Below are 60948 nucleotides of genomic sequence, written 5' to 3'. Positions count from 1 at the left end.
AGTAATTTGCTTTGCTCATCGAATACTGATTTAAATGTTAATGTTATCTAAATAAATACTTCATAAAAACATCTAGACTGGTGTTTGACCAAATACCTGGGTACCATGGCCTAGCCAAATTAACACATAAATCAGCCGTCACAAATTAGAAACCTACTGGTAAAGACTTAGAAAATTATTTAAAAAAATATTTCCCCCCATATTAATATAATCATGTTCAACATAATTTTTTAGAATAAACACATAGCGTAGCACTTTTTAGTCACACTGTACATTAAAATATATATAAATAAATATCCACAACTCAGCCCCACCTACAGAATTTTTACTAAAAATTAGTAGTTAACACTGTTGATCAAACCCATTGTTTTTCCCATAGAGAAGCTGCTCTCCAAGTGAATACAGCTCAATGCAACTCAACAAGTGTTTGCAGAGCACCTGCTGAAAGTCAAGGAGAAGCCTTACTCACTTCCATATCAACTGTACCATTCACTTTCTGTCATGCACAACCTCCCAATATTAAATACCTTTTCACATTCGAAGGCCTGGATTCCTCAAGGTAATTTTCCAAGACAAGAATATGCATCTTGAGACAGGGACTGTATCTTTTCTTTGTAGTCTCTGCAACATAGTGCACAAAGCACATGCTTTAAAGTATTGGTTTGATATGTTAAAATGAAAATCCTTCTATTTCAGAAATCTTTAGAGAGAAATTCGGTCATTATAAAACACAGACTCATTTTAGAAGAAAGATTTATTCACTTAGGTGTCAAAAGTGCATAGTACTAAACTGGGCATCAGTAGGACTGGCATTTCCTTCTGGCTCACTGGGAGGCAAAATTGGTCACTCAGGGCATGGTGATCCTCCCTGCCCCTAGCAAAGGAGAGATTTGGACAAGCAAACTTTAAGACTGCAAAGAGTCTAAGATTTGTAATTCTTTGAAATATTCTAGAAACCTATTTACATTTTGATTTCTCCTAAATTAGCTTGGTTCTGATATTCACACTGAGATAATACGTAAAGTATAATGAATATTGAAGTACTATCTTGAAACTGCTTTGCAATTTTCAGAAGAAAGTTCTTGTAGAAAGAAGAATTGTATAATTAATCATGGAAACCCAGATGGCACAAAATAAACAGAAACATTCTGGTGTTGTAGCATCCTGTTGTAGTTGAAAGATATTTTGAAAAATAAAAATAAAATCAGTGCTAATGGTTTTGAAAGGACTGACTTCTTTTTGCGCTTATGGCTGAACTTTCTGACTATTATCTATGCCATTATGATTGACAGAATTATTCCAAATAGAATATTAGCAATCCAGCCCCAAATAGTGTCAAAACCTCCATGTCCAGAATGAGTATCAAACTCTCAACATAATCCACAATTACCAGACTCTCTTGCAAATTACAATTCTGTCATTTTTTATGGGAAATCTACAAGCACAGTAATTGCCTCTTAATAGGATACGTTTTTTTTAAAGGGGTCAAATTTAAACCATCTGTAGACAGATGGAAGAGAAAGTGGAATTAGGGCTGTTACCGAAAACTCTGCAGCTGTCAGGGTGTGTTTGAGGCAATCCTAGTGGTTCATTAGCAACAGGCAACACTACATCCAAGCTACAAGCAGGGCCTTGGGGGAGATGGGCATCCTTCTTACGGCTGGTTGTTTTGGCAAATGTGAGTGAGTGATGGCTGGACTCATCACTGCAGAACACTCTTCCCATGGGCCCAGACTGCAGATTCTACTCAAAGTCTTTGCTGTTCATTCTGGTCATCAAGCCACACTGTGCTTTTCAATCATTTCAGGGAAGAACCAACTCAGGCCCCAGGCACTGATTTCCTCACACCTCCTACGCCCACATTCTTTCTGTTATGATCATCACCCAACCTCCCCTGCTTGTTTTAACCTTTGAAGGGAAGGAGAAAAGAACAAAGAGTCCAATATGTCACAGGACTGGAACATTTTATGAAACACGACAAAACTAACCTGTACAGCAGAGATAGGATCCTTCTAGAGATACCAGCATCAATTTCACAGTGGATACAACACCCACTCACTTCTCAGTTTCTGGCTTTTTCAAGTGAAAATCATTCTAGGTTTTATTTATTTATTTTTATTTTTTATTTTTCTGTTTCATGTAAACAAATTAAAGATGCCATCACTTGGTGTCTGGTAGAGCTTGTCAAAGTCAAATGGATTCTTGGAACATTAAGTCCCCATTAAAAAGGAAGAGGAAAAAAAGACATACAAAAATCTTTGTTTACAAGAATATTCATCTCGCAGCCATTATTTATATTGTATCTCTGTTGATGCTTGGGAGTTCTTTCTCTTCCTTCAGAACTCTTTCTAGTTTTTACTAGTGAGAAAAATTATTCTATATAAAAATTCCTCACTGTGGCCCAAATGACCTACTATTGTTTCCCAGGCTTGCCATGTGCGTTCCCAACTCCACACAGGCACGCACCACACACTTGCTGTTGAAGGTGCTGTGATACACTGACTTCCTTTGCCTCAATCTTACTCATCTTTTAAGACTCTTCAAAGCCATTTTCTACTCTATGAATAGCATTCATTACTTTCTGATCTTATAACCCACATGGTAAATAAATCTTGCCTGGGATTATAATTTTTCTGTGCTTCTACAATTGCCCTAAATAGACTCTTAGCCTCTCAGTGAGAAAGATCCTTTGATCTTAGTCATGTACAATATCTTTTCAGTAGGTACAATGTCTTTAGAGCACCTTATGCAGAGTAGGAGTCCATGGAAAGATGATGATGGCAACAATTTGAAGTCCTATTTGGAACAGAAAAACAGTTTTAAAATACTTGTGGAAATAGTTGCATCATATAATATTTTCAAGATGTCAGGGTAAAAATATGCTTAAAGATAAAAGTTCTGTGGGCTTAATTTTCACCATTTATCATGACTGAGTAGTATCTATTTGCCTTTCATTTAAAGTCAATTTCCCTTTTCAACAAAAGGGTGAAATACAATGCAGTTCTCAGAGCTAGAATAAGAAAGTAGTTTAACCCTTACAACTTTGAAAGTAAAAAGAAGAGGCACTAATGGAAAGGTAGACAAAAGGCGAAAGAAAGAGCTTATAAGTAGAAAATATGAGGTTGGTCTCACACACACTCTTGTGGCACAGGGTACAGATTTAGTTCTGTACTAAGAATCGGTAAAAGTAGTGGCTAAGTAGGGTCTGACTTTCTCCATTGTGTCAATTGAGTTGGGAATGAGTTGGTAATGTTGACGGCTGTCCAAGAACATCACAGAAGTACTTTAACTGTTGGTAAGCCTTATGGCTACTAAAAGTCAGAGTAATTATTAATATGAGAGCTATTAATATCAATATACCAGTTGATACACTAGTTACCAGAATCTTGATATTTTTACCTTACATATATATTTGTGATTCATTTAGATTTAATCCAAATAATACAATTTGAAAATGTTGTATCCCAAAGCAGCAAAGACCACATCTGATAAATCCAAACCTGTTTTGGAAAGCAAAATAATGGTAAATATGACCCCCAAACTATTATATAAAACCTTTTTGATTTTAGGCAAGTAAAAAATAAAATTGGGTTTTTAAAAAGGATTCTATCTATCCAGATTTTGCTAATAAACTATGTTGGGTTTTTTGGTACCATTTTTATGGAGAGGGTTAACATTTGCTTCGTAACATTCTACAGAGCTTTCCTTCCACCCATCTAGCGCAGTACTTCCAGAAGCCAACTGGGAAATTCTTTTCTTTAAAGCCTCATAAGCACTATGGGAAGTGCTTGGTATCATCCTCAGGCTCCTCCCATGGGGAGTGGCCATGAGGTGATGCACAGTCAAGAAATGAACTCAAACTAAAAATTTCAGCGCATTCACTTGCTGTACCATTGGGAAAATTAATTAAACTTTTTCAGATTTCTTCTGAAACTTCCCACAACTGGAAAGGAATCTCTAAGTTTGAAATACCTCTATTCTCTCTCATTATTCTTTCCCAATCTCATTCTGGTCACAGAGGAAATAAAACCTCTTTTATCCAGTCCATAACTATGCCTGTCTTCCTAGAAATCTTCACTCCTTGGTAAGGAGAAAAGTATTAACTTTTAGTTGTATGTAATTTGAAACTAAATAAGCTGTCTCTTTTAGCAGTATTTAGGTTCAGATATTCTCCTCCTACTTCACCTGCTATGAAGTTAAGCTTTTCAGACAGAGAAAAGGGAATGTTCACATGTCTTTGTGGTGGCTGTTAGTTTTGTATTATTTTAATTTCGTGAGAGGTACAATGGGGAGGACTCCTCCGACCTTTGGTTCTTTGCTAGATATGCACTTGCTGATATTTTTAATGTCACTCTTGTCCACTTTGTAGTTGGGCCTCGTACATGCTTCCTAAACTAAAGTTTGAGGTTTTAAACTTAGGGCTGTAATCAAGTCCTTCCAGAAGCATAGCCATCTCCCACCTGGTTAGCTCAGCTTACCCAAGTTTCAGCTGGCAATGATATACAGTTCTCTTCCGTTCATCTCTCTGGCCTTGACAAGAGTGTGACTTATGCCACTTCGGGAGGCTGCTCACAGATCTGGTGACCTCCTCCATGGTCTCCCTGCCATCAAAGAATGGCAGGAGCTAGAGGGTGCCCACTGTGCTCCTCTTTTCCCACGCCACTCCGCCTTGTCTACTAAACTGGCTGCCTCATGTTAGTGCAGGGCGCAGTGCATAGTGAATACTCCCAAATTATTTCAATTGAAGTCACAAGTCCCCGGAACTTTCTACTCTCCCCTAATTATCTAATAGACTTTCCCCATCCTCAGGCCAAATCCAGAGTGGGAATACTGAGACATAAGTCAAATAGTTTCCTCTCTCCCCAACTCCATTCTCTGACCAAACTTCAAGTCAGTGTGAAGTGTTTTTATGTATCACATTATCACTTTCCTTTCTCTTCTAACCTCAGGGAATGGTTGCCTTTTCTAACTTTCGGGAAACATCTAGTTTAGCCCTTCATACATAAACTCAGAATTAAAGATGTTAAAGTAATCTTTATTTTTCTCTGTGATGTTGGAACTTACAATCACTGTCTTGCTGTAAATCATTATTGATACAACTATTATCATCTTCTTTCTCTACATTTCTTCTGAAACATTTTCATCTTCTCACCCACCACTGATTCCCACATCACTGGACCTCAGATCAACCAGCATAATGGTTATATACTCAGAAAGGTAAAAGGAAAATTCCTTAATGCTTTTCAAATCATTACTATTATTGTCATTATTATCTACCTTCTCTTTCCTGTTCAGATGCATATATTAACTGCTCATCTAAAAACATCTACCACATCTACCACTAGGAAATCCAATAATCAGTGAAAAGTGTTTGTGTAAAATCTTAATTTTGTATTTCCTCCACTGCCTCTCAAACTCTCCAATAAATCTCATTTATTGTTATAATTTATTCCATAATGCCCTACTCCAGAAACCACAGTCATTCTTGACTTCATCGTTTCTTCCCTTTCATCCTCCCCTTCAATTAAGAAATTACTCTCAAGCACACTGCCTCCAGAGTAATCTTTTCAAAATTCCTAGGAAAGTGATTAACCTCTAAACTTCCAAGGATTCTATTATGTGTAAAACATGCTATTGGGACAGGCAATTGAGATTATGAGTAGATATAAATTCTTAACGAATGGTAGCAATCATTCTTCTTTCTCTCTTTTAAAAGCTTCTCTTTTCCATTGGGTCCTACTATATTATGTTCACCCTTTTAGCAGAGTATTGAAGGTTCTTCATCATCAGCTGCCATCACCTGCGCACACTCAGTGCTTGAGCTGCTTTGAACATTTTTTTCCATTCATCACAATGCATCATTTTTTAGGTATGCTCTCCAGTGCTTGTCCCATTACTTAAAATGGATTTCTGCCTGTGCTTACTTTCCAGCTCTTCCATCTACTCCTTGAGTAACCTTGGGAAAATTTCATAATCTCTCAAGGCCTCAGTTTCATGTCTTCAAGACTAGCATAATCTCTCAAGGCCTCAGTTTCATGTCTTCCAGAATAAAGATAAAAGTGAAACTTGACTCATGGGATCTTTCTCAGCATTAAACAAAATAACACATTTTGTTATTAGAAATTAGCCAATAGTAAGTGTCCAATAAATTTTAGCAATTAACTAATAATTATATTATTAATTCATTATTTATTGTCATCATGATCAATATCATCATCATCAATGGCAACAACAGCAGTAGCAGCAATGGCATATTAGCAAGTTTTACTTAAACTTCAAGATCTGGATAAAATATCATCTCATCTGTAAATATCGTTTCAGGGAAATCTGCCCATTCACACCATTGTGGTGTCCATCTCCTCAAGTTTTTCAGCATCCTGAGGACAGAAAACACGAGAAGTTTTCTTTGCATTTCTAGTACCTGGTCAATGATTGCATGTAGGAGGTTCTCAATAAAACATCACTGCAGAAACACACACACACACACACACACTTATTGTTATTAGGGTGTGTCAATTTCTTCTAAGATCTACCATGTATTCAGCCACTCAGTTCTTCAACAGCCCTGTAATTAGGTGCTCCTATTATCCTTCTCCTTGCACAGGTGGGAAACTGAGAGGTGGAGACATTAGGTAACTTGGTCACAGCCGAGACTAAAACTAAGGTTGTTTGGCTCCAGATTCTGCGTGTTTAACCTTAATGCTACATTCCTTTTCCTGGGTAAGAAGGAGGATCTAAGGACAGAGGATGGAATTGAATGCTCCCTAAAATACCCTCTGTTCTAACAGTCTATGATCTTAGGATTTTTCTTAGAGTCTTTGAAACTAATATATATGGAATAATATATTAAAATATCTATTATTTCTTGAAATTTTATGAAAGGTTCTAACTATTCATATTTATTCACTGAGCATGTCTAGTCTGATAAAAAGACTATGTTTCTCATCGATTAACCATAGCATGCCTACTCATACTCTCACCTATTTATAATTTTATTCAAGTTCATTTTCTTGAAATAAGTGGTTCTGTTTTAAATGAAATCAATTAGAGAAAAGTCACCTTGAATTTGGAATTTTATAGTTCCCAAAGTTTGAGCTTTAACTGCCTTCACCTCGAATAAAAGTTTTATTCCAGGTTTGACTGTTAGATTGATACATTCAAAAACACATAGCATTCAGTTTGGTGCTCTTGGAAAGATTATGGTGTACGCAAAGAAGCAGGCATTTCTCTCATTGTTTTCATCAACTACCAGTATTCCTGAAAAGAAGCAACAAATGGATAAAGTTTGTTTATATAACTGTTTGTTAACATAACTATTGGGGAAGTAGTGATAGAAGAAAAACCGTCTGATGAAGCAAGCTGAAAGTTTTGTTATGTCATGTCACTGATATAAAAGAGGATTGCCAGCTAAGATTGAGTTAGCAATCTCTATTCCATTCCAAATTATGACAGCCTTGAAAAGTAACTGACAACCAAGCAAACTTAAAACCAAGAGGAAAAATGTTTATGAATAGAAAAATGTTCTGAATGATTGCTATCCAAATTATCATTCAATTAAAAAATTTAGTAGGCTGAAAGCTTATAAAAATATTATATTGAAGAGTAAGAGTAGTTATCAAAAATATCACAAGTTATATTAACCTCCCTAAAAAGGAGATAAAACTTAAAGGAGAAAAAAAAGTCACTTCCCCTAAATAACTGAACAACCCTATTTTCCAATATATCATTGAAGCACCATACTAACTGGAATCTTATCTCTACATAAATATTTTGGTTATCTTATAACAATTTTCCTAAAGATATTTCTACTTTACTATTTGAACAGTTTAGTTTACCTTTCTAGAGTTTATGAGTGAGCTCATTACCAGTGAATCAAAAATGGTAAAAAGTATACTTTGTTCCATAATCTCTTGAAAAGTAAACTAAATAGTTCAAGTAGTGTATTAGTCCATTCTCGTTCTCATACTGCTATAAAGAACAACCTGAGACTTGGTGATTTATGAGGAAAAGAGATTTTGATTGACTCACAGTTCTGTAGGCTGTACAGGAAGCATGGCTGGGAGGCCTCAGGAAAATTACAGTCATTACAGAAGGCCACGGGGAAGCAAGCACCTCTTACTGTGGCAGAGCAGAAGAGAGAGAGAGTAAAGGAGGAAGCGCTATACACCTTTAAACACCCAGATCTCATGAGAACTCACTCACTATCACAAGAACAGAAAGGGAGATGTCTGCCCCCATGATTCAATTGCCTCCAACCAGCCCCTCCCTAACATTAGGAATTATAATTCAAGGTGAGATTTGGGTGGGGACACAGAGCCAAACCATATCAAATAGTAAATTAAGTAAAATCTTTAGGAAAATTCTTACAAGATAATTCAAATATTTATGTAGAGATAAGATTGAGCTTGGTATATACTCACTTATTACCAGTGAATTACCACTGAAACCAACATGATTGGGCTGTAACTACCAAAAAAATAACCAGCCAGGGATATTAGTGAATAAGTGACTGTAATTTAACTGTTCTTTATTTCCTGAGCCTCCATAAGTTTTCAGACACAAGCTATATCCCTCATCTGTTTCTTTCACGTCTGTGTCTAGATGCTGAAAATTTCTGCCAAATATCTTGGTAACATTTAGAACTGTTTTCAAAAGAAAGAAAGGCACTATGAAGACCAGCTCTAAGCTCAAGCAAGGTAGGTTATATTCTGTGCATAAATTTGAGATGTGCTAACAGGCAGTTTTGTCATCACAAACCTTTCAAATTATCTAAAATTCCAATAAATAGAATCAGCCCCCCGAGACCGAATTTTATTTTTCCTAAAAATAAAGACAAAATAACATATATTAGCATGCATTTAGCATTTTTCAGGAAATATTATTTTGGCTCACTTCGCCAAATAACAACCATCTTTGACATCATGTGGTAGAGACATGTACATTTACATTAAGATAGCTTACATTTTACAAGACATATTTGTATCCATTAGATTACTCAGACTTCATCTCAACTGAGAAATTATAAGAAATTATAATATTTTGAAGACAATGAACCTAACGTTAAATATATTGGTGAATATTTTAAACATAAAATAAAATCCCAGTAAGTAAATGAAACAGAGTCAAAATCCAATTCTTCAGGTTCCTATTGTAGTGATACAACACTCTGCCGCTCAAGCTCCAGACATATACGAATGAAAAACATCAGTTGGCCCTCTGTACATGGGAATATGCTGGCTTAATTTCTGGCTATAGGTACATTTGCAGAGTATGATGATATTTACAAATAACACCTATCTTTTAGTCGGTTATTTTCTCCAAAGAACTATAAATATCTTATGGCAAAGAAAAAAATCGGAGGATAGGAATATGTACTGGGTACTGATTATTTATCAAGCACGGTGTAGGGCACTTTATATCTGTTCACAATTTAGATTTTCTCAGAATGAGTGACTGTTTTTTTTTTAGGTAACTTACTTAGTATGTGATCCCAGAAAGCAATATCGGAGGATCCAGGAATGTGGGGTTGAAAGGAAGAGATGCCATTAAAGGGTGGGTTATGACTGTGAGCCACTGGGGCTCAGTCCTGTTGGAGACCCTGAGAATAGTTTCTCTGTAGAACAGGAAACTGGGCCTTTACCATGACCCTTGTCCATTACTGTTGAGGACCACTCCCAAGCTGCCCTGTGTGCGGAGTGAGGGTCCACACAAAATGTAAAGAAGAAAAGCAAAGAAGAAAAGTGGGATGCTGCTGGAGTGCCTGGGAACTTTCCATATATGCAGCTAAAATTGCAAGTTGGCTTAGAGACTCTGACACAAAACACACAAGTTGTCTGCTATAGTATCCCTTTTCACTGCTCAGAAATGCTACTGCTCCATATTAAGTTCAACTTTTTAACAACTCTGAAGTCGTGGCTTGTCACAACCTCTTTAAATATGAATTTAAAATAGGTTTAGTAGAGCGAGCTACAGTTCCTGCTACAGTCTGAGTCCCAAGACTGTAACTGATATTCATTATCTTCCTTCTCTACCACCCACTGTACAGCTTTCTTTCACATGGCCAGCCTTACAGCTGGCATACAGCTGCTTGCCTGACAGAGAAGCACAGAGCTTCACCCCTTAGTTGTCTGAGTCTTCTTTGTCTTGCCCCTTATCAGATTGTTGCTGCTGCAAATGCCTGTTTTCTTTTTTCACTGAGCATAGAAACACCACGAGAGGCTACAGTGCTTTCCCTCAGTGCCCAGTGCACTCCTCCACACCTCCATTATATGGCAGCAAACATAGAAACGCATGATAACTAGGGTTAAACATCCTGTCAATCTAGTAACTGTTTTTAAAAATCATTTATGTGCTGGTCTACAGGCATGAGGAGTCCAAAATGACTAAGCAAAAGCTAAAGGTTCAGGTTTGAAGAAACCCTTACTGCATTTCCTAGAAGCAAAATTTCCCCTACTGGGGTTTAAGACCTAGAATCTACAGAGTCTAAACGTGCAGGAGTGAGAAACACAAGCTCCACAGTGGGTCATTTGTGGGGACGGGGGGATGGTGAGTGTGGTCGATGCTTCTTTCAACATTTCATTCTCTCACCTGTGTATTCTAGTACTAGGAACAAGGCATCATATAATAGTTATTTCTTAAATATGAACATCACATCACAAAAGGCAGTATCCTAACCAAATAAGGTGCCATCCCCACAGTGACAACTAGGCTGAACCTTTATAAGGCCATTCTTACATTCTATCAGATTGTCTATGATCTTGTGATTACACACTTTCAACTTGGATATAGCATGACTTTTGATTTACTATCATGACTGGGAGTGGGTGGGAAATCTCAGGTTTGTTCTTGGTATTTCACCCTAATGTCTCTTATTCTACAAATCAGAAATCTAATGTAAGGGTTCTATCAGATCCTAAATTTGATTAAAATTCAGAGTCTTGAGAAATAACTACAGGGTGATTCCATGGAAAAATTAAACTCATTATAAGCTAGATTTAAAGCCGGAAATCTACTGACCGTCTGGTCATAATACACAAGGAATTAGAGTTACTTTAATTTCAGTATGAAATAAGACTCAGTTTTCAACATCTCTTTGAAAGAGCTTGATTATGCATTTTCCTTAATGTGCGGTTACTCTGGTACAAGACCATAGGTACTTTTGATGACAGATTGATATAACATTTATGATATATGCTTTTGGTGGCATAAAAGGGTCTTTCCTCAGGAGTATCTATCCTCATTTTGGTCAATAGATCCTATCTGAGGCTATCTCAGATCTGAAAACTGGGCCAGGAGTAGTAAATTTTTATTGCAGAGTCTGATAGAACTCTTGGCCTACTACCTTTTGAGTTTTTTCTTGGTTTTATACATGTCAAGCAACATCTTTGATGGCTGCACATTTATTTCACTTCCAGATATACACTACAGTCTTTTAACCATTGCCAGAGTTCTCTGTAGGTTAAGGAACCCTTTTTTTGCCATACAGATATGTCTGTGCCTTCTAGTATTGCTTCTGATGGCTAAGCGCCACCACTTTGTTTTCTGCTATTCCGGAACTCTGTCAGCTTCATTGACACTAGGGGCCTTTGTCTCATGGAACTGTCTCCTTCTGTCAATTCTGTACAGCAGAGGATAGCCATACTGCACTTCTCAAAAATGTTAGTGTTTTCTTCAATAATGCGTGCCTCCTTGGATGCAGAAACCCAGGTATTCCTATCCCAGATATATCAGTCTCTTACTTCTTTTGTATCTTGGCCATGATTTTAGCTTAAAAGACGCACTAAGGCTGAACATTGTCTCCTTTGCAGTTTTGTTACCTTTACTATTAAATCTTGGGCTTGAATTTCAGCAAAGTCTACCCAGAGCTATAGAAAATGAAAGTCTTTTAAAAACTTCCATGAAGGTCTTCTGGCCAGTGTCATTCTGTTTCTCCAAGGTTTTCAATGCAAATTAAATGTCAACTAATTTTACAATTTTTTAAATTATCATTGCCCCCACAAAGTTCAAGTATCAGAGCTACTGCATAAGCCAATGTTTCCCTCTTTTCTACCTCTTATCCCATTTCAAAATAGGTAAAAGTATCAGTAATTGTGATGCCAAATTAGTTTGAGAAAAGGACTTATGAAAAGGAAGTTTATTTGAAAGCATCCAAGAAACAGAAGCAGAGGGGTGGGGAAAGTAAACTAAGAAAAGAGGGAAGCTTGTTACCACTGAGAACAACTGGAATTCCATCTGTTATGGGCCTCAGTCCCTCTAAAGAACTATGCTGATGCAGGGCACGGTGGCTCATGCCTGCAATCCTAGCATTTTGGAAGGCTGATGGGGGTGAATTGCCTGAGCTCAGGAGTTCGAGACCAGTCTGGGAAACATGGTGAAGCCTTCTCTCTATTAAGATACAATTAGCCAGGCATGGGGCACATGCCTACAATCCCCACTACTTGGGAGACTGAGGCACAAAAATCACTTGAACCTGGGAGGTGGAGGTTCCAGTGAGCCAAGTTTGGGCCACTGCACTCCAGCCTGGGTGACAGAGCAAGACTCTGCCTCCAATAACAAACAAATGAACAAACAAACAAAAAACTGTGTTGAATGTGTTGAATGCAGTTTTAAATAAAGAACGAGAGCCTGAGACCTTTCTACCAGCTCTTGAGATCTGCTAATTGAGTGATTTGTCCGTGGCTCGTCCCTGCATTTCTGGGCTGCTTTGTTGGTGTTATCTGAGTTGCAGTAATAGAAAAGCATAAAAAGCAGTGTTTCCCTTATATCCATGTTCTCATTTATATGCACAATATCAATTTTACAGGTGAAAAAAATTAGGTTTGGACACCGAAGTAATTTACTCAAGGTCACACAAAAAGTAAATGACAATGCAATTAAAGCTTACTAGAAATGAAGACTTTTTAGCCCAAATCCAGACCTAGTGAACCGGAATTTTCAATTTAATAGGATCCCCAGGTGTGACATATGCATATTTAGGTTTGCTATGCACTAGTTTAAAATGTTGTTCTTAAATGGCCATAGCCATAAATCAAACAAGAACATCTTACATATAACGGCAAGTTATCCAAAAGATACATTGCTCTTTCCAGTCAAACCAAAGAGATTCTCCCAGGTATTCTCTTTTTCAAACATTAATTAATTAAGAGTATTTGGCTGTAAGGAACACAATGCAATTTTTTTCAAGATGTTTGTGTGGATTAGGGATGGACTGGAAGGTGATACATAAGGTACACTATTGCCATAGGTAAGTAGCATGCCAGGTGGAGCTGAGGAGGCAATGGGCATAACTCAGGAACAGCATATTTGAGAGTGTATTATTTTCCTATTGCTGCTGTAAGAAATTAGCACAAATTTGCTTAAAACAGCACACATTTATCCCATTGTTCTGTTGGTTCGGCTAGTTTCTCTGCTCTGGATTTCAGCTTTTTCACAAGGCTGAACTAAATATATTGGCAAACTGGTTTCTTATCAGGAGGTACCGGGAAGTGTCCACTTTTCTTTTTTTTTTCTTTTTTCTTTTTTTTTTTTTTTTGAGACGGAGTCTCGCTCTATCGCCCAGACTGGAGGACAGTGGCATGATCTCGGCTCACTGAAAGCTCCGCCTCCCGGGTTCACGCCATCGTCCTGCCTCAGCCTCCCTAGTAGCTGGGACTACAGGCGCCCGCCACCACGCCCAGCTAATTTTTTTTTTTTTTTTTTTTGTATTTTTAGTAGAGATGGGGTTTCACTGTGTTAGCCAGGTTGGCCTCGATCCCCTCGTGATCCGCCCGTCTCGGCCTCCCAAAGTGCTGGGATTACAGGCATGAGCCACCGCGCCCGGCCGAAGTGTCAACTTTCAAACTCACTTGGACTCTTCTAAGAATCCAGTTTTTTGCACTTGTGTTAGGGGGCTGTCGTTAACTCCCAATGGCCGCTGAGGTCCTTGCCTGTGGATTCCTGCTTCTCAAAGCCAGCAAGGGCATGTCAAATCTGCTCATGCTTGGAATCTCTCTGACTTTTCCTTGGGTCACATATCTCTTGCTTCACCTTCTGCCACACTTTTTTTTTCCTGAAAGCCAAAAAGATTCTTTGCTTTAAGGGGTGATGTATTTAGATTGAGAACCCACCTGGATAGTGGGTCCTCTCCCCTCCCGTTTTAAGGTTTGTAACCTTGATTACATCTGCAAAGTCTCTTTTGCTATGTAACATAACATTCAGTTTCCAAGTATTAGTGAGTGGGCAACTTCGAAAAACCATTCTGCTTACCGCGAAGAGTTTAAGTGCTTCAAAAAGTAGTGCAGATAGTGAGAAGATAGGTTTTAGAGAGCTATAAAAGAGAGGAATACATTTGTTTCTTCAACAAATATTTACTGAATAAACACTGCTTTCTAGTATTGTGATGTAAGATTTTAGCTTTTGAGCAATAGGATGCCATTGAAGGTTATAAAGCAGAAAGTGGTAGAATAATTTTTTATTTTTTAGAAATATTAAATTGTTGTCAACAGGTTATGGGGCATATGTAAAATAGGAGAGACTGATGGTTTCTCTCTTTCACAAGTACAGTCTAGATATAGAGAGATAAGAGCCTACCTCAGAAAGCTGGCAGTAGGAAAATAAAGGAAAGGATGACTTTGAGAAAGGCACTAAGAAATAATTGACAGGATCCAGTGTGATATGGTGTGGCTGTGCCCTACCCAAATCTCATCTTGAATTGTATTCCCCAGGTGTTGAGGGAGACAGCTGGTGGAAGGCGGATGGATCATGGCGGCAGTTCTCCCCAAGCTGTTCTTGTGATAGTGAGTGCATTCTCATGAGATCTGATGGTTTTATGAGTGTTTTGGTAGTTCCTCTCTTGCTCTCTTCCCCTTTCTCCTGCCACCATGTGAAGAAAGTTCATGCTCCCCCTTTGCCTTCCACCATAATTGTAAGTTTCCTGAGGCCTCCCCAGCCATGCAGAACTGTGAGTCAATTAAACCTCTTTCCTTTAAAATTACTGATTCTCAGGCAGTTCTTTATAGCAGTGTGAAAACGGACTAATACACAGTGCTTTGTGCTTGGAAAACGGCATAAAGGAGATGGAGGTAATGTGCGATGACTGAGAGAATTTGTAGAACAGCAAAAACCACTGAAATGCCATTCTTCAATAGAGGCACCAGGTAAGGCAGCAGCACACAACAAAAATAAAAACAATAATTTTGCATTTCCATTTTCTTGTTTTTTCCACTTGTTACAGGCTGTTAAAATGGCCGTTGCCTGTTATAGTGCATATCACCTTAACTTACCCACCAATAAATCTCAACATAACCCAGCTATTTATGTTTTATAATTCTTGCCTATGGACAGAAACAAAATGTCATTCTCCAAAAGTGTCTTTTCAACAAATACATAGGGAGAAATTAGAACAAAGTATGGACCAAAAGCATTCAAAAATGACTCAAGCTCAGAACACATTTGAACCCATTGAAGAGTACAAGTTGTAGTTAAATTAATCTTACCACTAGGGGAGGGTTGACATTTTTCTTATACATATTCAGATGTCTCCTCTTCTATGTGAACCAGAAACCTTAGGAAGAAATAAGGCAATAGACACAAAGCATGACACATATGGTGGGCATTTGCTTGAACTCTCAGACTGGAAGTTTTTTTTTAGAAAAAAGAAAAAAATTCAGTAAATCCTCAAAAAATTTTTCATTCAGGTCCATACCTTGCTACAGGTTTTATTGCTTCAGTTCTAGTTAAGGATAGTGTTTATTTTTAGATTCATTTAATACCCAGAAACACAAGCAATGCTGAAGGTCACACTACAATCTGAAACTGTCTCAAATGTTTCTGGTTTGGCTTCACCAAAAATGCATTGTGCCAAACACTTTTCGTCCTTAATTTTTAAACCCTTGTATGTTTTTAAACAAAATGCAATCCACATGTTTCTTATACATTTACACTTAACTCATCAAATTCCTCTTGTGTAAAGAGTGACTTGGAGACCAAAAAGGAATTGGAAATTATTTATTTGCCTTTGAAGCTTTTTTTGTTAGGAAAGGAACAGCATGTTCTTTGGAATAATTCACATTAGACAACCAGGTGTTCAGTAAACCTGAAATATTTAAATAACATAATCTAGAAAATCTACATTTGTCTATTCATCTTGCTTCCCCTTGATTACTAATATAATGATAATATTCATCATTTTTCATCATCATCAGTCGTAATGCTATTATGTTATCGTTTACTATTATTGTTGTTAGAAACTTAATAGGAACATTGGTGGTATTATAAGCATAAGTACATTTTGTAACTTCTTCATTTATGAATTACTTTTACCTCACTCATTCTTAAATACTTCAGTAGTGAAAGCCTTCCATGCTCTGTAGTATATACCTTTTTTCATTTCCTGTTGCGCCATCAGACTGAGAAAAAGAATTTGCCAATTGCTTTACGTCCTCCACAAAGCCTCTTTTTGGTGATATCAATCTCATTTCTACTTTTATGACTTCGAGTGTTCTCTTCATCTCCCTTAACTTTTTTCGCCTTCTCTTTTCAGAGCCTTGTTTGTCTCTGTCTTTATAATTTGAATTAAGACTAATATCATCCTAAAATATTTCATTGCTGAGCTGAAAGTTCCTGTCATAACGCTTCCATTTATGTCTTCTTTATAACAGTGGATGCAACGTTGTTTTAATTTGCTTATTCTCTGAATTATACATTGTTACAGATCTCCAGGTGTGCCTAAAGAATCTTGGGGATGTGTCTTCTGAAGCTAAAGAGACCCCTAAGCATCCTGCAAAGTAAGTTCTATGTCTTTTTTCTTCATGTCTTCTCATGGCGTTTACTTGCAATTGTTACAACATACAAACTCAGTCAATGTGCCTGCTTGGCACTGTATTTGTTATATGACATGTGCTATTTGTTTTCTCCATGAAAATATTACAATAAAATACTAGATAAAAGTAAATTTTGACCCTGTCTCCCTTTAAAATTAGATTACATGTTTTTAATTTAATATGTGAAGCTTAGGCCTTTATATATTATATATATATATTTATATATATATTTTAAATTTAGCTAAGGTCTTGAAAACATTGCACAGAAAAGGAAGAGTGGTGAATAAGATCTTAATCAAAATTACCATTTATCAAATATTGTTCATTCATAAAACAGATACCAGTGCACAACAATTTGGGACATAGCTTAAGCTTTCTGCTCGATGCTGGCGACAAAGAGGAGAAAGACAACTTCTACTCTCAGACAACTTCGTCTGCTTTAGGAGTTACAAACACAGACAATTTCAACACTGGATGAAAATGATGGGACAAAGGTAAAAGGAGAGAGGAATGCATCTCAGCTGAGTTTCAGAAAAAAAAAAGTTTTGAAGAGATCTCAATGTTAGGTAAGCTGTGCAAGTTAATCAATATAACGTGCAGGCAAAACAGAAAGCCTTTATTTAATAGACATAGTTATTAGTTAATAACAATAACAATTAATCCTTCTAATGATTGTAGAGGCAAATACTGTTATTATCCTAATTTTACAAGTGAGAAAACGTAAGTTACATATAACATTTAAGTGAGGCCGGGTGTGGTGTCTCATGCCTGTAATCCTAACACTTTGGGAGGCCGAAGTGGGTGGATCACTTGAGGCCAGAGGTTTAAGACCAGCCTGGCTAACATAGTGAAACCCCGTCTCTACTAAAAATACAAAAATTAGTTGGGCATGGTGGTGCACACCTGTAGTCCCAGCTACTCGGGAGGCTGAGATGGGAGAATCTCTGGAACCTGCCCAACCAGGGCCACAGAACAAGAGTCTATCTCAGAAAAAAAAAAAAAAAAAAAAAGTTAAGTGAATTGCCCAAGGACAACAGTCAACAGCTGACACAGCTAAGAATTAACTATATGCAGTATTCACCCAGAGACCCAGCTCTGAGCCCCTACATGAAGCTTCCAATATGGAACTTACCCACTCATGGAAAAGCAGCAAACAGTCAAGGAACAGCAAGTGTTTGGCATTGCCTCAGGGCAAGCTACATCTGAGATAATGTCAAGAGATGAATGAAGCTGAAAAAGTAAAGGGAAACAGTGTTATACAGAAAAACTAGGATTTTATCTTAAATGAGTCATTGTAATCCTAGGAGTGACAGGGTGTTATTTCAATATTGGGAAGAAAATTCTGATAGGATCTTGGGATGTGGAATATAAAATGGCTAAATTGAGGGTCAAAAGACCTGCTGAAAGGTATTTGTGGTAATACAAGTGAACAAGAGAGGAAATACGATTGGAGGGGAGCTGAAACTTACAAGTATTATTCTACAAGTGAATCTTTTAGGACTTGGTAAGCCGCTGGTGCTGGACAAAAGAAAGAAGGTAATGTCTGGAGTGATACCCATGAGTTTCTGATGACAGCAACATTGTCGATAGTAGCCAATCTCTGAAATAAGGAAGAAGAAAAAGAGACTCAGAAATTAGAAAATGCGGCCGGGCACGGTGGCTCACGCCTGTAATCCCAGCACTTTGGGAAGCCAAGGCGGGCGGATCACAAGGTCAAGAGATCAAAACCATCCTGGCCAACATGGTGAAACCCCATCTCTACTAAAAATACAAAAATTAGCCAGGCGTGGTGGTGGGCGCCTGTAGTCTCAGCTACTTGGGAGGCTGAGGCAGGAAAATTGCTTGAACCTGGGAGGCGGAGGCTGCAGTGAGCCGAGATGACACCACTGCACTCCAGCCTGGTGACAGAGTGAGACTCCATCTCAAAAAAAAAAAAAAAAAAAAAAATTATAAAATGCTCACTCACAATACAACGTCAAGAGAGGAGTTTGAAACTTTGTATTACCTTTTTAAAAATGTGTATTTAATATATACATAAGCTCTGCTGAAAAAACATACAGCCACTAATTGTGAATGTCAAAATTTATTCAAATTTTTAATTTTCGTCTGTATTTTCTAAATTTTCTGTAATGACTATGCATTAATTATACTTCCATTGAACTAAAATTAAATTTTATCAGAAGTCTTCTATTTTTATTTTTTCCATCAGCTTTATTGAGTTACAACTGACAAATTTGAATTTTTTTAAAGTATACAACAAGATTACTGGAAATATTTTAAACAGTGATGTTACTTACTGTTGCCTGGTATAAACTTCCTGAAAAACAAAATACAGCACTTACCAAAAATAAATGCTTTATTAACTTTAGATCAGAAATTCTCTTCTTAAGAAGCTATTTAAGGTTTTACATAATTGCCATCTATTTGTCTATAAATATCTTTATTGTTATGACATTTATAATACTGAAAAATTGGCATCAACAATTGGGTTACTGAAATGAATTATAGGATGAATGTGTTAATATATATTACTCATTAGAATAGTTATTTACAAAAGTATTTAGCTACCAGAAAAAATATTTGTGCTATATGGAAATGGCAGGGTATTTATTTTTCTTTCTTGTATGCATGTAGGACAAGGTGATACTGATTTTCTTCTTTGACTTTGTTTTGTACATTTTGAAATCTATGTAATGTACCTACATATTAGTTATAAAGTATGTCAATAAAAAAACATTTCATTTGTAACCTGAGCAGTGTTATTGCCTTTTATTCATTTCAAACAGGAAGCCAACAAGGCCTGCAAAAGTCACCTAGATCATGAAATTGACTATGTCAGGGGAGGCAATTCGTCACAATCGTGTTTGAAAATGAGGATAAGCATGGAGAGCCAATGATTACATTTCAAAATGTCCTTCATGGGTATGTGAATATGATAGTAGGAATCTTAGCTCTTCACTTAAAGAAAGAAGCATTAAAATTTGGAATTTTAGAGAGTGAGATGATAAAAAGATACGTGGTATGGTATTACCACCTTCTTGGAATTTCTGAAAAACCATGTTCAGGACCCAGACATAGATAACTGACTCCTTCATTTGAATTTTAGGTAGGTACTACCTGTGTTATTGTGTTTAGTTTCTGAGATAAATTGATAAGCATTCAGAAGTGCCTGGTGATATGAGTTGACTTCTATAAAAAATGTGATGCTTGAGGTAATCATGTTTTCTGTTTTGTCCCATAAAAGTAACAGAATTTCTAGAAAATTAATTTGTTATTATGTGTCAACCTTAATCAGTTGTTGAAGAAAAAAATAGCTATTTTAGATTAATTTGATAGATTCAAAAATCCTAGGGTGCTAAAATGACTCAAATTATGGTATTCAAATAGGAATATTTTTAACTGCATGTCAATTGCACACTTGCATGTTAATTCTTTAGTATTAATAAAGCTAATATTTATTGAAAGACTAATATATGCAGATATTTTAAATACATTGTCCCAGTTAATCCCCAAAATAAACAACACTCAGAGATAGCTCAGAAATTGGGCTTGAAGTATTTAAATGCTTGGTTATGTGGTCACTTGAGTAGTGAGCACAGATCCATTAGAGAAGCAGGTAGTATTATTTATATTTGGTAAATGAGGGACTTAAGGTTGAGAGATTGTAAATACCTGGCTCAAAGTCACTTTACTGGAATACACAAGTGCCGGAATCAAGATTCAAATAAAATTTGCTTCAAGCCTCAATACCCACACTGTATCTGCATTCTTAGAAAACAGTATGGTGCTTCACATCCTTTAAAGACACTGGAGAATTTGACATCTTAATGATTAATTTCTTCTTTATAAAGTGCACATGTAAAAATATAGATAGCTGTTAAATATTAATATTTCTTGTACTGCTTAATGTTTGTTCCCTCTGTAGTCATACTTTTCATATAGAGCTGTTGACAATTTAATTTTTATAGTATGTAACTTTTCATATGTTCTATATATTCTTGTACTGCCATTATTTGATTTAGTCATTTTGGATTAAAGAAAAGTAATTCTTTTCTAGAATTAAAACATGTGTCTTTTCATTCCTACCTCCCTTCTTCCTTCGATTTTTCCATCTCTTTCCATCGTTCATTTCTTCTTTCCTTCCTTTTTAAAGCAATTTCACTTACTTTTCTTTCTAAAGCAATTTCATTTACCTTTCTTTTTAAAGCAATTTACACCTTTTAGGGTTGGGTAAGGGAAGATTTGAAATGGAAGTTGGTATGGATTTTCATTCTGTAGGGTTATTTACCTTACAATGAAAAAAAAATGGGCGAAATGTTTTGCTTCAGTGGCTTGAAAAAAATTTATATTGGAATTTGTTCTTCAGTTTTATCTGTTCTTATGAAGTAAGGATTATTGTTCTCCTTTTGCAAATAAAGTCACCTGAAACTTTGAAAGATTAAATAGTGTACCCAAAATCATTCAGTAAGTGAGCATTCTGAAAGTGAGTGGTTTTCAACCCAGATCTTCCCTGTGTCAATACTCATGATTACTCACATTGTTTTTTCTTTATTCTAAAAGACAGATTTCAGATATGAAAGTGTATTTGAAATTACTTATTTTGACTATTTTAATTCATGTTTTAGGAAACTATATCCCAGAAGAGTTAGGCCACTTCCTTAAGATCATGCAACCTACTACTACAGTACCAGCAATATGAAGGTGATTGCTTTTTCTCCACATTTTAGAACTAACTAATTTTGCCCAATTCTTTGGCTTACTGGGTTTGAATGAAAAAATATAGACTCCTGAAGTGAGGAGATAAATTAGAAAGGGATGTGCAGTCCAGACAAATTATTATTTTGTGCCAGCAAAACTACACCCCTGCTTCAGCATCAGATATGAGAGTGAAAGTATTAGAGGTAGATTTCTTATTTATTTATTTATTTATTTACTTATTTTGAGACAGAATCTTTCTCATCACCCAGGTTGGAGTGCAGTGGCACAATCTCGACTCACTGCAACCTCTGCCTCCTGGGTTCAAGCGATTCTCTTGCCTCAGCCTCCTGAGTAGCTGGGATTACAGGCGTGCTCCACTATGCCTGGCTAATTTTTGTATTTTTATTAAAGACAGGGTTTCACCATGTTGGCTAGGCTGGTCGCAAACTCCTGACCTGAGGTAATCCACCTGTTTCGGCCTCCCAAAGTGCTGGGATCACAGGCATGAGCTACCACGCCCAGCCTGGAGGTAGATTTTAACTCCCTCTGTCAGCTTCTGCTCAATACCCTTGTGCTGTGTACCAATTCATGACCTTTTGCAGTAGTCTTCAAAGAGAGACACTTCAAAGACAGTTCTTTGGTCTCTTCTTAAGTGGTGTCTTCTTTCGCATATGTGACCTAATGTTGCTTTGTTACCCCAGTCTTCATTTTGAGGGGATTGTTGTTGTATTACCACAACTAAGGTTCCAACGGTTTCTTTAACTATTGCTCCTAGCCACAGCCTGTTCTTATGTCAGTTTCAACAGGGCTTTCATCCTGAGGGCTATGAGCAAGCATCCTGTTAGATTGTCAAATGAACTCCAGACTTCATTGTAAAAAATCCTTTCTTAGCAGGCCCTTCAAGCCTATAGTTAATTACCTTTTAAATCACATGATTTTAACATTGTAGGCCAACACTAAACATCTCATTTTATGAATTACAAACAATAAAACCTTTTTACGTTCCACATTGAAAATTAGCAACTCACATGCCTCTAAACTAGTAGTTCTCTAAGTGTGTTTTCTGAGACAGAAGCGCTAGGATAACCTGGGCACTTGTCAGAAGTGAAAATTCTTGGGCCCACCTGGGAGTCACTACTGAGTGGTACTAAAATTTGAGAGCAACGGATCTAAACCATGATGTCTCACCTGTTTTCTTCCTCGAATATTCTGTACTACAATCACACAAGATGACACACTCATTTCCAAATATGCCACACACTTTCACACCTTTGCGCCTTTTCTCAAATTGTTTCTTCTGCCTCAATAGTCATTTCCCCATTTTCAGATATTCACTGGTTCTTCTTCAAGTTACATCTAATGCCAGCTCCTCCCAGCTTTATCCAACTTGTATCATGTGCTCTTCTTTCTGTGCATTCAATGATTTTTGTACATTGAGCATACTTAGATGACTTGTACTTATGCCATGGTTTGTGTTAAGCTCTTTGTGTTCATGGCTATCTTCTAACATAGTAGATTGCAAGCTTTATTGAGTGCAAGCTCTATCTCTTTTTTTACTGTATATCTTTAGTCTTAGTTTCCTTGTTTATTGAATGGAGATAATATTTATCTTACTGGATTCTTTGAAAATGGAAATGTATAATTAATGCAGAATAGATACTAGTAGTAGCTAATATTATTAGCAGGTACTATGTAAGTGTTTGTTGAAGTAAATGGACTTTTAGGACTCTAGTTTGCACATAAAGTATCCTCACAAAAAGAGGAAGAAAATAAAAAAAGTGAAAGGAGTTTGTGCAAAAACTTTTTAAATAATAGAAGAAATTAGCCTTTTGTTACTATATTTACAATGTAATCTCAATATTAAATCTGTTTTAAATAGGATCTCTGCAACATGGTGCATTATATTTTTTACATATAAAGCATTATATTCTTTAGAGGTGTTAAGTAGAGTTGGGCATACCTGCACACAAGTCTTCACTCCTCAAAGATGGATGAAAGACAAAGTGTTTCTTTGCTAGATGTCAGTTTGTCTTAAATATATTTAGGCACGGTTAATTGCAGAAGCTGTTAGATTTCTTATTGTAGAAGACGGTGGAGCCAAAGGATCAGATCAACTAATGAGCTCAACCACAAAAGTTGATCAGGGGTTGAATTGAATTCAAATAGATAACAACATGTTACACAGCTTTGAGCTCACTTGAAGAATAGATGGTTGTGTGTATATACAGTTTTAATGTAAATAAAATATCTGAAGAAATAACTTATTCTTTGTTTCTAGTCCCTCTCTACAAATGGAACATGAAATTCTACTGTTTAGAAGCCAGGTTAAAAGTATATTTCTCAATGTAACAGATAGGGCTTATAGTCTCTAAAGCAATAAAAGTAGCAATTCATTATATATTTATGAAATGCTTATGGAAAGTTATCAAATTATTTTAAATGAATACATGTTAAAGGAGGGTGATAATGATGGCAACAATGATATTAATGTTAATAGTTCCATATACTAGGCCTTTTCTATTTTTCCAGTCTCTTTGCCAAGAACATCGCAAATAATAAGACTAATCTTTGCTTAATTATGCGTACAATGGTGAAAGGACAGTGTTATTTTTTCTTATTGTTTACACATAAGGAAATGAGGCTAAGAAACTGTGACTAACCCCAAATCACACATCCAGTAAGTGACAAGGATAGGTCAGAATTCAAACTCAAGTACAACAGACTTTGAAGTCTGTCAAATTTCAAAACTTCTTTGAAATTAGGCACAATAAATAACAATTTGATGATAAATTACTTATTTGAAAGCAGACTTAGGGATACAATTCAACATTTTTCTTCTTTATATAAATTTGGAGCTTTAATGAACAGTGAAATCCAGGTTCCTGTAGAAGTTTAGTGTGTAGCAAAACCTTCCTACATTTGAATCATGTCTTCACAATTTACTTGCTTTTGATCTTTGAAAAGTTAATTAAATTCTTGGTGTCAGTTTCTTATTTGTGAAATCGAGGTGATAATAGTATTTATCTCATATAGATTGCAGTAAAGTCTCTCTCTCTCCCTCCCCCATATATACAATAAAATTTGTTATTGTATTATTAATTGTGTTGTGGCTAATTATAAAAGCAGACACTAAGAGTGAAAAGTCTGTTGGAATAAATGTGCTGACTGAAAAAGGATCATTAATTTATTTTTAGTTACAATTCTCCAATAGCAAAGTAGATAGGTATATTTGAAACTAAAAATGGATTAACACTAAAATCAGTTAACATCAGTTTCCAAAAAATCCCTTACCTTCAAAAATATTACAGTACATTACTTTCATTATCAGAGCCCTAATGTGCTGTCTAATTTTGAGTATCTTGATCACTGAGCTGCGAAATACACAAAAAATTTTGCACCATTCCAATATAATTAGATAGCTGATTACACTAACAGACAATCACAGCTGCTGGAGCCCAGTAATACTTAAACATTGACGTCCTCAATTTCTTAATAGATAAAAAGAGTGCCTATATGTGGTGTTCATAAATTAGTTCCTTGCCACTTGCATTGCTAAATTTGATTTTATATTTCAAGACTGAATGTACTTTCGCAGCAAAAGAAATAGCATGTATTCTTTTAATTAACCATTGGAAAACAAAGTCGGATATTATAACATTTGCTTTCTTTGTATACCATAATTGCTCATGATACTTAGATATTTTGGAGATTGTTGTTACTTAAGCATGAAAGCAGGTTTATCTTATCTCTGCAGCTGAAGTATCAATTAGAGGCAAAGTCAATGAGTGTGAAATTCCCCTACTCTTTCTTGTGTAGTCCTTGAACTCCTTGGAGCACTTTGTATTGTAACAACAGATGTGTGCTGTCCATTATGCACTGCTGTCTCATTTTATCTAATTGGTCCCGATATTGTAGCCATCAGATATGCTTCCTTTTATTGCCATCTGATCCCATTTACAATGAGGAACATCCATCATTTCTACATGAGAAAATAAAACGTGTATCGTTTTAAGACTGGTTCTTTGGACAAGGTAGTTATTTCTCCGGTATATTGTCTTCCTGCTCTTCAGTCCTGTGGGTAAACATAAATCTATTTTCTTTGTCTGAGGAGTTTTCTTTAAGACATACACTATTGGCTCAGAATAGTTTCTACGTGTAGTAGATTATTCGGGAGTTAAAGATTTGCATATTTTGGTGAATGGATAATAACCATTTATTATAAAGGCAAAAATTCAGACAAATATGCATAGAAGCACACATGAGCACAAACACACACACACATACACAGAAGATTATTGATGCCGGTTTGGGTACCTGAGACCATAGGCAATCTGGAATGATGGTTTTAGTTTAGTCATTTGATCTTATGACAGGTGCACACTTTCCTTCTTTATCTCTGTTATCTCTAAACCCTTCAAGGAAATTTCCCACTCACTATTCTTGAGTGTAGACATGGAAAATTCCAGAGATTCAAAAAGGAGCAAGGTACTGGGGGATAAGATTTTATCCAAATGAGGCAAACTCCAGAAAATCTTCAACTTTATATTTATAAGAAAAATCTGTTTATAAGGCTCTTTAGTTTATAATGTGGCTTTTAAAAAACAGTGTCTTACAGCTTTTGGTAATCACCATAAAGTTGTAAGTCAAGGAAAGTTGGACAGTTTCCATGAAGAAATTTGAACCCAAAATGGTTAAATACATGGCAACAGGTTACATAGCATTACATGGCTGAATCAATAAGCATCCAGGTCTCTGACTCTTAAATCAGTCATCTTCAAATTATACCACCAACAAATATCAACAGTTAAAATAAAGGAAGAATATTCTCTCCCTCTCGGTACCTGTAATATTGAAATAGGCATCCATGATCCTTCACTAAGGCCTTACTTCCTCATTGGTTTGGTTTCCCCCCAAAACATCTGGGATGGACTCAGTTTATTCATTTGTTCTCTAATTTACTCAACGAATATGTGAATGGATTACTATAGAAATCGTAATTTCTTTCTTTTCTTTTTTTTTTCTGAGACGGAGTCTCGCTCTGTCCCCAGGCTGGAGGGCAGTGGCGCGATCTCGGCTCACTGCAAGCTCCTCCTCTGGGGTTCGCGCCATTCTCCTGCCTCAGCCTCCCGAGTCGCTGGGACTACAGGCGCCCGCCACCACGCCCGGCTAATTTTTTGTATTTTTAGTAGAGACGGAGTTTCACCGTGTTAGCCAGGATGGTCTCCATCTCCTGACCTCGTGATCCGCCCGCCTCAGCCTTCGAAAGTGCTGGGATTACAGGCGTAAGCCACTGCGCCCAGTCAGAAATTGTAATTTCTATACACATTCAGGAATATCTTTTCATTTAAATTTTTGGATTTATTGACTTATAAGTCAATAAGCTACATGTTGATAAAATTAGTCAATTTATTTGCCCATCTATACAGTATAAACCAAAAATATGGGAACTAAAAGTATGATAATAGAATTGGGTTTAATACTGACTCCCCTAAATCAGTTGTTACATGTCTACAATAAATTTTGAGTTCTATAGTTATTTCTTTTGCTTTGGATATAATGATTACGCTGATGAATGTTCAACTTTGAAAATGGAAGCAACTTATGATAATAATGAAAATGTCAAAAATGTGAACATGGCAGTGCTTTGTCTCCTTTTTTATGGAGAACTATGTTGCAGTGATGCTGCTTTCCACAGGAAACAGTCTGTTCTATGGCCATGATGCGGCTCCTGAGATACAACCAGCTAAGAGCATCCAAATGGTATAATAGAAATACAATTATGGCTCTTAGAGAGTTTCTTCCGTCACTATATCTGAATCATACCAATTGAAGAAGCAAAATGAGCACTTTTTCGGGTAATTTAAATACATGTGTTTTTTTCTCATTTGCAGACAATAATGGGTTCTGATTTGTTTTCTAGTTCAGTCTTTCTTTAGAATTTTTAGTGGTACATTGACATATTAATAAAAGTATGAAAAATAAAAGAAACTTCTCTTTGTCTGAAAAACTAGAATAACATAAACAACTTGACTTGTAACCAGGCACACCTATGTAAGCATTTTGGGAAGCAGGAGGACAAAATAAGACAAATCAAAGTAATTACTGTAAGGGAAACAGATCTGGTGCTTAAAAATGAACAAGTTCTGTGTTTTTTTTTAGGTTTTTATATTTCACCATTAATAATGTGGAAAAGTTTTTAAATAATTTCATATTTAAAACATTAAAATAAATTATATTTTTGATATAAAATACTTTGAAAAATTGACGTTTCCAGCCATGTACGTTTTTAAACACAATTTTTACTTTTTTGAGAGAGGGTCTCACTCTGTCACCCAGGCTGGAGTGCAGTTGGCTCACTGCAACCTCTACCTCCCAGGCTCAGGTCATTCTCCTGCCTCAGCCTCCTGAGAAGCTGGGACTACAGGCGTGTGCCACTACTCCTGCCTAATTTTTGTATTTTTTTTGTAGACACACGGTTTTGCCATGTTGCCCAGGCTGGTCTGGAACTCCTGGGCTCGAGCAATCCTCCCGCCTCAGCCTCCCAAGTAGTCGGAACTGCAGACGTGCATCACTATGCCCACCTTAGCCATGCACTTTTGATTCTAGACTTAGCTGAAGAACTTAACATGCTGAGGTAAAGACTCTAAATAGTCTGATATATATTAGAAAAATATACACACACAGAGACACACAGTGAGAAAAGAATGTGGTACACACACTACAATGCCAACAAAAAGTAGCTTTGCCAAAGACCGTAATAAAGGCAACAAGTTAGGATCTGTCATGTTTGGCCCCGCTATTAGTTGAATGAACTGGAACAAACTCTTTTAACATCTCCAGACATAATTAAATAGGAATGATAACCATAATACCTATATCTTAGGATTGTTGTGAGGTTTATGCACAATTTTCAAAATTGCTAAGTGGTACTTAATTTAATAGGAATAATTGTTTTAAGAAAAACTGCTGGCCGGGCGCGGTGGCTCACACCTGTAATCCCAGCACTTTGGGAGGCCGAGGTGGGAGGATCACCTGAGGTCGGGAGTTGGAGACCAGCCTGACCAACATGGAGAAACCCTGTCTCTACTAAAAATACAAAATTAGCTGGGCATGGTGGCGCATGCCTATAATCCCAGCTACTCAGAAAGGCTGAGGCAGGAGAATCACTTGAACCTGGGAAGTGGAGGTTGTGGTGAGCCAAGATTGCACCATTGCACTCCAGCCTGGGCAAGCAACAAGAGCAAAACTCCGTCTCAAAAAAAAAAAAAAAAAAAAAAAAAAAGGAAGAAGAAGAAAAACTGCTTATAATCATAGGCATACAATATAAAAACTATTAATGATACTTTATCAAAAGGAAAATTCAACACGAAAATTAACATTTTTACAAAGAGAAAAACTGAAAATGCAAACTTAAGTCTTTTGCAATTTAACCAAAGACTTCTAAGGTGTACTTACATTAAAAAAAAAAACATAAAATAAAAATTACTAGAGCTTTTGGCACAATGGGAAACTGACATACCTACCAAAAAATCCTTGGATATTTGTGAAAGGAAAATATTTGCTGCCATATTCGATGAGTATATTCGTCACTCTAACAGTTTTAAAAATAACTTCTAAATGCTAAACTGGAAAAGTTAAGTACATTCAGCCATTCAGTCATTTTTCATTCAGCAAATATTTTTTAACTGCCTACTATGTGTCAGAAATTATGCTAGACTCAAGATGAAAAACATATGGTCTTAGCCTCAGGGAACGTTGTCACAAGGCACAGCCAACATAATGTCTCAAAAATTCTTGCTCTTTTACTTCCATACCTAGCACCAAATCTATCCATATAGATTATAACATTTATATTTATTGATTCACTGGCCAAACGCTAAAGCTAAACAATATCTGGAAAAAATGCTTCACTTCTGAGGAGAGCATAAGGAAAACATATTATGAGATCTAGTAGTAATATTTTTCAAATAAAATTTTTTGAATTTATACTTTAATGAGAGTAAGCCTTGCATAGTCAGAGCAGAAAAAAATCATACAGCATAATAGTGATTTAAATAAAATATGTGAGTTATTTCCCACACACTATAAGTTAGCAAACATATTTGGTTGATGTGTTAAATTTTTAATTCCACAAGAAAGGCTCTGTCTTGTCTTACCAAGTCACAACAAACAGCTATCCTGAAATATTTTATCTTAATATTTCTATTTTATTTTCTTTGAGAAGTATTTCCATGGTCTATAGAGACTTGTTATTTTAAAACTTTTCTTAAAACTGAATAATTTTTTAAATCATTATAAAAATTCAAGAATGTGAATTTTGTTGAACCTGATAAACAGCTCTTCTGAAATTATAGTGTCAATTATATCTAAGAATATATATTTGATACATCCATGAAGTAAAAATTTACTTAAAGACTATGACTAGCTGTATGTATAAGAGAAACAATTACTGTTTTAACATTATACTTTCACTTTTCTTAGGCAGTGTATCAAAATACATGAAATGCTTCTGCCTTTTAAATATGTCCCTCTCTCTCACTTTCTGAGATATCTACTTGAGGTCACCAAAAGTAGAACATTACTTTAGAAAAAAAATAAATCCCAAAATGTAATTTGTCTCATTATGTCTTTCTAGACACTCCTAAGAATAAGGTAAAATTAGAAGAAAAATTATGTTTTAAAATGTAATAATTGTGACAATATTACCCCCAAACATTTGTATATATATGTATATATATTTGTATCTCCAAGTGGTAATCATAAGTTGTATATAAAAAGTGATCAAGGGATGTGTCAATTGCTAAAAAATGTTAGAATCAGATATTTCTACATGGTCTGAAGTGGTGAGTTCATAGGCCTGAACACTTGAAAACTCCAAATGACTCACACCAAGCAATTTTGAATATATAGGTTCTGCCGTGACTTATCTTAAGGCCACTGAGTCTTTACAAATAATTTCCTAAATTTATATAGAGAGCAAAAACAATATAGCAGTTAAAAAACAGGCAAAACAAACAGGCTGACTTCAAATCCTGATTCTGCCATTTACAAGCTTTGTGATCTTCTCTGGGACAGAATGTCCATGTAGAAATGGGTATGATTCTCTCTCCTTCAAAACCAGTATCTTTTTTTGTAGAAATGTAATGAAGATTAAATAACCCAATATACAAAGAAGCGCTAGAGAAACACTTGGATTTGAATTAGTGCTCAGGAAGCATTAGTTCTTATTTTTTAAAGCTCAGGAGTCCACAGCTATGAAAAGGACACCTGGTTTCTAGAAAATAAAATTAATAAATTTAAGTGAATATTCAGTGCTGTAAGTGTTGCCTGTGAATTGCTCAGTGGTATGAGTGCTTCCTACAAACATTATTTGTTATTAAGTAGTTTATAGTTAGGCTTCTATAATGCTAAAGGCACAGAAAATAAAGCATTCGAAAGAAGAAAAAAAATTAAACTTTCAGATATCCCCAAATATCTAGACCCAGATATTCCCACAACAGCAATATCAAACCATTTCTAGGTGATTATATGGATAGACATTTAAATGTTAGCATATAATTTTTATTACACTTTCAAAAAAGGAACTAAAGTAGCTATTAATTAAGTGCACAACTAATTTGAGACTATGAATGCCAAAAGGAAAATTGCCCAGCAGACCCACCCATTTCAAAGAGAAGAGACTGTAATTCTGTCCTCATAACTTTCTGGCCAAGGTCAAACTTTAGAGACATATTTAAAGAGTGAATGAGACTATTTCATAAGATCAGCACAAGGTGAGTGGAAAGTAGTTTTCTTCTTAATTTATTTCCACTTGGCAATTTCTGAGTAGCTTCCGTTTGTTTAATGAGCAAGACTGCAAGAAGAATTTTTGTTTTCTAACTCATGCAGATGTTAAGAATTTAATTATTAGAATTTAGGTACTGAGAAATCTTATCTAATTAATATAGGGCATAGTCGTACCTAGTGTCTGGAAGACATAGGTAAAAGAAAAGAAAAGTAAGTATCCAGTTGCACATAGCTATCCTCAAACTGGCATAAACAGAAAGAAGAATTCCTGTTAAAAGTCAAGTGAATTCTGGAATGTATAGTTCCTTGCTGTCCACACAGACCAGAAATTTGGATAATTCAAACAAACTGCTACAATGGATGCAATGCCATTCCTAGAATTTTACACGTTCTCATTTAAAGTGTCATAGTAAAATGTCAGCAATTTAAATATCATAGACAGCATTTTTCATAAAAAATAAAATTATCTTAAAATAATACCTCAGAGCTATTATTAGACACCAAATTAAAAGTTCTTATAGTTTCCCAAATTAAGAATTTTCATGGCTGTAGGAATTATTCTAAATGATATTATCTGTCATTTCAAAGTTGATCTAGTAAATGAATAACCACAGTTAAGGAGAATGCTAGAATGAGTTTGTTGCTACTGTGGCTGAAACTGATTGGGTGAATATTTCACTTGTAACTTAAAGGTACCGGCCAAAGGAAACATCAGAAGCAGAGGCCATAATGATTGGATTGACAGCACAGAGCTTTCAAAATTTATTCTCAAGTAGACACAAAATTGCCTTTGAGTTAAATAGGGACAGGTGAAACAATCTCCATCATAATGTTGGCATTGCACAAATACCTGTTTTAATGGTTTTCAGTGGGAATTTAAACATACAGGAGATCATTATGTTGTAGTTAGTTGCTGTTATACCCTTTATGTAAGAATTAAAAGATGCTAAAATAAATATACTTTTTAAATGGACAACCAAAAGTTGTATGTATTTATTGTGTACAACATGATGTTTGGAATAATGGATAAATTGTGGAATGGCCAAAATCGAGCTAATTAACATATGTATTACCTCACATACTTATTGTTTTGTGGTAAGAACATTTAAAATGCATTCTCTTAGCAATTTTTAAGACTATAACATATTAACTGTAAGCTATTAATTATAGCCACTATGTTGTATAAAATAAATATTGAGATAAAAATAAGCCATCGAATGAAATCCTTTCTACAAGACAAATACCAACAGTGAATTAGCTTTTCCTGCATTTTGGACTTGGGTTATCACCTAGAACATGCAAATAAACAAGTTTCTCTGGCTGGATTTTAATTTAGGAGTTCCACAGTACAAAATTGGAGAAATGACATATTCTATTGATAGCTATATAATTTTAGGTTTACTATGCACACAAACACACACACGTAACAGAGTCTATAGAACCATCCAAGAACCTTAGGCAAATTCGCTTTCTGGTCACTGTATTTCAATACGTTTTGTAAGTTTTTATATGAATAGTATGGCCAATTAAAGATGGTCACCATCTCTTTGCCTTTACTTCCATGAAAACAAGGAGTCCATGTCACCCTTCTTCATTGGGTGAGCTCCGTGACTGCTTTACTCAATAACATAAGCCAAAATGATGTTGTGACAGATGTTAGGGCTGTGCCTTAAGAGACTGGGAGCGTCCATGTTTCTTCTCTAGGAGTACTCCCTCTGGCATCCCTGAACAACCACGTTAGAATTCTGATGACTGGAAGACTGCTGTACTGGAGCTGCACATATAAGCGCCCTGATTGACAACACCTGACCAAACTTGGTCTCTCAGTCTTCTCCACCAAGGACTCAATGTGTGAGAGAAGCCGCCTTGGACCCTTACACCAACCTATGCGCTGCTGAATATCAGAATGGCCTTAGTCAAAACCATGTGTAACAAAATAGGAAGCCAAGCTCTGGCTCAATTCTTGACCCATAAGACCATGAGATACTACAAATTAAAAACGGCTCTAAATATCGCCTACTGATTTACTTAAATCCATGTTTTCTTCACAAATGAAGCCAATAAAAGCATTTCTGTCAACCTCAGCTGTGCATAGCTGAGAGACCTGATTTGGTTTCCTGTGATAAATAGAACAGGATTGCTTCAATTATATCCTACAGTTTTTTGTTGTTTCTCCTCAATTTCAGAATGATAAAAATATTAAAGGATTCTCAATAAATAAATAAATAAATAAATAAATAAATAAAGAGACTGGACTCTGCTCAAATGTCACTGCCTCAGAAAGGCCTTCCCTGACTAACCGACTTCAAATAGCACATCCTTCATTGATACCCTTACTCCGCTTATTGTCTCTTCACTGTATTTATTACTATTGACATGACATTAAATGAGTAATGTCCACCTCCACTTTTGCATATCCCTTCCCTGAAAGTAGTTTCTCTATTTTGTTTACTGTATAGAATAGTGACTGGCACATAGTAGCCTTAATATATATTTGTTGAATAAGTAAAACTTGGCCTTCAGATATTTTGCCTGTAAATTACAAACTTTGCTTTTACAAATGAAAATACAGGTCATCCCAATAATTTTAAAGAGAACATTATTCTGACATTGTCTAAAAATAGAAACTTACAGTTTCCAGGAAATGATAAATATATTCATTTATCAATGTTTTTGTTTTGCGGGATGATTATAACAAATATTTACTTAATATTCATTTGAATAATGAAAACCCACTTAAAATCTAACCTGCATTTAAATAATCATTCAACATTAAAATGTGGTTCTTTCCAGAGTTAATAATCAGCTAAACATTTTTCCTTGTCTTCCCTTGATTTATGTTTAATTTACATGACAGTGAATTGTATATGAAATACTAGCACCCATATTTTGTGTGATAATCTGTATAAGTCATGATCATGAGGGTGTTAAGACATTTATTTTAGCACATGTGAGTTTATAACACCATTGAAAGGTTATGTTGATACAACTAATTGTACTATTTGACAAAGAGTGGAAAAAAATCCAGAAGACCTTTAAGTAAAAGAGAAATTAACTTTAAAGTGGCACAATATATAGTGGTTCCTTATTTGGTTTAAATGAACACACTATTATCAATCTATTCATATAGTCTCAGTGTGGCACCATTTCCTTATTAAAGCTCTATGCAGAAGGAGTGGAGCTACTTTGTATTCTTATTCTTTGTTCTTCTACCACTTTCTCTTTCCCATGTTTACATTACAAGGGAGAAGTTAAGAAAATAAAAGAAGCCAACTGGGAAAGGCCACATAGCAGATTTGAGGCTTTGGGAGTAGGAGCAAGGAGCACAAATTCTCCAGGCATGCTGCTTGCATGCCTAACAATACATTTCGCTTTAAAATTCAGTTAAATGACATGAGAAGCTGCATCATTATTTTCCTGAATTAATTTCTCTTTCCCATGCAACAGTAACTGTTCTTCTTATCAACCACTTTCATAATGGGGAGTAAACAACCACCTCAGCAACATATATTATTAAGATTCTTCCTTTTTCAGGCCAGCTGTCCCTGCAATTATATTTTACAAATACAATTCTACACAGCTCCTCTCAGTTGAACACAATAATGTAATTTTACTGAATGACTCTGCAGAAAGCCTAATTATTTCTTGAAGCAGGGCTCCTGATGTTATTTTGCATTTAATTCACGACCACATGCTGTAGGTTATTATCTGTGCAGCAACCAATTGAAATATTTTCTGAAAAGTATTTCACATACTTTTTAACCTGCGACTTTTAAAAACAATTGTACTTTGCTTCTCAAACACACTAGAAGAACTCAAATCTAATAAAGAATAAATTATCAACTTCATATACATTGAATTAGATCTGTTTTTTATTCAAAAACATGTACTAATTCTATTATTGTTGAATAATAATGCATCTGTGTCATCCAGACAATTGTTTACATAATTTATAGCAATAAAAAATAAAAACTTGTAAATTAATAACATGTTATAGATATCTGTGTCAGTGACTGGGAAGGGTGTTATTCATTCATGGAATCTTTTCAAAAAACATTAACTAAATATTCTTTCTTCCTTCTGAGTCTTTGAGCCTGTATAGATTTCTTTGTGAAATCCATCATATGCCAGCTTAAACTGCTTTTTAACAGACATACATACGTTTATGCATATTATTATCTGTCATTTAAAATTATATTGATACGAAAAAGATACCACAAAAAAGATAGTAGTCAACATATGGTCAGTGCTTAATACGTGCCAGGAATATACTACCCTTTAGGTACAGGATTACTCTAAATCTTCACAATAGTCCTAAGTAAAATCTCATTTTACAGATAAGAATTTCAAAACTTAGACTGAGTAGCTTACAAAAGGATGAACAGGTAGTAAATGGAGAACACAGAATTTTATTCAAGAGATCTAATATCACAGGTCTAGTTCATAACACTGTACATACTGACATATATTTGTCTTAAGTTTTCAATTGCTGAGACACTGCATGTGTGTGTATGTGTGTGCATGTGTTTATTCTCCTTCAAGATGTGTAGATACTTTTGAAAGGAATGTAAGGATAACATTAAAATATTCCATATGGATTTTATAAAATGTATATTTTCTATATGACTTATTTACCTGAGGAAATTAACTGTAGTGCATTATTTTCCTATAGATGGCAATACAGACAATTCACTCTGATATAGTACTTAGTTACTTTTTGAGGAAAAAATTTTCTGCTCAAGATTGAAGATGAAAATTATATTTAGAGTCAGAATAAAAGAGAAGTAAAATTACGAATAAAAGTGTAATGGTAAACTTGAAATATGAACATATTTCATAGAAAAAAATCAAAGTATCATATACTTTTCAAATAGTTCTGGAACCCCAGCAAACCATCTCTAAAATCTAGGCTTATTCTCTTGTTACAGAGGTACATTTGTTGGAATGGCATTATAATACACCTACAAACCTCACAAATTCTACTACAGAGGCTTGTCTGTAAGAATAATTAGCTATTAGTCAACCTTGTGTGCAAAAATATATTATTTATTTATATTACACACTGAATTTGTCCATGTGATGATTGGAAGTGTAATTCCAAATCAAGAAGATGGAAAAATACCCATGTTAATGAAGTTCACAGAGAAAATACTCTGTTACATAGAAATAAGTTATAAGTCATTTTCTTAGTATGCAAATGATGAAAGTCGAATATTGTTGTAAGTTTGTTACATTGCATATGGAGATCTCATGAACACTTTTTAACTTACCCATAAGAACCTTAGGAAATATTATTGCTGTGCTGAAATATTAACTGCATTAAATAATATATGTCAATGAAACATATGATAGCAGTGTAAAATAAATCATGAGATCAATTCTGCAAAAAAAGAAAAGTCAAAAGCGAGGATATGTGATTTCAGTAAGTACCCTCAGACTGCAATGCTGTTAACATGATTAATATAGTTATTTACATGCTTCATCCAGGTGGATAAAATGATTACAATTGATGAGGTCATAAAACATGAATATTTAAGATGCATTTTCTTATGGGAAGACTTACATTGTTAAAGATGCGAGTGTAGGAAGAGACATCCTGTGAATAATATGGAAACTTCTTTTTAGGTTTTATAAATTTTAATTTTTTTTAAGTATTAGGAAGAGATAAATTGGATTCAGCAACATAACTTTTAATACCTAGTAACTTAATATATAATTTAGAATTAGATCACAGAGTGATTCTAAATGTAAGAGGCTAATACTTTGTCAACATTATACTTATAGGAAAATCTTAGAATGGTCTTTTGGGTTGAAATCATAGAATGGCCTTATGGGTTGTTTGTATGGCTTTACAGTGAATCAATTATTCAGATTACATTTTGGCAAATACAATTAATTGTATAGTGACAGGACATTACTTTAACTGAAAATATTACATTTCTACCAATGAGATGCTGTTGTCAAAGATACTGTACCTGGCCAAACTTCAGTCAAGTTCCCCTAAGCCCTCCACTCAAGTAGCTCAAACTTGGGCTTTGGTCTTAGTTCTTGTAGAGTCTAATCAACCTTAATATCTGGACAATTTCCTCCTTTCTACCATCCCCTTCATGATGTCTGATTACCTTTAGCAAGAATCTTGGCAGGTAAGTTTAGCAGAGAATTACCTTACTCTCTTAGTAATTTTCCATCCACCAATCTTTTCACCCTACTTCTTAGCTGTAAATACTTATGTGGTATTCAGAATTGAGCCTAATTTCTTCCCCCTACTGTAAAATCCCACTGCAGTAATCCCTTGTATTCCCCTAGATTCTTCCTTACCATCTTTAACAAGTGTCATGAACATTTTTTTCCTTAATGCTATATACATCAGTTCTCAGTCATAAATCTGGCATGATAATTTTGTTACACATTAAAAACTGCAGCCAATCAAGTAACTGGCGTAATATCATAAAAGAAAATGCTTGAGTGTTGAATCACTAGGTTAAATTAAAGGCATGCATTGAACCTAACAACCTAAAACTTAGAATAAGAACTATTTAAGAGTTCATTAAAAATTCATCAAAAAAGTGAATTTAGATTATGTCACAAAGAAAACCTCAATGTATTTCTCAAAGAAGAAATTTTAAAGTTCTCATTTTTTTAATCAACAAAATAGAAGTTAATAGCAAAAGTGAACAACTAGGACACACCTTAGGTGTGATTTAAGGTGTGTCCAAGAATATATCCAGAGGCACAAGCATAGTTTTAAACATTTTAATAATTAAAACTTATTTAAAACTTAAATTTAAAAATTATAGATTAACATTTGGGTATATGCTCAGTAATGGGATTGCTGGGTCAAATTGTATTTCTAGTTCTAGATCCCTGAGGAATAGCCACACTGTCTTCCACAATAGTTGAAATAAGTTACACTCCCACCAACAGTGTAAAAGCATTCCGATTTCTCCACATCCTCTCCAGCATCTGTTGTTTCCTAACTTTTTAACGATTGCCATTCTGATTGGCATGAGATGGTATCTCATCGTGGTTTTGATTTGCATTTCTCTAATGAACAGTGATGATGAGATTTTTTCATGTTTGTGGGCTGCATAAATGTCTTCTTTTGAGAAGTGTCTGTTCATATCCTTCGCCCACATTTTGTTGGGGGGCTTTGGTTTCATTGTCTATAAAATGTCCTGACTATGTTTCACATATACCCTCATTAAAGTACCTACTGATTTCAAAAAATAAATAAATAAATATAAAAATTGAGACTGATAAATGCCAAAAAAAATTATAGATTAACAAAGTAGAATGAAACTAAATTAAATAAACCTTTTCATCAATTGGCCAAAGAACAATGTCAACTTAAAAGAAATAGAAAAGTAATTTCAAAAAAATTTAAGCAAAACTTAATTATTAAAAAAGTTTAATTCATAAGTTTCAACAAAATTTGGATGAAAAATAATGAAATATATAAAAATTCTCCCAATCTAATCTAAGTTTATATCCATCATAGAAATATTGATTTCTTTCTTTCTTTCTTTCTTTATTATTCTTTAATTTCTGGGATACATGAGCAGATTTGTTGTGTAGGTATACATGTGTCATGGTGGTTTGCTGGACCCATTAACCCGTCATCTAGGTTTTAAGCCCACCATGCATTAGATATTTGTCCTAATGCTCTACCTCCCCTTGCCCCCCACCCTCCGACAGGCCCCAGTGTGTGATGTTCCCCTCCCTGTGTCCATGTGTTATTGTTCATCTCCCACCTATGAGGGAGAATATGTGGGTTTGGTTTTCTGTTTCTGTGTTATTTTGCTGAGAATGATGGTTTCCAGCTTCATCCATGTCCCTGCAAAGGACATAAATTCATTCTTTTCGATGGCTGCATAGTATTCCATGGTGTATATGTGCCACAAGAAATATTGATTTCTAAGATATATTTTGATCTTTCAAATACCTCCAGCTTTACTCACAGTCAGCAACCAGCACCAACAGCCATGTGAGTGACACCATTCTGGAAGTAATTTTTTTAGCCAGGTTAATTTAGCTAATGCATGTTCATGTACAAAATAAACTATACCAAACAGGTCCTTCCTAAACTGTAGTAGTGTAAACAAATTAACGTCTGTTGTTTCTTAAACCAACTGAATGTTGAGAATGAACTGCTATATAGCAATAGATCATAATTAAAAGAGTTATTCTTTTGGAAGCTCTTTGTAATTTATTATTTTTTTGATTTTTTTCAATTGATTTTCAATTTTGGCTCTTAAATTCAATAATTATTGAAATATTATATATAATGAGTGAAAACAAATATTCCAACAATTGGAAAATACTTCAATATATTTTGTTCATATTTATTTATAAACTTTAAAATAATAAGTTTAAAGATATTCAACAATACAGGAAAGAGGCTTATGACTTTGTGTTAAAAATCTTCATTTTACTTTCTTGGACACTTGATAAACTAGCCAATACTATCTAAATTCAAAATTTATCCTACATTTATTTTGCAGTTAATCAGCTAAACCTTAGTGGAGAAAACAAGCCCCCTGATTGTTCTCACTTTAAATTCATGATTATTAGCCTTGATCTTTCTGAACCTATCCTATCCTATCTCTAGTGGATTCATATCTAAGGGATTATTTCAGGCTGTCACTAATCATGACCAGCTACCTATCCTTGCCTGCCCTCACATGCTCTGCACCCTTGCATATCATTACAGTTCAACTCTTCATGTACTGATGACAGGATGCCCCATTCTCTTTTCTTCTCATCGGCATCACAGTTCTCTCCCTTTTCTTACATCATCAAGTTTTTATTCCCCTTTGGATCATTTCAATTAGCATTTAGGCCAGATATTATTTTTCTCATTTTAAAAGAAAAAAATCATTATTTTGGCTCAATTTCTTACCTCCTTCTGACACACCATTTGCTTTTATTTCTTTAGTTTCCTCATTCAAAACTCCAGGAAAGACTAGCTTATACACTCTCCAGTTCTTATCCCCTTTTTTCTTAATTCCACTCCAGTTGGTTTTTCTTTTCCAATACTCCATAGAAGCTGCTTTTATCAAGATTACCAATGTCCTCCCCATTGTATTTATTTATTTATATTTATTAGTTTTTTTTATTTCCATAGATTATTGGAGAACAGGTTGTGTTTTGCTATATGAGTAAGTTCTTTAGTGGTGATTTTGAGATTTTGGTGCATCGTGCATTCAGTGAACAGAGAACACTTCTACACTGCTGGTGGGAATGTAAACTAGTACAATCACTATGGAAAACAGTTTGGAGATTCCTTAAATAACTAAAAGTGGAACTACCACTTGATCCAGCAATCCCCCTACTGGGTATCTACCCAGAGGAAAAGAAGTCATTATACGAAAAAGATACTTGCACACACATGTGTATAGCAGCACAATTCGCAATTGCAAAAATGTGGAACCAAACCAAATGCCCGTCCATCTACAAGTGGATAGAGAAACTGTCCTCCTCATTTTAAATCCAACAGTCTGTTCCCACTCGTTGCCTCACTTGGTCTATCAGCACTATTTAACGAAGCTGAAACTATCTCTTCTAGTCGTACAATTTAGAAAAAAATTTTTTACTTGGTTTTCCAAACTCACTCTTTTTTTCTCCTCTCTCACTAGTTGCTTCTTCTCTGTCAGATTTGCCAGCCCTTTCTTTTCTTTTCATGCTTTTAATATTGAAGTGCTTCAGGGCTCATCCCTGGTGTCTTCTGTTTTCTAGCCACACTGATGTCTTTCTGCTTTATGTGGCCGCATGGTCTTAAATACGTTTGACTCCCAAATGTAGTAAAGCTGGACAAGACTTCTCTTCTGAACTGCACAACTCAATATCTGGCTCCCTGCTTAACATATTTCCACTTGAGGGTTTCATACACATCTCAAACTTAGCATGTCCAAATCTGGATTCTTGATCTCTCCATCAATAGACTTTTTTTTAAAATCTCTGAATACAGAGTTTATGGTTTCTGCCTTCCGTTGCTCTGAAACAGAATTGTTATCCATGCACATTGACTACAGTAACTAAACAAAAGAATAAATAAATACATGCAGCAAACTTTGAGAGCACATACTCATGTATACAAATATGAAACTGAAATGCAATATATCAATATCTGATACTAATCTTCAGCGGTGGAGGGAGAATATGTGGGAATTTTCCATGATGGTTATGTATTAGTGTTATAGCTAGAGAAAATAATTAAGTGCTAAGTACAATTTTTTAGATTTTAAGACACACAAAGAATAAGATTGTATAAATAAGAGAAAATACTGCCACTCGCAGAATTAAATAATTACAATTTATGATTATATTTATTGGGTCATCAGGTAACATTTCCTTCTGCTTCATCAAAAAAGTCATTTCAAGGAAAAGTAATAATATTAAATGAATTTGAGATGGCTTTTTCTCATATTTATGACAAATACAGGAAATGATTTTATCTTGTTGATTTCTACATCTATAATCTAGGAAAGTAACTGGCATGTGGTAATAACTATTTTTCATAACTTCAAATGCTATTTCTATCTTATTAGATACAATTATTTAGAAGTAATTGATGCTAAACATTCTAAATTCTTATATACCCTGGGGGCCTCTCCTATCAATACTTAATAACACATTTCAAATTATCAAATTGTGTTTCTGTTAAAACAATATAATCTAGATATTTGACCTATTGAAATCTTTACACAAAATGATGTGGGCAGAATGAAATACTTTTCAAGTTGAAAATATGAGCATTTTAGCCACGGACCAGACAAAGGAGTTATTAGCTTTCATTTTCTTCTGAGTTACATCTACTTTGTGTCTGTGATCATGGAATTGCCCAATGGATACTTGAAACTAATGTGCTAAGGGACTCTAAAATTATAGGCTAGGCTGCATTAAAAGCAACTCTTAGTGCTTTAAAAATTGCATGTCATCCACATTCCTCATGAAAATGAACATTGAAATGTTCTTATAAAAATACATCTGGTAACATGCACTCATGTATGCCTAAATTAGGTTTAAAGTCACTTGAATTTTCCCTGTTTTTAACAAAAGTTTTGGGGCTTCATGCTTTTGGTTTATTGGTGTACAATTTGCACTATATGCCTGCAAAACTAAATTTTTATTTATTTGTTTATTTTTTTAGTTTTAAAAGTTTCTTTTGGAGAATAGTGGTTATGAGTTTGAACTCTGATTTTGGACTGACTGTGAGACATTAGTTATTAAAACCTCCTGTGACTCAATTTCCTCTTTGTAAAATGGACATTAAAATAGCACCTAACTCATTGTTGCTATAATATTTTGAGGATTAAATGAAATAATGCATGTAAAGTTGTAGAACATTTTCTGATGCATATTTCTAACAACTATGACATAGCAATGAATATATACCTATATAAGGATTTGCTATGTCTGCATATGCATACATATTAGTTTACTTAGGCTGCCATAAAAAAGTACCAAGACTGAGTGTCTTAAACAACAGAAATCTATTTTTTCACAGTTCTACACGCTGAGAAGTCCAAGGTCAAGGTGTCAGGGGGATTGGTTGCTTCTGAGGTCTCTCTCCTTGGCTTGTAGTTGGTTGCCCTCCACTATGTGCTCACATGGTCATTCCTCTGTGCACATGCATCCCTGGTGTTTCTTGCATGTGTCCAGATTTCCTCTTTCTACAGACACAAATCATATTGGATTAGGACTCAACCTGTCTCATCTTAACTTAGTCACTTTTTGTATGGCCCTATCTTCAAATTCAGTCATATTCTGAGGGATTGGGGTTTAAGACTTCAACATATACACTTTTGGAGAACAATTTGGGAGGCTGAGATGGGAGGATTGTTTAAGCCCAAGATTTCAGGACCAGCCTGTTTAACACAGTGAGTTCCTGTCTACTATGGTTTGGATCTGTGTCCCAATCCAAATCTTATGTAAAACTGTAATTCCCGATGTTGGAAGTGTGGCTTGGTGAGAGGTGATTGGGTCATGGGAGCAGTTTCTTATGGTTTAACACCATCCCCTTGGTGCTGTCATCAATAGTGAGTTCTCATGAGATCTGATTGTTTAAAAGTGTGCAGTGCCTGCCCCTCTCTTTTCCTCCTGCTTTGGCCATGTGAGATGACTCATTCTCCCTTTGCTTTCTGCCATGATTGGAAGCTGCCTGAGGCCTCCCCAAAAGCAGAAGCTGCTATGTTTCCTGTATAGCCTGCAAAACCATGAGCCAATTAAAACTTTTTTATCTATAAATTACGCAGCCTCAGTTATTTCTTTATAGAAATACAAGATTGGACTAATACACCATCTCTACAAAAAAATAAAAAAAACAATAGCCAAGCGTGGTGGTGCATGCCTATAGTCCTAGCTATTCAGGAGGCTGAGGACTTAAGTCCAGGAAATTGTGGCTGCAGTGAGCTGTAATCGCACCACTGCGCTCCAGCCTGGGTAACAGAGCGAGACCCTGTGTCCAAAAACAAAACAAACAAACAAAAAGATTGTCAAACATTTCTGAAAAATGAGAATTGCTCATACAATTTTGTTGAAGCTCCAGTGTAATAAAGTGAGGGGTAGACTTGGGTTTCATTGCCCTGTCTCTACCATTGGTTTTTCCTCCCATTTGTGCACATTCTTAAAGTAGACTAACATATAAATAGAATTAATACTATGGCTTTTTTTAAGTGTTTAAATGTTGTTTTTTTAAGTGTTTGTTTAGGGTATAAAAGTAGGACTAATAAATTATTCTACTTTTTAAGTGGACTGTAAATGCAACATTGATTTTCAAAACAACACTGATTTCAACAAATAAGTACTGTCATCTCAATGGACTCATTTGGTAGGAACTGGTTTATATGCCAATATGTGGTGTGATCTAAATGAATGCTCTCCTAAAAATATAAATTATTTTACTTGCTATTAAGCCTTTTTCCTCTCCTGTGATAACACCCACGAAGCTACGGTGAAAGATATCTTATAATTCAACATAATAACAATTATTTTTAAGGGAAGATAACAAAAATTTCTTTTATCCCCACATTGTTATTATATTTCCCTTTTGGTTAACATTCCCTCTTCAGATATCCTTTTTACAATGAAAACACAGTAGCCTCTCTGCTGTATCTCTTTGCCAACAAGGTACTACAAGATTCCAAAACCTGTGGCAATTTGACATTTTGTTAATACATGACTTTGTATTATGCAACCAGAAAAAAAAAATACTTAAAACAATGAGAGAGGGAGAGAGCACGCTCCCAGGTAACCACTCAAGTTAAATATCTGAGCAATATTCTCACTTAAATTTCATTATTTATGTCCTGCTCTAGGTGGTATTTTGGAGTTTAGAGAATCATAAGGATATTTTATATCTGGGTTACACTGTACTCCAAGGACATATACATTTAAGTTTACAATTGTATCAGATTAGTTTCTTCTAGGATCTTGGAGATGGGGCAGCAAAAGAGTTGTGGCTTATCTAGGAGGGATGGGATTTACAGATCACAAAAGCCACAAGTAGAGAAATATTGGAGGCACAGGTGGAACATCTCCTTTTACACTGAATAATGCTTGCTCCCTTCCCATAATTAATCAATTACAAAATATAAAGAAAAAACTTTTTTTTCCTGTTTGAGTTTTGAATTGTTTATATTTCAATACAAAGATACAGCAGCTCAACTCCTTCTTTTTTTTTAACAGCTTAAACTTTTCCTTATAGTTGTCTGGGAAGCAGAATTAAAGTTGTGTGGCCCCTGAGAGATAAGGGGACTTGGATAGGGGATGAGATTGTGGTAGGAAGATAATAATAAGGCTACATATCAAGAGACTGCACCTGTTGTCCTTAAGCATGTAACCTGAATGAGTGGCCCTAGCTTCCATGGAAACACCTGAACCTCAGGTAAGTGTCGACATACTGCTTGGTCTACATGATACACTGTCACATGGAAAGCATGGCTCTGTCCAGCCTAGGACAAGGGCAGTCTCATGGACTGGGTCCGCTCATCAAACAGTGAGAGGCTCAGAAGTATAGCAGAGTAGGAAAAACATGATGCCGCTGGTGACCTGAAAAAGGGGAATCTCTAAGGCAGTAAAGAGAGTAATCTTCCCTGAAATACCCAAACAAAGAACTTGAAAATAGCATGTCTTTACTTAGGAGGTTAGGAGTAAAAGCTTTTTGAGAGGTAGATTCTTAGCACCATCAGCCAGTCCAGATCATCGACGGGTGACTCAACATATTTATCTTAGTTTTGGCTTCCATAGTAAACTACCATAAATGGTGCAGTTTAAACAACACATATGTATTTCTCACAGTCTAGAAGCTGTGAATTTGAAGATCAAGGTGGCAGCAGATGCAGTGTCTGGTGAGGGCCCGCTTCTTGATTTGTAGCCAGCTCCCCGTTCCTTGTAGCCTCACATGGTGGAGAGCAGGGAGAGGAAGCAGACTCTCTTGTGTCTCTTTTTATAAGAGCACTAATTTCACCATGAGGACTCCACCCTCATGACCTAATCACCCCCAAAAGCCCTATCTCCAAATACTATGGCATCGGGAATTAAGCTCCAACATATGAATTGGGGCAGAGTGGGAGGCTGGAAACAAACCTTCCGTCATTAGCAATTCTTTGTATCATACTACAATATGATAACTTATTGTAGTAAGTTAACTTCTGTCATTGCCCCTTCTCCCTTGCTTTCTTCTTCCACTATCCCAGAGCTACATTTTCCACTGCACCCTTGTAGTCTCTTCCTTATTTTTCTGCAACATAATACCATATGTAATTTTTTAGAACAATTTTCTTCACAAAAACTTTATTAATCATTCAACCTCAGAGATATTTCAAGGCCAGGCATGGTGGCTCATTCTTGTAATCCCAGCACTTTGGGAGGCTGAAGCAAGAGGATCACCTGTCAGGAGTTTGAGACCAGCCTGGCCAACCTGGTGAAACCCCTTCTCTACTAAAAATACAAAAGTTAGCCAGGCATTGTAGCTCACACCTGTAGTCCCAACTATTCGGGAGAATCGCTTGAACCTGGGAAGCGAAACTCAGGCTAAATTAAAAAAAAAAAAGATATTTCAAACATTCAATTTCCAGTAGTACTTATATTTGTATAAAACAATCTATTAATTGATAATGTATTGTCTTAAAATTTAGAGGAACATTTATCTTGCCTTTCTAATTAGATTGTGCAGGTGTCTTTTTTTTTTTTTCCTCTAGTATTCCCTACAATGCCTACAATGTATGAAATGACTATCGGTTGACTTGATTTTACTAGCACAACACTCACACAGCCCTGGTTCCTGTGTTAATAAGAAAAATGAGCTTAAATAGAAATATACATTTTAGCCCACCTCAATAGGCAGTGTTTAGCTGTTAGGTGAGTTTCCATATTTTAGAGATGTATTGAGATATTCAAAATGCAGTCTAAATCAACGTTTTAGATTTATATCAGATGAAGTGCACTCCAATCAAATTAATAATCGATAGCTGTGGTCCAGGTCTGAAACTGAATGCAAAGCAAATTTGAAAAATTTTCTGATCAGTATCCAATCTGTAAAATGACTGTCACTATTCCTCAACAAAGGAGCAAATAGATTATAATATCTTATAAAGATTTTATTATTACTTTTCTTTTTAAACTGAGAGATGCATTGCTTAGATTCTGAGGGCTGGGGGAAAGTCACATTTGTTGGAACTGAACCATGTGTCACAGCTTCAATTTAAATTAGGAGGGAAATTGAAAGGGCCCCCATGTGAAAGCTATGTTCAACTTGTTAGTTAACAAATAAATGAATGCCAAGTCAACATTCTAAAGCATTTTATTTCTACAATGCTTGGTTATTAGTGGAATTCAGATTATTTAAACAACCACTGCAATGTTTTGCTCCTTGTTCCCCTGGATCTGTCTCCTTTTATTCCTTCCCTTTCTCCACACACAAATATCCACCATGCCTCAGTTTTTAAATGCTTCTTCTCCTTACTGTGAAATCTGTCTTGAAGAATATTGTCACAGCAGAGCAGGAGAAGGTCTTAATCCAAGCCCTGAGAGACACATTTGAAAGGGACGTGCAAGAGAATTTGGTGACCGTTTAATGTTTTAATCCCCTTTACTTTTGTTAGAATAATTAACATAAAGAGAAAGGTAACTACCATGAGCAAATAAATCTTATTACAGTGAAATGCAGACAAATGCGCAGACACACATCCATCCGTCATAGCATGACCTTCCATTGACTTGTTCTGTAATAAAAAACATGGCCAAAAATATCCATATTTTTTTTACCCATCTGATTTATGAAGGATACAGTGATTATTTTTTCTGTTGAAGAAATTCACTAGTCACATCAGGAATATAATGCTCAGAGAGAAAGAGAACAGAGTAGTGACTAAGACCATGGCCTCTGGAGTAAAAATACTGATTATAAATTCTGACCCTGACCCTTACTAACTATGCAACTTTGGACAAGTTACCTAATACTTTTTGCTTCAGTTTCATCATCTGTAACATGAAAACAATACTACCTCCCACATGAGGATGTGGTGAAAATTAATGTACATATGTCTACACACAGAAGACCTAGACTAATATCCGGTCCATAGGAAACATTATACTATATAAAGAGTAGTTGTTCTTATTGGTGTGGGAAGGTAGCATTTTCCATTATGATCTCTTTTGTAGTATTTGAATTTATAACTTTGTGAAGGCATTATTTTATTCATTTACCAAAGAAAACATAAACACAAAACTATGTTTATTTAGGCTCAGTTACAAATGTTTAAAAAGTTTGAGATTGCTTATTGTTTATTAATTTAATGTATTTGAAGAGAAATGAATCCATGTATTTGAAGAAATAAACACATTTTTGTAGTTTTAAGTAGCTTTAGAATTTTGTATGTAAATATAATCATGAAAAAATATATCAAAATAAGGCAATGTTAATCATTAATATACTTTAGAACTATAAAAATATAGTCGAATGTTATTTCCAAGATTTAATATTAAATTTGAGATGGGTTAAAAATCAGATACCATAAAGTTAAATACTCTTCAAGACAAATAGAAAGTTATTTTTGGAGAAGTACAAATGACTTTTTCATTTTTGTTTTTCTATTTCAAGATTTTTTATTTTTATTTTTATTTTATTTTATTTTACTTTTATTATTATACTTTAAGTTCTAGGGTATATGTGCACAACATGCAGATTTGAAACATAGGTATACATGTGCCATGTTGGTTTGCTGTACTACAAATGAGTTTTAATAACACTGATGTGCATTAACATTTTGCTGTAAAATATACAATTCTATATTGATTACAACAATAATGATTTTTAAAATTAAAATATAAAAACATTTCTCAATAACTTATCTTTTCTATCAACCATCATTGTTAAAATATTTAAAAGGCATTTCTGTTTTTATTACTAGGTCTTCTCCTTTAAGAAACAACATGAGGATTCCCAGGCAAGATGGCCAAATAGGAACAGCTCCTGTCTGCAGCTCCCAGGGAGACCAATGCAGAAGGCAGGTGATTTCTGCATTTCTAGCTCAGTGTAAACAAAGCCACCTGGAAGTTTGGATTGGGCGGAGCCTACCAGAGCTGGGCAAAGCCTCTGTAGCCAGACTGCCTCTCTAGATTCCTCCTCTCTGGGTAGGGAATCTCTGAAAGAAAGGCGGCAGCCCCAGTCAGGGGCTTATAGATAAAACTCCCATTTCTCAAAGACAGAGCACCTGGGGAAAGGGGCGGCTGTGGGCTCAGCTTCAGCAGACTTAAATGTTCCTGCCTGCTGGCTCTGAAGAGAGCAATGGATCTCCCAGCACAATGCTCGGCTCAAGCTCTGCTAAGGGACATTCTGCCTTCTCAGGTGGGTCCCTGACCCCATGTCTCCTGACAGGGAGACACCTCCCAGCAGAGGTTGACAGACACCTCATACAGGAGAGCTCCGGCTGGCATCTGGCAGGTGCCCCTCTGGGACAAAGTTTCCAGAGGAAGGAGCAGGCAGCAATCTTTGCTGTTCTACAGCCTCTGCTGGTGATACCCAGGCAAAGAGGATCTGGAGTGGACCCCTTAGCAAACTCCAGCAAACCTGCAGAAGAGGGGCCTGACTGTTAGAAGGAAAACTAACCAATAGAAAGCAAGAGCATCAAAATCAACAAAAAGGATGACCCCACAAAAACTCCATCCTAAGGTCACCAACATCAAAGACCAAAGGTAGATACATCCACAAAGTTGAGAAAAAAACAGTGAAAAAAGACTGAAAATTCCAAAAAACAGAAAGCCTCTTCTCCTCCAAAGGATCACAATTCCTTGCCACCAAGGGAAAAAACTAATGGAGAATGCGTTTGATGAATTGACAGTAGTAGGCCTCAGAAGGTAGGTAATAACAAACTTTTCTGAGCTAAAGGAGCATGTTCTAACCCAATGCAAGGAAGCTAAGAACCTTGATGAAAGGTTAGAGGAATTGCTAACTAGCATAACCAATGTAGAGAAGAACATAAATGATCTGATGGAGCTGAAAAACACAGCATAAGACCTTCGTGAAGGATACACAAGTATCAATAGCCAAATTGATCAAGCAGAAGAAAGGGTATCAGAGATTGAAGATCAACTTAATGAAATAAAGTGTGAAGACAAGATTAGGTAAAAAAGAATGAAAAGGAATGAACAAAGCCTCCAAGAAATAAGGGACTATGTGAAAAGACCAAACCTACGTTTGATTGGTGTACCTGAAAGTGATGGGGAGAATGGAACCAAGTTTGGAAACACACTTTAGGATATTATCCAGAAGAACTTCCCCAACCTAGCAAAACAGGCCAACATTCAAATTCAGGAAATACAGAGAAAACCACAAAGATACTCCTTGAGAAGAGAAACTCCAAGACGCATAGTCATCAGGTTCACCAAGGTTGAAATGACGGAAAAAATATTAAGGGCAGCCAGAGAGAAAAGTCGGGTTACCCACAAAGGGAAGCCCATTAGACCAACAGCAGATCTCTCTGCAGACACCCTACAAGTCAGAAGAGAGTGGGGGCTGATATTCAACATTCTTAAGGAAAATAATTTTCAACCCAGAATTTCATAGTCGCCAAACTAAGCATCATAAGTGAAGGAGAAATAAAATCCTTTACAGACAATGCTGAGGAATTTTGTCACCACCAGGCCTGCCTTACAAGAGCTCCTGAAGGAAACACTAAATATGGAAAGGAAAAACTGGTACCAGCCACTGCAAAAAACAAACCAAAATGTAAAGACCATCAATGCCATGAAGAAACTGCATCAACTAATGGGCAAAATAACCAGTTAGCATCATAATGACAGGATCAAATCTATACATAATAATATTAACCTTAAATGTAAACAGGCTAAATGCCCCAATTAAAAGACACAGACTGGCAAATTGGATAGAGTCAAGACCCATTGTTGTGCTGTATTCAGGAGACCCATCTCACTTGCAAAGACACAAATAGGCTGAAAATAAAGGGATGGAGAAAGATTTACCAAGAAAATGGGAAGCAGAAAAAAAAGCTGAGGTTGCAAACCTAGTCTCTGATAAAACAGACTTTAAAGCAACAAAGATCAAAAAAGATGAAGAATGGCATTACATAATGGTAAAGGGATCAATGCAACAAGAAGAGCTAACTATCCTAAATATATATGCACCCAGTACAGGAGCAGCCAGATTTATAAAGCAAGTTATTAGAGACCTACAAAGAGACCTAGACTCCCACACAATAAGAGTGGGAGACTTTAACACCCCAATGTCAATATTAGACAAATCGATGAGACAGATAATTAACAAGGATATTCAGGACTTGAACTCAGCTCTGGACCAAGTAGACCTAATAGACATTTACAGACCTCTGTACCCCAAATCAACAGAATATACATTCTTCTTAGAACCACATAGCACTTATTCTAAAAGAGACCACATCATTGAAAGTAAAACACTCCTCAGCAAATGCAAACGAATGGAAATTACAACAATAGTCTCTCAGAGCACAGTGCAATCAAATTAGAACTCAGGATTAGGAAACTCACTCAAAACCACACAACTACAGGTAAATAACAAAATTAAGACAGAAATAAATAAGTTCTTTGAAACCAGTGAGAACACAGACACAATGTACCAGAATCTCTGGGACACAGCTAAAGCAGGGTTTAGAGGGAAATTTATAGCACTAAATGCCCATAGGAGAAAGTGGGGATGATCTAAAATCAACACCCTAACATCACAATTAAAAGAACTATAGAAGCAAGAGAAAAAAAATTCAAAAGATAGCAGAAGACAAGAAATAACTAAGATCAGAGCAGAACTGAAAGAGATAGAGACATGAAAAACCCTTTAAAAAAGCAATGAATTCAGGAGCTGGTTTTTTGAAAAGATTAACAAAATAGATAGACTACTAGCCAGACTAATAAACAAGAAAAAAGAAGAATCAAATAGACACAATAAAAATGATAAAGGGGAGATCATCACTGATCCCACAGAAATACAAACTACCCTCAGAGAATATTATGAACACCTTTACACAAATAAACTAGAAAATCTAGAAGAAATGGATAAATTCCTAGACACATACACCCTCCCAAGACTAAACCAGGAAGAAGCCGAATCCCTGAATAGACCAATAACAAGTTCTGAAATTGAGGCAGTCATTAATCACCTACCAACCAAAAAAAGCCCAGGACTAGACAAATTCACAGCCAAATTCTACCAGAGGTAGAAAGAGGAGCTCGTACCATTCCTTCTGAAAGTATTCCAAACAATAGAAAAAGAGCAATTCCTCTCTAAATTATTCTATGAGGCCAGCAACATGCTGATACCAAAACCTGGCAGAGACACAGCAAAAAAAGAAAATTTCAGGCCAATATACCTGATGAACATCGATGTGAAAATCTTCAATAAAATACAAGCAAACTGAATCTAGCAGCACATTAAAAAGCTTATCCACCACTATCAAGTCGGCTTCACCCCTGGAATGCAAGTCTGGTTCAGCATATGCAAATCAATAAATGAAATTCATCACATAAACATAACCGATGACAAAAACCACATTATTATTTCAATAGATACAGAAAAGGCTTTCAATAAAATTCAACACCCCTTCATGCTAAAAACACTCAATAAACTAGGCATTGATGGAACACATCTCAAAATAATAAGAGCTATTCATGACAAACCCACAGCCAATATAATACTGAGTGGGCAAAAGCTGGAAGCATTCCCTTTGAAAACAGGCACAAGACAAGGATGTTCTCTCTCACCATTCCTATTCAACATAGTGTTGGAATTCCAGCCTGGGCAATCAGGCAAGACAAAGATATAAATGGTATTCAAATAGAGAGAGGAAATCAAATTATGTTTGTTTGTAGATGACATTATTGTATATTTAGAAAATCCCATTGTCTCAGCCCCAAAACCTCTTAATCTGATAAGCAACTTCAGCAAAGTCTCAGGATACAAAAACCAATGTGCAAAAATCACAAGCATTCCTATGCACCCATAATAGACCAACAGAGAGCCAGTCATGAGCAAACTCCCATTCACAATTGCCACAAGGAGAATAAAATACCTAGGAATACAACTTAAAAGGAATGTGAAGGTCCTCCTCAAGGAGAACTACAAACCACTGCTCAAGGAAATAAGAGAGGACACAAACAAATGGAAAAACATTCCATGCTCACGGATAGGAAGAATCAATACTGTGAAAATGGCCATATTGCCCAAAGTAATTTATAGATTCAATGCTATTACCATCAAGCTACCATTGACATTCTTCACAGAATTAGAAAAAAACTATTTTAAATTTCATATTGAACCAAAGAAGAGCCCGCATTGCCAAGACAATCCTAAGCAAAAAGAACAAAGCTGGAGGCATCATGCTACGTGACTTCAAACTATACTACAATACTACAGTAACCAAAACAGCATGGTACTGGTGCCAAAACAGATATATAGACCAATGGAACAGGACAAAGGCCTCAGAAATAACACCACACATCTATAACCATCTGATCTTTGACAAACCTGACAAAAATAAGCAATGGGGAAAGGATTCCCTATTTAATAAGTGGTATTGAGAAAACTGGCTAGCCATATGCAGAAAACTGAAATTGGACCCCTTCCTTACACCTTATACAAAAATCAACTCAAGATGGATTAGAGATTTAAACATAAGACCTAAAACCATAAAAACCCTAGAAGAAAACCTAGGCAATACCATTCAGGACATAGGCATGGGCAAAGACTTCATGACTAAAACACCAAAAGCAATTGCAACAGAAGCTAAAATGGACAAAATGGATCTAATTAAACTAAAAAGTTTCTGCACAGCAAAAGAAAGTATTATCAGAGTGAACAGACAACCTACAGAATGGGAGAATATTTTTGCAATCTATCCTTCTGACAAAGGGCTAATATCCAGAATCTATGAGGAACTTAAAAAAATTAACAAGAAAAAAAAAACCATCAATAACTGGGCAAAGGATATGAACAGACAGTTCTCAAAAGAACACATTTATGTGGCCAAGAAACATATAAAAAAAAGCTCATCATCACTGGTCATTAGAGAAATGCAAATCAAAACCACAGAGATACCATCTCATGCCAATTAGAATGGCAATCTTTAAAAAGTCAGGAAACAATAGATGCTGGAGAGGATGTGGAGAAATAGGAACGTTTTTACACTGGTTGGAGGGAGTGTAAATTAGTTCATCCATTGTGGAAGACAATGTGGCGATTCCTCAAGGATCTAGAACTAGAAATACCATATAACCCAGCGATCCCATTACTGGGTATATACCCACAGGATTATAAATCATTCTGCTATAAAAACACATGCACACGTATGTTTACTGCAGCACTATTCACAATAGCAAAGACTTGGAACCAACCCAAATGCCCATCAATGTTAGATTGGATAAAGAAAATGTGGCACGTATACACCATGGAATACTATGCAGCCATAGAAAAGAGTGAGTTAATGTCCTATGCAGGGACATGGATGAAGCTGGAACCCATCATTCTCAGGAAACTAACACAGGAGCAGAAAACCAAACACCGCATGTTCTCACTCATAAGTGGGAGTTGAACAATGAGAACATATGGGCACATATCAGGTCCTGTTGAGGAAGGGGAGCAAGGGGAGGGATAGCATTAGGAGAAATACCTAATGTTGATGACGGGTTCATGGGTGCAGCAATCCACCATGGCACATGTATACCTATGTAACAAACCTGTGCATTCTGCACATGTATCCCAGAACTTAAAGTATAACAATAAAAATAAAGAAACAACACAAGACCAAACCAAATACACCTTTTAAAACGAATTGGAAATGCATGCATAGTTAATCTAAGCTTGCATGAACATTTTGTTAGATCATGTAGTTAATAATTAGATATATTTTATAAAACAATAATAGCCCTTGATTGTGATATGGAAATATGATCATTTAAACAAATGCAATAACATTTTTTAATTTATCAATCTGGGTTCCCAAAGCAATCCAGGAAAAAGTCTTGCAAGTACAAGACGACCTAAGTATATTCAGTACTCCAATTCTCATAAGTTTCCCTCAATTGGATGTAAACAATAATTAATTGAAGTGCTGAATATAAAATGATTTGCAGGGTACAAAAGTAGACTTAGTCATCTATTTAAGTATACAAGCACTTTTCCAATGTACAGTAACCATGGGTACAAATTGTCCCCTGAAGCCAAGGCAATTCATTTTCGCATTGAAAGACTTCTGTGTTTGAAGAGAAAAAAAAATGATTATTGCATGATTTCTTTTTCCAGAAGTTCACGTTAGAGTTTAGCTTGCACCTAAATTTTACCTGCTCCTCCAACATCATCATCTTCTGCTGTTATTGAATAATACGTATAAAACATTATATCCTATGCTTTTGTTATCTATGGCATTAATATTTCACAAGTTGAAGCCAATTTCACAGATCTAAATTAATGCTAAAACTTTATATGATTATAATAAAAGTTTTCTCTAGGTTGAGAGAGGGAGAGCGAGATTGAATGTAGATACTCAAAATGTTACACATTCAATGAAACAAAATAGAATTTTTAACAGTACATATAAAAGTTATTTCCCTTTTTGTTGTATTTGATTTTCTCTGTGAACTAAAGTTCTATTAATGATAACAATTAAAAGGAAATTGAAAAAATACCCTAGTTTATATGGGTTGCATCTCTAGGTATAGGGACCTATAGCATCAAAGTGAGTTTTCTTAGCTGAATTGAGAAAAAGTAGAAAGCTACTTCTCAAACTTTGTAAATAAGACAAATTTGTATTAAATTTTTAAAAATTCTTAAAATATTAGATGTGATTTAGAGGCAAAATCCCAACATTTATAAATGAAGTATATAGTGTCTCCTCACATTACTTATAAAACTTTTATATAAATGTTCAGAACTAAACAAAACAAGTAAACTAGTGTACTAGATATTTTTTAAGAAAATAACATGGTTATAATTTCCTAAAAAAAAAGAGAGTGAGGAATGTACCTCTCACTCTTACTAGAAGGTATATATACTCTAAGGCAGCAATATCATGAACAGCTGTTAGCCACCATGCTTAAATTGGCTGTGAATATCTGAAATAGTTGTCCATAGTAATAGGAAATTCACGGTTATTTTATACCTTTAGAAAAGCTTTAGTTCCAGCCTATCAAAGCTCATTCTTTCCTGGAGGAAGCCCAGAATTACACGGTTTCCACATCTGTGAAGCAAGTTGTGCTTCTCAATCATCTAACAGCACTAAGGCCAGAGTTAGGGACCATCACAATGAGATCACTGTTTTCAAGCGTTTTGTCCAGCCATGTGTGTTTTCAGCAGGGCAGGGGCAGGAGAGCCAGGCAAAATAAAAATGCACTGCCAGTCAACAGGATTAGAGTCCATTTTCAGCCTACAGAAACCTGTTAGTGGAACCATAAAAAAGAAACTTTGTTTTTAACTTCCTTAACGAGCTTGACTTATTTGATTAAAAAAAAGGGGGGGTGGGTATCTGCATTTTCCTGTAATAAAGACCTCTTTGCTATTTTTTAATAGTTATAGCTTCCTATAAACTTTATGGAGGTGAATTCAATTCAATGAAGTAGCAAAAATACTGTTTTTATTATAAAATACTAATATCAGTCAAGTTTCACCCAAAGGATCTTGTATTTCAGAAAATTTTATGATACTACTTATAGCTTTTTTTCTCATCTGAATGTTTTTAATCTCAAAATGTTAAAACAAAATAAATCATGAGATTTTGCAGTATTCCCAAGAATATCTGACTGAATATAAGATATGAAAGTTACTATATAAGAAAAAACATTAAGAGCAATTTTTAAGTATCTAAATACAAAATGATTATAATTATTTTGAATTTGGGTTTTTTTTGTTAAAATTTCTCAAATGCATTTTCATCCATTTATGATTTTTTAAAACGCTAATAAAAGGACATTACAAAATCTACCTTATGGTATAAATAAACACTGATTATTCTCCTAAACTGCCTTCTCAGAGGCAATAGTCTTTTACTTCAATAGTCACTGAAATTTTCTCTAGAAGACCAAATTCTTCTTAAGTTAATTGGACTTCATCAAGTGGAATGGCCAGGAGGAAACTAAAGGCATATTTGTTATTTTCCATGTACCTATCACCAGCTCCACATGCTTCTGGATCAGGATATGTTGGGAATTGGATGGACATGATTAACTTACATTTTATAAGACTAATTGAATTTGGGTTGAAAAAAAATGACCTTTGAAAACCAACTGCAGGGTTGACCAAAAAGGTTTTCTATCTCTCAAAAATTATTTTTCAAACATGTTTTATGAGATATGCTCAGTATCTACTCATTTGTCTTTAATATGAGTTTTTGAAAGTACTGGATAAATCAAATTCAGAAATTTTCCAGCAAAAAATAATGTAAAGAAATTTACAGTGAAGTGAAGCAAAAAGATAACAATGACTTAAATTTATGTTTTAAGGTGAGCGTGCCCAATTCTTAGTTAATAAATCACTGACAAATTGCCATTCATCTAATGAGTAGTTCATCTTATTTAGGATTATGTCTACATGATAGCCCCATCTAGAAAAGGAGAGAAAAGAATGTTTTAATGATGGTGATTTGGTGATTGTTAAAAAAAAAAAAAAAAGAAAAAAAAGAAAAAACAAAACTGAAAACAATTTCATTGAAAGAAAACTCTGTCCATGTTACGACAGCCAATTCCACTGTGTTTATTATTTTTCTAAGAACTTTAGGGGAAATGAGTTAACTAATGGCAAAAAAAAATATTAACTTGCAAAAGCATGTAAAAGCAGTGGTTTAGCCTTGGCAAGCTTCTCTCTGCAACAGCTGTATTTAACTGTAGCTAGGAATCTTGACTGTCTTGATCTCCAGTCTATATAAAGTTCTATCTCTTCTTTGAGCTCATTTTATATTTGCTTTTATTATTTCATTGATCAGTGCATGGTTATTCCTTAGTAGTTGTATATGGCTCAATTTTGGACTTTCACCCTTACATCTATGCTGGACAACATGTTTTCTAAAGATAAGAATGCCTTTTTTTTTTTTCTTCTATAACTGCATCTTATGCTAGCTCAGATTTGGGCACAAAGTGTGAGGGGCTCACAATTCTTGTCTGATTGACCAAGTTCTTTGTTTTGTCCAAGTGGGTCTGATTCTTTCTTTCCCAAGAGTTTATTCCTGCTTTTTTTCCTTCTGTGAGGTATCTCCATATATGGATTTGGATCTCCATGTTTCTAGCCGTAGGTTTAGAAACTCAGCTCTGCTCCCAAGGACACTGTTGGTTGGCTGTTTGGCCCTTGAGGAAGGCAAATGTCAGCAATTGCCTTATGTCTTAGGAAGATAATTTTAGTTATCTGCCCAATTTCCTGACTCTTGCATTTCTCTTCATCTTATTAAAACTTACTTGCTAAAATAAACAATGGAAGTAAACACTAAGAAAAATTCAATAACCTATAAATTAGCTTTAGAAAAAACTGTATGTTCTTCATAGTTTACTTGCAGTCAGAAAAAAAAAAGTATTTTGTATTTTGATCTAAAAAGGTTGCTACTAAATTTCTTGCCTTGGAAAGTGCTCATTTGCTATAATACGGATGAGAAATCTCCAAAATATTGGACAGAATTATTTAATGCTTGCAGCTTGAGTATCAAAATCATTTATGTGTTAAGTATTCTGTTCTAAGCACATACTACATAAGATCAGACACATATAAACAAAACCTGTGTTAAACCTGCCATTTAAACCTTTAAAAAAAGTTTTAGGATATCCATTGAAATAGCTGGGCAAATTGTCATGGTGCCCACCCATACCACACCATTTAAAGGGGCAAGAAGACAAGCTGTTTCAAAAATCTAAAGACCCCATTCTGCAAAATGAATAATGACATGATCTGTCATATAGTTCAACATGTTGTATATATCAGCCATTTAGTACAACCTGCCACAGAGACCTGTTAGACAAAAGAACATGCCACATAGTCCTTCCACATAGTGCATTCTGCCACATAAGAAACCTGCTCTTTAGATCTCAAAGAAAGTAATTGTTAGATGCTTATGAATATTATAATCTTGTTCAGTGGAAAAGATCTTTCTTTTCCTGCAATGTCACCATTGGAGTAACTATTCAATTCATTTCAAAAACTATTACATATTTGTTTCACACATACTAGGCACTGCTCTAGATACTGCAGATATAAAACAAATAAGACATCATTTCTGTCTTCCAAACATGGATTTGTAGGCAAGACACACATAGAAGCTATAGTTTATTTTCAGGGCAATGGAGGCTCTCAGGCTCCATTATTATAGAGGCTCTCAGGCTATAGATACATTCAGTGATAATAGACTTGTTTTCAGTAATAAAAGTAAATCCAGAGTTGGCTAAAACTCTGGCTGTGTCTGAATGTTCCAGTGTTCCAGAATTGATCCCCTGAGGTTTCTGATTTACCCTCACAATGTTCACAAAAAAAAATGTATAAAACCTATATATAAATATATGAATTCATTAATTTCTAGTAAGAAATACAATTATATGAAGGTTAGACATTCATATTTGTTTTCCAAGCATATTCCCTCTCTGTAAGAAACCTGTATGAGAAGCCACCTAATTAGAATATTGCTATGTTAGCAGAGTAGCAGAGCAAGGAAAGATGGCTGTGTGACCCTCATTTGCATGACTCCATTTTGTCAATTTTCACACAGCCTAGTGGACCATATGCTGATGTAGTGCCAGCCGAGTTAGTCTTTGATAGAACCTCTATTGCTTGCCAAGTGCCATCTCAAACAGGTTGAAATATGTCCTCTGTGCACTGAGTACTCAATATTCATTTTTGTCCAAGAAATCATTGGGACTCAATTTAATGAAGAGTCACAAATCATGTGCCAGCTACTTTTCTTGCATTCCCCCAGCTTACACTTACCTCCTCTTTGAGGATGCCACTTCCTCTGCATCTTTTCCTTTTGAGCTTATTTCCCTGATGGTCAGGAGGCAGAATTGCATCATTTTTTTCCTTTCCATTGCAGCTCCATGATGATTATTACATAATCATTGTATTTATGATGAGTTTAATAAAACTTCCTACATCATTAAGATTTATACCATTATGTTCAATTATCTTTTACCTCTTCTTATCTATTTTCTCTTCTCCTGATACTTTGGTCAATCCTTCCCCCTGTCCCCTACTCTCTGAAGAATTTGGCAGAGATTTAATGGCATTCCTCTTCACTCAAATTCCTTTCTCGCTATTCCCACTAGAAACTTTCATCCATAATCAGAAATTCCAGCCCTATGACTCTTTCATTATAGATGCACTACTCTTTCCTATTTTCACTTTTTTTGTCATACAATGTAAAATCTCTTGTTCATTGTTTTAATAAATATCTTTGTAAATTATACCAAGGAAGATATTTTGTCTGTTTTGTACAGTGGTCATCATCTTATCGAAACTCCTTCCTACCAGCTTTCACACTCACATACACTATTAGCAGAAGACATGGCTTCTTACTTTCCTGAGAAAATGCAAGTAATTGGATAGGAACTCTCAATTTTCTGACACTAAACCTACAAAAGTATATATAAATATATCCATCCTTTTCTTTTTTTTCTGGTTCTAGTCCTTTCACTGTCCGTACTGTGGTTTCTTATACTTCTGACTTTTAAATAAACTTAGATTATTCCTTCTTTCTAATCTCATCTTTAAAGAAAACAAAAATTACTCCTTTCATAATTTGCTTTCTTTTTCCCTTATTATCTTGAAAGTGTTGTCTATACATTTTCTTTCCATTTCTGCACTACTTATTCACTCCCCAACTTTTTCTAATTGAGTATCTTCAACACAAGAGCTCTTGGTGAGGTCCATGGTGATTTCATGCTATAACATTTAAAGAAAATTTTTAGCTCTCATCTCACTCAATCTTTCAGCAAAACAAATGTACAATGATATCCACTATCCTAGTCACAGAGAATGTTTTGAGTGCTCTAGAAATGCTCTGTGCTCTGCCTATACATACTTCCGTCCCCTCTTCCCCCCAATCCCTGGTGACCACTGATATGATATATATATGATATGATATATAGATATAGATATATAGATACATATAGACATAGATATATAAGAAGCCATGTATCCTTCATACCTACTTTCCTGGAA

The 60948-nt window shown here is 35.4% G+C and overlaps 1 long non-coding RNA gene across 1 annotated transcript; it reads left to right on the top strand.

The window, feature by feature from the left end:
* The first annotated feature begins 379 nt into the window (after window positions 1-379).
* On the top strand, window positions 380-49962 carry LOC107970493 (uncharacterized). The gene is made up of 9 exons (XR_008547028.2): window positions 380-559; window positions 8602-8696; window positions 14703-14774; window positions 14997-15134; window positions 16691-16763; window positions 17137-17365; window positions 19586-19721; window positions 44970-45168; window positions 48695-49962. It is a non-coding gene; the product is annotated as an uncharacterized LOC107970493 (long non-coding RNA).
* Window positions 49963-60948: the final 10986 nt, after the last annotated feature.

This window comes from Pan troglodytes, chromosome 2 (genome assembly GCF_028858775.2).
Source record: "Pan troglodytes isolate AG18354 chromosome 2, NHGRI_mPanTro3-v2.0_pri, whole genome shotgun sequence".
NCBI lineage: Eukaryota > Metazoa > Chordata > Mammalia > Primates > Hominidae > Pan > Pan troglodytes.
The sequence above is the reverse complement of the archived record's forward strand: the minus strand, read 5'-3'. Positions and strand labels throughout refer to the sequence as shown.